Source organism: Musa acuminata, chromosome BXJ2-8 (assembly GCF_036884655.1).
Source record: "Musa acuminata AAA Group cultivar baxijiao chromosome BXJ2-8, Cavendish_Baxijiao_AAA, whole genome shotgun sequence".
Classification (NCBI taxonomy): Eukaryota; Viridiplantae; Streptophyta; class Magnoliopsida; order Zingiberales; family Musaceae; genus Musa; species Musa acuminata.
This window is the reverse complement of record NC_088345.1, coordinates 11,388,037-11,457,124: the sequence shown is the minus strand read 5'-3', so window position 1 is coordinate 11,457,124 and position 69,088 is coordinate 11,388,037. Positions and strand designations below refer to the sequence as shown.

The 69,088-nt window shown below is 46.5% G+C and overlaps 8 protein-coding genes across 9 annotated transcripts; 3 read left to right on the top strand and 5 right to left on the bottom strand.

The window, feature by feature from the left end:
* Positions 1-1,140: 1,140 nt before the first annotated feature.
* LOC135619192 (putative pentatricopeptide repeat-containing protein At5g59200, chloroplastic) lies at positions 1,141-3,216 on the bottom strand. Its single transcript, XM_065120957.1, has one exon. The coding sequence runs from the start codon at positions 3,086-3,088 to the stop codon at positions 1,595-1,597; it is 1,494 nt and encodes a 497-aa protein (XP_064977029.1). The 5' UTR covers positions 3,089-3,216; the 3' UTR covers positions 1,141-1,594.
* A 139-nt stretch (positions 3,217-3,355) lies between these two features.
* Positions 3,356-4,568, bottom strand: LOC135619193 (thioredoxin-like protein CDSP32, chloroplastic). The gene has a single exon (XM_065120958.1). The coding sequence runs from the start codon at positions 4,492-4,494 to the stop codon at positions 3,568-3,570; it is 927 nt and encodes a 308-aa protein (XP_064977030.1). The 5' UTR covers positions 4,495-4,568; the 3' UTR covers positions 3,356-3,567.
* Positions 4,569-6,610: 2,042 nt separating this feature from the next.
* Positions 6,611-10,763, bottom strand: LOC103994434 (uncharacterized). 2 transcript variants are annotated; one of them, XM_009414763.3, is made up of 5 exons: positions 10,487-10,763; positions 8,475-8,726; positions 8,243-8,386; positions 7,430-8,155; positions 6,611-6,949 (listed from the first exon to the last, which is right to left on the bottom strand). In XM_009414763.3, the coding sequence occupies exons 1-5, from the start codon at positions 10,607-10,609 to the stop codon at positions 6,719-6,721; spliced, it is 1,476 nt and encodes a 491-aa protein (XP_009413038.1). In that variant the 5' UTR covers positions 10,610-10,763; the 3' UTR covers positions 6,611-6,718. The 2 variants fall into 2 exon arrangements, with proteins under 2 accessions (XP_009413038.1, XP_009413037.2); XM_009414762.3 differs by having other exon boundaries at positions 7,430-8,386.
* A 6,018-nt stretch (positions 10,764-16,781) lies between these two features.
* Positions 16,782-22,291, top strand: LOC135619191 (mechanosensitive ion channel protein 6-like). Its single transcript, XM_065120956.1, has 5 exons — positions 16,782-18,819; positions 20,317-20,440; positions 20,531-20,824; positions 20,938-21,140; positions 21,766-22,291. Exons 1-5 carry the CDS (start codon positions 16,952-16,954, stop codon positions 22,052-22,054), a joined length of 2,778 nt encoding a protein of 925 aa, XP_064977028.1. The 5' UTR covers positions 16,782-16,951; the 3' UTR covers positions 22,055-22,291.
* A 9,903-nt stretch (positions 22,292-32,194) lies between these two features.
* LOC103994528 (probable signal recognition particle 43 kDa protein, chloroplastic) lies at positions 32,195-33,633 on the bottom strand. The gene has a single exon (XM_009414891.3). It carries the CDS (start codon positions 33,562-33,564, stop codon positions 32,353-32,355), a length of 1,212 nt encoding a protein of 403 aa, XP_009413166.3. The 5' UTR covers positions 33,565-33,633; the 3' UTR covers positions 32,195-32,352.
* Positions 33,634-34,127: 494 nt separating this feature from the next.
* On the top strand, positions 34,128-36,839 carry LOC135619190 (uncharacterized). Its single transcript, XM_065120955.1, has 3 exons — positions 34,128-34,717; positions 34,806-34,991; positions 35,546-36,839. The coding sequence occupies exons 1-3, from the start codon at positions 34,232-34,234 to the stop codon at positions 35,837-35,839; spliced, it is 966 nt and encodes a 321-aa protein (XP_064977027.1). The 5' UTR covers positions 34,128-34,231; the 3' UTR covers positions 35,840-36,839.
* A 686-nt stretch (positions 36,840-37,525) lies between these two features.
* LOC135619189 (protein S-acyltransferase 10-like) lies at positions 37,526-44,660 on the top strand. Its single transcript, XM_065120952.1, has 11 exons — positions 37,526-37,755; positions 37,852-37,966; positions 38,873-38,947; positions 39,059-39,127; positions 39,219-39,350; positions 39,549-39,582; positions 40,595-40,704; positions 42,409-42,495; positions 42,683-42,766; positions 44,132-44,197; positions 44,296-44,660. Exons 1-11 carry the CDS (start codon positions 37,659-37,661, stop codon positions 44,468-44,470), a joined length of 1,044 nt encoding a protein of 347 aa, XP_064977024.1. The 5' UTR covers positions 37,526-37,658; the 3' UTR covers positions 44,471-44,660.
* A 3,736-nt stretch (positions 44,661-48,396) lies between these two features.
* Positions 48,397-50,758, bottom strand: LOC135619188 (lysine histidine transporter-like 8). The gene is made up of 5 exons (XM_065120951.1): positions 50,059-50,758; positions 49,850-49,983; positions 49,338-49,765; positions 49,113-49,244; positions 48,397-49,033 (listed from the first exon to the last, which is right to left on the bottom strand). Exons 1-5 carry the CDS (start codon positions 50,694-50,696, stop codon positions 48,548-48,550), a joined length of 1,818 nt encoding a protein of 605 aa, XP_064977023.1. The 5' UTR covers positions 50,697-50,758; the 3' UTR covers positions 48,397-48,547.
* Positions 50,759-69,088: the final 18,330 nt, after the last annotated feature.

The following is a 69,088-nucleotide window of genomic DNA, read 5'->3' as shown; positions in this document are numbered from 1 at the left end:
AAAATATGCTCGAGCGTGATTCGAAAAAATGCAACCTACATAAAAAAAACTATAGGAGGCATAAGACAAAATGTGCCTGAGGTTCGTGTGTCAAGAAAACCAAACCCACTTAAGAAGAAACTTGCCACAACATAAGTCGGAAAAACCCTATCCGTATAAGAAGAAACCCGTCGTAGTGAAAAGTTATGCTCGAGATACGTTTGTTGTTAAAACTTGACTTATGTAAGAAGAAACCCGTCATAGTGAAAGACAAGACAAAATGTGCCTGAGATATATGCATCAAGAAAACCTAATCCATATAAGAAGAAATCTGTCATGGCAAAAGATATAAGATAAAATATGTCCAAGACGTATGTGTCAAAAAAACTCAACCCACGTAAGAAGAAACCAAACACGATGGGAAACAAGACAAAATATGCCCAATGTGTGTGTATGGTGAAAACCTAACTTGTGTAAGAAGAAATTTATCACGGCAAAAAATATAAGACAAAATATGCCTGAAGCACATGAATCGAAAAAATTCGATCCACATGACAGTAAATTCGACATGGAGAAAGAATCCCGAAGTTGGGAGGTCGAGTGCTGACCTTTCCTTTACTCGAGGTGGGTAGGCCATTGCTTAACCCAACCCATTGGCCTCGAGGATTATTAGTAAATTATTTAAGAAAGAAAAGGAAGAAGAAAAAGAAAGGAAAGAAAAGGTACGCAAGCAAAGGAGGAAAAGGAGAAAAGGAGGAACCCACCTCTACACCACATGGTCATGGGCAAGGATCACAAAGGGGTGGTGATGACTGTGGGGTCATGCGCAAGGATTAAAAAGGGGTGGTGCTAGCTTTATCACGTGTAGGCGATCGGTATGAGGACGTGGCAAGTGGTGATAACATGAAATGCACCTATTATAGTAGTGTGCATTGGAAGCACTTCGGACAACCCTACAACCCTACGTAGACAAGTTTAAACTACATCAAATTGACCGGGACGTGAACAACCTTTTGCCCTAACAAGTTCCAAAGTGAATTTGACTTAATAATAAAATAATTGACATATTAATTTGATAAATCTAAATTATTAATTTAATATATTTAATATCTGATTAATAATGATATAATTATCTAATTTTATTAAAAAAAATTCTAAAGGTAACGGGGAAAGTAGAATTTTGATCCATGATGATTTGATAAAATATTTGTAAATCAACTTAATTTTCCTTCCCACCAACAAAGATTGGAAAATAATAAAACAGTCGCGGTGTCACGTAAACATTAGCAAGCCGAGCTTGAAGCCGAAGCCGTCGACTCCAACCGTCGAACGCAGGAAGCAGGCGCGTGGGCGGATCAATTCACCGTCCTCTTCATGATCATGTTCCTTCTACGACTTGTCGTCCTACAACGAAAGGCTGAAGAGGTTGAGGCTGCAATCGCCTCGTAACGATGCATTCGAACTTTTGGGATCGTCCGTGCCGCCGAGAGATTGTTCGATGAAATGCGGCTGAAAGTCTCTGCCGTGCACCAAACTATTGGTACGAAAGAGATGCAGTACGGATGCCGCGTTTGAGGTATCGAAGCAGCTATCGTTTATCTGCTCTCCTAGATGATCATCCAAGCATCGCTCCCCTATCCAATCCATGTAACATTCTGTGCATCTCCATCGTCAATGGGTGCCTCGTATCTCCCACCAAAAACTTGTGCAGCCTGCCATGAACCTCTACCAAGCTAAACCCTTTCTCCTTCTTCACCCCTCTCTCCACCATCTCGTCCCTGATCCAGCCAACCTCATTCCACCTCCCACCTTTAGCGTACAAATTCGATACGCCTACAAAGAATCCTCCCTCCTCCTCCCCTGCTTCTGATTCTGATCTCAACAATTGTCTCTCCAGCCGCTTCCCCAGCCTCGACTCCCCATTGACGACGCAAGCATGGAGCAGAGAACCCAGAACGACACGGTTAGGCTTGAAAGACATCGACTCCACAACCCGCTTCGCCTCTTCCACCCGCCCGGCGCGGCCAAGAAGGTCCACCATCGTTCCATAGTGTTCCATTCTCGGCTCAACTCCGTAGACTCCCTTCATCGCGTTGAAAAGCTTAATCCCCACCTCGACGAGGCCGCAATGGCTGCACGCATGCAGCGCGCTGGTGAAGGCCATGCTGTCCGGTGCAACCCCCTCCTCCGTCATTTTCTCGAACAATGCCATGGCCTCTTCACCGCATCCATGCGTGGCCAGTCCGCCGATTATGGCTGTCCATGCCGATACGTCCCTTGTAGTCTCCATTTCATCGAACACCTTCCGTCCGGCCTCCAAGCTGCCGCACTTGGTGTACATGTGCAGAACGCTTGTGCCCACTTCTGGAGTCATACGAGGAAGACGGCGCAAGACCAGAGCGTGCAGGCTCCGTCCATGTCCAAGAGCACCGAGTCCGGCGCAGCATGAGAGGCCCGCGACAATTGTGTCAGCGTTGAGGCGAGTCCCGTGTAGGATCATCTCCGCAAACAGGTGGAGGCCGTAGTCGTGCCACGCGGACTTTGCGCAGCAGGAGATGAGGGCATTGTACGTGATGGTGGTTTTCAGGGGCATTTCGTCGAACAGTTTCGCGGACGCGTTCAGCAATCCGACGGAGGCGTAAGTGTGGAGCAGGGAAGTCGCGACATGGAGGTCGCCGAGGAGGCCGCGTCGGAGGGCCACGGCATGGAGGGACAGCGCTGTGGCGCGCGAGGCGCCAGCCCGCCGGGAAGAGGCGCGGACAAGGGAGAGGAGGACAAAGCGGTCGGGGTAAAGGCAGGAGCGGAGCATGAGGGCGAAGTGGGAGAACGCGGGGGAGGGGTCCGGGGCGGCGGAGTGGGCACGGATGAGGGCCGCGAATGCGAAGGCGGAGGGGCGGGGGGCGGCTGTGCGGAAGGCGAGGAAGGCGAGGGGTAGGTCGGAGGGTGCTGCAGCTGCAACAGCGCGGGCCGAAACGAAGGGGTCCGGGAGGAGGCCGGCGACGACGGCGCGCGCGAGGACCCGCTTGAGGCGGCGGGGGTCGCCATGGCAGGCATCGATGACGGACACGAGGCGGGCTCTGGCGTCGACGAAACGGGCGGCGCCGCTCATGGGGTTCCGTCACCGGAGCCGCATTTGGTTATCGTCAGGTTGCGATCAGCTGAACGGGCGACGCAACACCAATCATCATGTGTGTGTAGTATATACGGAAGGTGACTTTGACTAGGATGGAGCGTTGTGCTACAATGGAATTTGATAAAGCACAAATCTTAAAGCAACATTCGTTCTTGCGAAGAGCGGCAGCAAAGGAAATAGATAATTACCCCCCCATTTGGCGATGCCATATGCTATATAGCGTGCCAAAACCAAATCAACAAGTGAACCAACATCATCTTCAGCTCTCACACAGCAATGTTTAGGACCAACAGTGAACTACATTCATAGAGGGCAGGACCAAGTGAGGTGTTGTGTACATTCGTTCTTGTGATGGCTCCCACAATTTGTTTAGGATTGATGGGAACAAAAAAATACAGTCGATTGTCGTTGCATTCAAGATGATATATATAGATGTAGACGTAGTGTTGATGGATTTAGGTAACCCTTACGCCTTGGTATCGAAGGATCTCGCCGATGAGCTCCCCCTTCCCCGAGCCGACGTACCTTCCACAGATCTGGCCGTCCTTTATGAACAGGAAGGTGGGCACCTCCACCACGTCCATGTCCTTGAGATACTCCATGCAGCTGTCGTTCTCGTCGCCGTTCATCCTCGCGAACACCACGGCGTCCGCCATGGAGCGCGACAGCTTGATGACGGTGGGGTACACCTTCACGCAGGGGCCGCAGTGCTTGAGCCCCACGTCCAGCACCACCAGCTTGCCGTCGGCTCCGCGGTGCTGGTCGATGAGCGACTCCACGTCGGCCCGGGAGTGCAGCTGCACCACCGCCGAGTGGTTGTCGCCATAGTACAGCACGTCGCCCACCAGCTGGTCCGGCCCGATGCCCTCCTCCTCGTGCACCTTCTCCATGCCCTTGTAGAAGGTGAAGTGGGGCACCCGGTCAATGCCCTCCCGCCGGCACAGCTCCCGTGTCTGCTCCGACTCGTCGCCCATCACCAGCAGGAACTCCACGTCGCTGCACGTCCAGCTCAGCTCCACCATGAAGGGGTAGATCCGGCGGCTGTTGGGGCTGTGGCTCGCCGCGTACTCCACCACCACCAGCTTGTTCTTGGCGGCGCGGAGGGCCGCCTCGAACTCGTCGACGTTGTGCACCTTCTGCACCCGCTCGTCGCTGGCTGTGGACCGGCTCTTGGTGCCGCTCGCCGCCGCCGAGGCGCGAGGGCAGAACGACGCCGGCTTGCCGAGGGATGACGGACGGTGTCTTATCCTGGTGGAGAAGAAGTGGGAGAGTGGGGAGTGAGAAGAAAGGGGCGCGGGCTGGCCTAGTCTGGAGAGGCAGGAAGAGACAGAAGAAGAGGAAGTTGGAGGAGACCCAAAGAGGAAGGTGGCCATGGCGGCCATGGTAGATGATGGGATCGGAATGAGGTGTGGTGGGTGAGGGATGAGTGCGCTATCAAGGTGGATGGGGGAAGAAATGGTGGAGGCTCACGGAGGTGCTATCATTAAAAGATTCAACGGGAGGTGGATGTTCTATGTCCACCCAATTGTTTGTGGCTTGCGTTTGGGGTCGATGGATTTTTTCTGTTGGGAACTACTAGATCCGTTTGTCTCCTATCGGGGATTTTTGTGGCGATGTTGCAGACCCGTTAAGCTTCCTGACAAGGCACTTAAAGATCAAAGATATTTGTAGCATTAGGCTTACACCATCCATTCTGTTTCCAAGGAAAAAAAATCTTTGCATTTCAAAGACAATATTCAAAGATTATAGGCCTTATGTTCTCCTCTATGTTGATATGGAAGTGCTAACGTGGCAAACCAACGTAGAAGGTTCGTAAGGGAGATGGTTCGTCAGAGTCGATCTGACCATGGAGCAGTGAGACCGCGTAGAGGAATCGGGATCTGCTTGACTACGAGGTCCTATCTTTGAACGGATGGGTTGTCGTTCTCTCGTGACTGTGAGGTTGTGTCCTGGTAGCGGAATCGTCTCCTGATCGTCGATGGTCTGTCCTGGTAGCGGAATCGTCTCCTGACCGTCCATGGTCCTGCATAATATATTTATGCTGAGGGTTTTTCGGCTTGACCCATCTGATGCTTAAGTTGGTGAAAGACAATTGCTTGCTTGCCTCCCTTTCCTTTTCGATGTTTTCTCTAGGATAGTTTTGATACCTCTCCGGAGATTGACCGTATGTAAGTTGTTAACGTCCGCCAATATTTCAGGCGGGCAGTTCGTCTATTATAGGGTAACTATTCTGATCCCGTGCTATGCGGAACTATCTCCTCACTTTTAGGTACCACCTCGCGTGATTTCAAGCGACAAGGATTTTGCTTTATGTCTCTTTTGAGCTGGGTGGCATCGCTTCATGACGTAATCGTTTCTTAGTCAGGTTGTGTCGTTTTGTATCGCTTTGAGATGTGTGTGTGACTCTGACTAGAGGGTACCATATGGGGTCTGAGATGGTTACCATATGTCATTGTGGATGGTACCAAAAGATCTTCTATTATTATGCCTAACAATATGAAAAACATTAAAATTGAATAGGAATCCACAAAGGCGGATTTTAAAATTGAAATCGGAATCAAAACCAGATTCATTGCTCCGGCAGATTTCAATTTTGATTATAAATTTTAATAATTTTTAAAATAAATATAATATAGAAATTTTATAATTTTATTTTTAAATTAAAAAAAATCATTGTACATCTATCATCAGTGTAAATGTGTAATGACATAACTAAAAGATTAAATAAAATTATGTAAAATTAAAAATATTTAATCGCTATCAATGTCGATATTCTAATAGTTCATTTCGTTGATATGTGAAATAATAGGTTGGTTATGATAGGATAGTATGAACTAACTAGCATGTAAAACAACAGTTATAATCATTGCTGCTCTAAAGTCGATTCATGATGCATAATCTTCAAATTATTGTACATCGGAATGGGGAGGATTGATTACATTGGTGATATCTGGCAATATAGTTAGCTCGATATGTGATAGGAATCCAATATCTAATAAAAAGTCACTCACGTAAAAACAATAAATTGACGTAACTGCTTTCTTGGCAAAAATTTGATATCTAAAAGCTTGCAAGTTTAGTCATAGGATTGATGAATAGCCTGGGATATTTATATTACTCGATATTGACCACTTGGATGATGTCTACCTGCCTCCAAGCATCGAAAAAATGTAAACCAGATACTTGACGATCCTTTAAAGGAGTTCATATGCTTCTTTTCACTGGACAATGTCTTCGGGGAACCTACACACTCAAATGCCTCGATGCCTCGTTGGCTCAAAACTTTGTGAAAGCAAACTGGCAAATATTATGTCAAAACCCTGAATGGAAGATTATAGTGACAGTAATCAGCAAAATCAACATTAATGGTAGATCTCCATAACATCGAGTAGATATTAAGCATGCTATCTAAAAGGAAACCATGAGTTAAAAGCATATTTACAGATTCTCCAGCGATTCTTGGTAGCACATTAATAATTCAAGCTGGCAACAGAGGGATAAAGAACTTAATGATCAATTTAGTAGATGCTTAATAATCATCTCAGTTAAACAGCAGAATTTTATTCACATGTACAAATTTTTGAGCTGCAACTACACGAAATTGCATCAATTAACGATACAGTCGCCCGGGGTCTCTGAGGTATCCCCATTCTCATCGGAGGAACCATCTCTGTTTGTTAAATGCATTATAAGGTCCATCAAGTCTGCATTAGCTGCTAGATCTTCATCTGTATCACCTGACCTGGTCTGCATCCTTTGCAGTGCCAAGATCTGTGCTATCATGTCTTCAGGAAGAGCAAAGCGGAAGAACCTGCTTCTTCTCTTGTGCGGCTTTAACTGGTGATTTCAAAAGGGTCATGTCATTCAGAGTCATCATGGGTGAGACAAGCAGAAATAATATCAGAAAACTTTTATTATGATTGTTGCAAACAGTGCCATAACCTATGCCACCATTATCGTCGTAGCCACTGGTGCATCAATGTCATCATCACCATCATTGTCAAAGTTAACAAATGCAAAGCAATCACCCATTTCATAAAAAAAGCACCAGAGAAGTTAAAGGTCGTTTAATGCTTCAGGAATTTAATGTGCCTCTTTTATTTTTGTTTGGGAAATTGATGTATCAGAAACAGCCGTATATGCCTTAGCAACAGGATGAATTTCTATGTGAATAAGTCAATCACACGTTTTACTTTATAGAAAATGCAACTTACTTTAGGAATGAATGGCAGATGAGCAAGTTCTATCTTAGCCAAACAAAAAATCAAAGTAACAGCATTGACAAAGGTTATGAGCAGAACATTAAAAATCTCTTACCTCCTCTATTTTTACAGGTGCAGCTGGTTCTGCAGCATTGGGAGTCCAAATTTTTATATCATTCTCTATGCCACTACTTGCTATCACAGTAGCATAAGGGTGAGGTTCAATACAATTGACCACATATTTGTCTCCTTCCATGGCGCGCAAAAGCTTTCCATCCCTCTTTCTCCATATAAAGATCCGTCCACAGTCTGAACCACTAGTAACATACTCACAGTTTGGACCAAAGAAGCTCACACCCTTGACAGTCTCACAGTTACGATGTCCCTTGTATACCTGTGGTCCAGTTTGATCCCCATCAACTGGAGACAGAAGTGAAGCTGATTTAGATTTATCTCCAGCATCAGCATTCACACTAGATATTGGAGATTCCCTAACTGCATTGGGTCCGAGTCCTTGATCCTTAGAGAAGAGATATATCAGCTCATCATTGTATGATGCCAATAGCTCACTCTGATCTGAGAATGCCAACCCTGTAATTCCAACATTATCATTGCCAATGAGATGACGGGGACAGAAGAAGTTAGCAGGATAATCACAATCAGTTGATCCATCCCACATATACTTGCGAATGTCATAAACTCGAGCATATTCATCTGTTCCTGCAATTGCAAATAGATTGGGACTCCTTGGGTCTATTGCAATAGCATTTAAATGAATGGCCGTCCCGTAAGTCGATCTGCAAGTAAATAGCTTTGTAGCAGTTTTTGTTCTCAAATCAATCTGTGAAACATGCACCAAACTGGCAATGTAAGTAGATAAAAGCTGAAAATAGCATGTAAAGAAAACAAAACAAGATAAACTACTCACATGCTGAACCAGTCCATCTTCACCACAACTATAAATTATATAAGAACTCCCAGGCTCAATACCCAATTTATGAGCCCGTCCATCATGTTGAGCCAGCAATGTTGTATCCACTTTTCCACCTTCTAGTATTTGGGCATGTCTTACCTAATGACATACAAAATAAAAAGCAATGCATTAAAAACATGACATCTAAAATATTACAAGACACAGAGGGAAGTGTAACAGCATATACCTCACCATCTGCAGCACAGGTGATGATGATCCGGTCATCTGTGTAAGGCATGAATCGAGCTTGGAAAACATTGTTTGAGTGGCCTGAGTCAAAGGATAATTTAACACGGCCAGCATCCCAATCCCATAGAATCACCTTTCTATCATCAGAACCGGATACGAGAGTGTCACCATCTGCATTGAAGCTCACAGTGTTGACACAGCCTCTATGATTGTCTAACTTTCTATGGACTCCAAAACGAAGAACAAGGTCCTGTTCAGAAAAGATAAACTCAAATAATATAGCTAGAAGAAATCTCAGGAAAACAAGCAGAACTGAGTCTAAATAATTCAAAGAAAACAATTAAGAGTCAGTCATAAGACTCATAACCACATCCTACTTTAAACAAAATTTTAAATGAATATTTAAAAAAATCAAACCAACACAAATTTCTCGGTTTAGAAGTAGTTAATGTCTGGATGCTTCCATGTCCCAACAACTTGAGCCTAAATCCAACAAACAAAACATTTAAGATCAGAGATGGCATTGAGAACAAAATAAAAAATCCTCTAGATTTGCAGTTGAATTGATATTAACACAAGCTTAGCCAACGTATTGATCATAGTTTTTTTAATATGAAGCACACTAACAAACTGCAAATCAATTTTGCATTTTTATAGCTTGAGCTGTAAAAAAATGAAGAACATGAAGAAATCACAAAGACAGATAAAATTGATCTAAAATTTCATAGTCTGCAATGAGGGTTCAAGTCTTGGTTAGGGTGAGTCTCATTCTGAGCCATGCTGAACAGTGCCATGGCAATGCCAATGATTTAACAACATATACAAATTCTTAACCAATAGGCAGTCACCACTGGAGGCATGCCAGCATTATTTCCAATCAATTAAAAAGTAAGCAACAGAAATGAAAAGAAAACTAACATAAGTTTCATTACCTATGTTTTCTTTTGGAAGTTTATATTATATTTTTTTTCCTACCATCTCATCTACCTAGCACAAGTGCATGACTAAAGCACAGCTCCACCACAGTGAAGCAAAATCTGCCTAACACTTTGCTGATTTTTGTTTTACCAAACTGATCCATTGGATGTCTCAAGATCACTGTTTTAACGATGGCACTAGTTACCAACTAGGCTACTAAGAACTCAGTAGGAGTGATGTATCTGGATATAACTTATAGATTAATCTAACTTGGATACTTTAGGCGCTAGCGATGAGTCCTAAGTTGCCAATAATGCTTCAGCTATTCCAGTGTGGCTTCCACAATCCCTAATCCGTGTGCATCAGTTGCGCGCTGGCAACAGTTTTCCCATTCATCAATCATCAACCCTTTTTTTATCTCTATTGCAAGTGCAATTAGGCCGACTCTTCGCAAGCATATGTCGCTTGTGATATTGCATGGCTCGGGTTGATCAACTAAGTTCGGCACAAGTGGTACCACGACTCTATTCCACTCTCCCTGCCCCAAATACTATCGACAAAAGCAGAGTTAAAACAGCAAATTCCGCCCAACCAAAAAACCCAAAATCATCTGTGAGAAAAACATACACCGTATTAACAGCATACATCGAACCACTCAGATTGAGTACACTATTATGATTAAAATATATTTGCTGTGTTGGAATAAGTTTGTGATCCTGGATGCACCTTTTTCTGTATAGACACCTCATCTTCTCATGCCAAACCTAATACCCAAGAAAACCTGATGAGGTAGAGTGTGAAAGCAAATGTGTTTGTCTTCTGATCTACTCATCACGTTACGTCGAACCACCCACGATCGAACGAAATAGAAGCATTCATCATTCGGGAGAAGAAATCTTTACCGATTAAAAACTAGAAATCCCTAACACTAGGATTATAATTCAACAAAAAGGAAACCAAAGCGATCTCGTAGGTACAGAAACCGGACCGACCGATTCGTACGAGAGAACATAATCCCCAAAAGAAACCCTCCATCAAGAAAAAGTAGAAAGGAGCGAGGGGAAACGGAGACACGTGGGTTTGATCGGAGACCTCAGAAGCAACGAAGCGGTGGGCGAAGGCTCTCGGGGGGAAGTCCCCGAGCTCGCGGTGCCAGAGCTCGACGACGCCGCGGCCGACGCCCCGGCCTCTCGTGCAACATCTCTTCATCCCCATCGTCTCGATATTCGGCGAGGGAGGCGAATCGGCTCTCCCCGTGGAGGCGACGGCAGGAGCGGGATCGGGATCGGGATCGGGATCGAGATCGGTAGGACGAGAGTAGGATGGAGCGAGGCGGGGGGTGTGCACAGCCTCGTCTCTGCAGATAATACGAACAGAAAGAGAACCCCCGACTACTTGGCTTTTATTTTGTACGTGTAGAAATGGTTATCGGGTCGGATCCACATCGGAATCCGATAAATCCTCCAGATTTCGGGTAGGATTTAATACAATCATCGGATTCATGCACATTACTGCATGCATACCCGTCCACATAATCCGTTTAAGTTGGATCCGTATTTATCGATCGAATTCTATTAAAAGATGCGTTTAACATACGAGATTAGTCATTTAGGATTTGGGATGGATTTAAATATCTAGAAGCTAATCGGGTTATGAAATGGTAAGCTAAGATTAATATTTATTGTTATTCCTAAAGATAACGTATTGGATTTTCTAATGATTTTGGTGCTTACCTTTTCCCGTTTAAGTCGGATCTTGACGCCCATTAGAGTTGGAGACATGTTCAAATAGCTAGTTAATTAGTCATTAAGCTTTGACTATTAAGAGATTGAAATGTATTGTCGTTCGACGAGTTACTAATTAAGACAGACATCATTACAATTTGAATTATTTATTATTATTATTGAATATTATCATATTCGAGAATGAGAAATAAGCTAGAAAAGTGTATATGTGTATCAAGAAAATTAAACCGAGTGGAAATATCAGGTTGTGGTTGAAAAGAAATCATAAGTTGAAGCATTTAAGTTTAGTTTGATAATTTTGGAAGAAAAATACACATGGAAATATCACTGTGATTTATGCAGTGTTTGTTTGTGTTGTAATCATCTTTGATTACGAAAGGTTAATTACTTTAATAAGGAAATATTCGTTTTAGATGAGGACTTTCTTTATTCCTGGTTGACATATTATGCTAACTTGACTTTGCTTATTAATTACTAAGCTATCTTTCTCACACTCTTCGTTATAAAAAATATTCATAACATACTATTGAGATTTTCTTTTTTTATTTGATAGTGAAGATTAACTTGGATTGGTAGTTCTGTATGAGGTGGTAGGGAATGTATTGTCTCTACAAAAAAAGATTAAGATCCAAAAAAAAATGTATTGGTAGTTCTTTGAGTGTCTGTAGCATTTAGAGTTATATAAATTGTTTGGAATCGAAATTGGAATAAAAATTATCTTTAGCATTTTTTTTTATGTCATTGATAAATTGCTTAAGTTCAACTTTTAGGGGAGAAAAGGTAGAAAAAGTACAACAATGATATTCATTTTTTAATAAAAAATAATATGTATGTTAGATTATGTTACAATATTTAATTATGTAATATATATTATAACTGGATTCTGATTACAATTATCGATTAACAAAAAAAATTTAACTATAATAAAATTTCTTAGGAGATGATCTCAATGAAAGAAAATCTCCTAATTATTTAATCTAGATATTCTGATAGGATAAGACAATAAGAAAATTCGATGATATATTACATGATTGATTGATTATGAAGAAGATATGTCTAGTTTTCTTTACTAATTAATATTTCTATAGCTTTTAGATTCGATAATAATATATTTATAGAATAAATAAAAATTTTTCGAACATTCAAAGTTATGCGTCAAAATTTAGATGCATGGTTATTTAATTTCAAAATTTTTTCATTAAATTTTTTTATAAAATAATAATATATTTATAATTTTATATTTATAATATCCTTCCCTCGTAAAGGATGAAAGATGTGAGTAAGATCCATGACAACAGAGAATATATTATCTTATGAATTTGGTTTCATGGGTGTATAAGAGGTCAGATGTTAAGTATATAAGAGATATGATGTGGAAGTTGTCACCTATGGAGGTAATAGGAAGTGAGGATATCACTGGTTAAAGTAATTGCTCTAACGATAGCATCGATAGTTGAATGTGTCCATCATGTTGTTTGCCCGTTGAGATCCAACATTGATTGGAGGTAATATTTCTTTTCATGATTTCATTTTCGTGTTTTCTTTTTCTTTTCTTTTCTGATTCAAATCAAAAGTGATCCACTCTATATCGTCTAATAAAATAGTTTTTATAATGAACATTTTCTGAAGAATTAAAAAAAAAAATTGTTCATGTGGTCGATTGAAAATGATCGAAATCGATTATTAATTGACCCAACAAATCCAACAAGCCTTTTTTGTTCTTATTTAGAATAATTCTCAATTTCTAACTCTTTTGGGAGCTCCAATCCTTTCCTTATCTTTATACTTTCTTCTTCGATGTTTGTCACTATTGATGGGATATAAAAAGAAATAACTTTTGTATATGAACAAATACTATTAGGCCATAACACATAGCGGAATTAAATGTAACAACAATTAAATAGAACACCAAGATATACCTGAAAAACTCTTTCAATGTGAAGGGTAAAAATTACAGGACAAACTAGAGATAATCTACTATAATAATAATAATGAATATACAAATCTCAATCTCTTGCCCAAAACTCTAACAACAATCACAAGAGAATAACTGAAATATAAGGATCACGTCATTGTGCTCAATATTCTAAATACTTCCTAATTCTTTCCAAATAATCATAGTAAAAATCTACTGTAGATTTGATTTAACCTGAGATGAGAATACTGCTGGATGATTGAGAACAATTTTTCTATGTTGTCCTTATTTTTTTTCCTTTTCTTTCTCCTTGGATTTCTGTATTTTTCTCCTCATTTTTCTTGCTGCAAGGTGGATTGTTACCATATTTGCTACCCTATTTATATCTATTTTCATAATTACCACACACTTCTCTAATATGAATTAAGATTTAATTAAAAAAAAGGTGGATTATGAACTATTCAAGTCCGAGCTGAATCATGGAATGTCAGCCCAACAATCATCATCAGTATCTTCTTACCCTATACCTCATTCCATTCTGTCTTCCCTCTAAAGCTTCTCCCCGTGAGACGACATGAGACTGCGACTGATTGTCGTAAAGCTGGTGGCTTTTGAATCCAATAGGTCAAAGCTGGTCAAACCTAAGCCTACCAACTAACGATAAGATTTCTTGATATGATCGACCTTCTAAATTCTCTACCTCAACAAATGGAGTGCGATAGATGGATACCTGCATCTTCTCCATTCTCTCTTCTCACCGGAACAGGATCGATGCTGGGCTGCGTTGTCCGATCTTTCGTATCGCGTCGTTGCAGGCTTCCCATGCTCACACCACAGTACCATGTGAACAGGCAGGAAGGCAGGCACGCATGGCTTCTTCCCCATGAGTTGCACAGCGTACGACCCTTGTGCTCGGAGGGGCATTGTCGCAGGAAGAGGTTGGAGAGGATTCAATGTCACCCAGTGGCGGAGAGAGAGAGAGAGAGAGAGAGAGAGCAGGCAAACGTCGCTTCCACATGGTGAAACCAGATGGAAGCATTTATTCACGCAGATGCTTGCCATCATGTGTTGCGTCAGACCGAGATTCCTTCTCATTCACTCCTCTTCCGAACCCCATCCCTCCTTATTTACTCCCGCCACTGCCATTTATTCATCTCTATATAATATGCAGCGTATTGTTATGCAGCCATGCCACCATATATTTACTCCCCTCCGGTGCCGTCCCACACCTTTGTCTTTTCTCAGTTTTCTCTGTTTTAGAGTTAGAAACATGACGAGTGCAGTTCATCATTCATTTATTTATCTCCATACAGTATATATGAAGCATTCTGTGATGCAGGGAGGAGGTCAGAAGACAGTAGTAGCTGTTGATTATAGTCATATACATGTTTAGCACTGTCGTTACTGATTCTTTAACGAGCGAGCGTGAGCGTGAGCGTGAGCGAGAGAGAGAGAGAGAGAGAGAGAGAGTGAGAGAGAGGATGGTGAGCATACTGTCGAGATTTATTACTGCTGCAGCCTGGCTTTCTTCTTTGGTTGTCGGGAGTTTTAAATGCCATCCTGGCCCTTCTACCTCCTTATATTCGAATACATTTTTTTCCTTCTCCTCCATCATCACCACCGCTCTCTCTCTCTCACTCCCTCTGCGTCTTCTCCATCTCTGCCGCCATTCCATCTTCTCTGCAGAAGAGACGGATTGTTATGCTTGCAACTATCTTCCACGCACCCTCTCGTTCAAATCTATCACCAGGGAAGGGGCACCAGGCTCCACATATCCGTTGGCTTCTTCCTTCTTTCCTCTGGCTTAGTTACAAAACGTGAGAGGAGGATGACATCTCACCTTGGAATAGTTACTATGATGTTGGCCCGGTTCACTCAGACTGTACTAGTAAGGCAATGCAAAGCGCCTTAAGACCTTATTTTCTGATTGAGCCGTGCCAATATCTTAGTACTCTTTCATCATCCAACTCACTCCTCCATGCAAGATTCGCTGACTTGATTGCAGCTGATCTCTTTGTGCTACTGTTCATCGGCCACCACGAAAGCTGCGGGCTCAGTAGCTGGATTGCACCAAAACAGGCCTTCTGGACTTCCTAGAGGTAGATATGACCAACTTTTGCATCACATATTAGTTTCTGCATGTCCTCTGTGTCTCATTTTCTTGCTTCCAGTTTATTTATGCATGCCTTCAATAAGAAGATGAGCATATTTTTACTATACAGATCAGGAAGGCATCCATCCATAAACATCATCTACCATTTCAAATAATGGAAGATGAGAGAAGACTGTTGCCAAATGGGGCCTGATAGCTTCTGGGAGCATACTGCCGCTTGACCTTCTAAGTTTTCTTTCCTAAGAAATGCATATCCTTCGTTTTAACTTCTTGCATGACTGCGTTTATCAAGTTGATGAACGCATCACGAGAATGAAGATCAACCGAGCATAAATGAGAGCAGGTAAACATCAAATCATTCTGAACGGTGAAGCTGTATATAGCATTTAAATACATCTCCAGATCACAAGGATTCCGCATCTTTTCCACCCTTAAAACCTGCAGAGCTATTAATACTTAGCAAAAAGACCATGTCTTCTCCTGTGCTTACTAACCAATAATATATATATAGGCCATATCAGTAGATTTCATGCACGTAGATACAAGGAGTGACATAATATTCCATCGTTTTCTGAGTTGGCACATATAATCTTCTTTAACATACGAAAGATTTCAGTTGGAGGAACAAAAAACTAATCAACCAAAAAAAATCTACAGTTTCTGACTCTGTCGTTCTCGATCGCTACTATTCTCTTTTCCTCACTCACACAACCTGGTGGAGAGATAGAAACCCAGTTTTCTCCGAGCATGGAGGGACGCATGTTGCAGAATGGACTAGGCAAATCTAAATTGCTGCTTCCTCCGAAAGCTGTCATCAACTTCTAAACCCTCTTATAATCTTAATTAAAGGTGATGAAAAATGCATTAATTTCTTGAGGTTGTTGAGGAATCGATGAGAAGAGAATCAAGAATCAAGAAACCTGGGTGCAGTACCCGCTGGGACACTGGAGCAGCAAGGGTAAGATGTAACTATAACAACTGTGTTCTCACGATAAGAGGAATGTATATAACTCGTCTTGAATGTTTCCATGTACTCCTCTACTGTTTGTCCCACCCTTTCCTTGTTTGTTGGTAGCATTAACTTACCTCCCTATTTACCATCGATGTATCCCGAAGAACCCGCGATACCGATCGATGTGACCCAGTTGCTGTGGTAGGCCCGTCTTGGTAACGATTGGGTCGCTATTGCGGCGTTTCAATAAATTTATAGCCATATAAGGCGAACGGCGACACCTGTCAGGCAATGTCACGCGACTCGAGGCCGCGCCGATGAAGGAGACACCGAAACGCCGTCTCTAATATCCGTCCACGTGGTGGCCATTCTCTGTAGACGGTGGAGATGTGAGGACGGGAGGGATCCTCGACAAAGACGTGGCGCGTGCTTCTTCGTCTCCTGCGATCTCGCCACCTGTACCTTAAATTGGTCTAATTAATCCTCCTAAGTCACCGAACCCAATCGCTGCTTCTCGGTTAATAGCAATTTTGGCTGGTCCATGCAACAGCTGTCATTGCAGCGATATATTCGTCAAATACAAAAATGTTTTCGATATATATTAAAGTGAAGGAATATTAGAATTTGAGGAGTTATTTGATCAGTTTGATTTAACCATCACATAATGTTCATACATCCCAAATCTGTTCTGCTTGGTACACCTGTTGGTTCTCCTCTCTGCAATATATGAACGATGAGAACCCCGTTATGATGTCCGTTTGTGCTTTCCCAAGTTGGGCTTCGCTTTCCATACCCTACTCTGTTCTCCGTCCCTGCCGTTTTGACGCCCTCCATGGAGTCTCTGAGGCGATCCTTGAAGCCCCATCATGGAGGATCCCACAAGTACACCTCCTCCCGCAACGAGCTGGAGGAGCAATCCGTCCTCCTCCACAACGACGGCTCCGAACACGGCGGCGAGGTCGTCGTCAAGATCGACGGCAAGAATGGCGGCCTCTTCGACCAGCCCGCGCCCCTCCCCGATCTCAACGGCACTAACAATAGCAAGGTGTGGAGGGAGTCCAGCTATGAGTTCTGGAAAGAAGATGACGGAGACGGCCGACGAGGTGGAGGAGGAGGTGATGGAGGAGGAGGGTTCAGCTTCAAGAAGCAGCAGCGCAAGAACACCGAGGCGGAGATCGCTGACGACCCGCCGTCGCGGCTGATCAGCACATTCCTTCACAAGCAGCGGGCCTCCGGCGCCGAGCTGGCCCTCGACATGGACGTGGAGATGGAGGAGCTCAAGAAGCACTGCTCCTCCCCCGTCTCCGCCTCGGGCTCCAAGGAACTCCGCGTCTTTTTCCAGGCCTCCTCCGCCGAGTCTCATCTCCGTCGATCCTCCGATGATGATGACGATGACGATGACGATGAACGCGGTCTCCGCCGACGAAAGCCTTCTCCGAGCACAAGCGGTGGCCCTGACGGAGGCGGCGGCGATGTGGTCCGATGCACATCGAACGGCTCCCTCCACCGCAACTCCACGCTCCTCCGCGCCAAGACGCGGTCGAGACTGATGGACCCGGCACCGCCACCGCCACCGCCGTCGGTTTCGCCTGTGGCTGCCCGCAATGACGAGGTCAAGAAGTCCGGGAGGATCCCCAAGTCGGGCCAGATTCGGTCGGGGCAGCTCAAGTCGCAGCAGCTGGACGAGGACGACGAAGACCCGTTCATGGACGACGACATCCCCGACCAATTCAAGCGCACTGACTTCCGCTGGCTCACTGTCCTTCAATGGTTGAGCCTCTTCCTCATCCTAGCGGCTATCGCCTGCAGCCTCGCCTTGTCTCCCCTTGAGCCCCTGACGTTATTGGATCTCCACCTCTGGAAGTGGTTCGTCCTCCTATTTGTGCTCATCTGTGGCCGCCTCGTCTCCGGCTGGGTCGTCCGGCTTGTCGTCTTCGGCGTCGAGCGCAACTTCCTTCTCCGCAAGCGCGTGCTGTACTTCGTCTACGGCATCCGCAAAGCGGTTCAGAACTGCCTCTGGCTCGGCCTCGTCCTCATCTCGTGGCACTTGCTGTTCGACGAGAAGGTGAAGCGCGAGACGAGGAGCAACTTCCTGCCCTACGTCACCAAGATTCTGTCCTGTCTTATCGTGGCCACCCTGTTACGACTCGTCAAGACTCTTCTCGTCAAGGTCCTCGCCTCCTCCTTCCATGTCAGCACCTACTTCGACCGCATCCAGGAGTCGTTGTTCAATCAGTACGTGATCGAAACTCTCTCCGGACCACCGTTGGTCGAGATCCAGAACGGCATGGAAGAGGAGGAACGGGTGATGGCCGAGGTGCGGAAGCTACAGAATGCTGGTGCCAGAATCACCAACGAACTCCGTGCGGCAGCACTGCCGAGCAAGAGCGGTAGGGTGATCGGAAGCGGGCCTATACAGAAGAGCTCACAAATTGGGAAAATTGCCAAGATTTCGGACGCCAAGCAGCAGGATGAAGGGATCACGATTGACGAGCTGCACAAGCTGAACCCAAAAAACATATCAGCTTGGCGGATGAAGAAGTTGATGAGGATCGTGCGGAATGGGACTCTGACAACGCTTGATGAGCAGGTTCTGCAGGAGAGTGGGGAGGATGATTCGGTCATGCAGATACGCAGCGAGTATGAGGCGAAGGCTGCAGCGAGAAAGATCTTCGGTAATGTCGCCAAGCCTGGTGCCAAGTAAGTCCTTGTTCCACCCATTACATATTAACTTTTGCTGGAACCAGCTCTTGTTCAATTGCCCTGCTTCTAAAAGAAAAGTAATGTTGACAGTCATATTGCAAAATAAAAAAGAATACATGATTTGACACTGGTGGCATGTGAGAGCTTACCTGGTCAATATGATATGAGTTAGAATCATGTCCGATTAGAATATGCAACCGGAAGATAGCATCTCAAAAGGTTCCTCCTTTCTCGTTTAAAGCTACTTTATTTGAATGTTAAAAAAAGACTATTAAATTCACTTTTACTTTTATACTGTGTTATTTACTGATTTATTTTCTGTGGGCATGGTCATTTGAACTAATCTATAGGAACTCAGCCTTTGATATTCATATAATGAAAATTGTGGAAGGTAGCATCTCAAAAGATTCCTCCTTTCTCTTTTAAAGTTACTTTGTTTGAATGTTCAAAAAAGACTATTAAATCCACTTTTACTTTTATACTGTGTTTAATGATTTATTTTCTGTGGACATGGTCATCTGAACTAATCTATAGGAACTCAGCCTTAGATATTCATATAATGAAAATTGCGGTATTACATTTCTTTTGGATATAATTCATTTTGCATCAAAGTGTGGAGCAAGTTCTTATTGCAGTTCTTTTTCATAGATTTTCAGGAAGTAGACATTTACCTTTTTATTTACATCCTCTTGCCTAAGTGCATTTTGTTTTATGTGGTCCGTAAGAGTTCCATCTTGAAGATTATGGAATAGAAGTTTAGCATCTCTTACTAGAGCTTATATATTCTATATGAAAATTTCGGGCAATTACCTACAAGATGTGTTTTGACCCAAAATGTTTAAACCTAAGTTAGTACTAGTATATCAGATTATTTCTTTAGCATATGGTTAGTAGATCATGTGTCATGATTGTTGGTACTGTAGTTAGGGGACCATGCATCATTACTTTGTGTCAAGCAGTACCGAATGGTACCACCTGATACAGGCGGTACATATCGGTCCGATAGCCTGGTACCGCTACAGTACTGTACTGTATCACTGTAGTAGTGCTACAGTATAAAAATTATAAAATAATTCGATACATCAGGGTGTACTGCTTGGTACGCCCTGGTGTATCGCTGTATCACTCGGTACACCGGTACCGTACCATACCGAGCCAACCTCGAAACACCGATACGGTACAATATTGCATACCTTGCTTTGTGTCACTATTTATATAGCCCATGTTATACCATCTATGTGCATGCAGAATATACCTAAAATTATGATATCACACAAATGTTTATAAAATTTGTTGTCGATGCAGATGAACTTTATGGCTTTATGTTTGATAATTGGTATGATCTGCATGTTCTGTGGTTCTTTTATAGCAATACCTTTTTTTATTATGGACAATGATAGTCTAATTGTCTTGAAATTATATAGTACTCTGGTCTCTGTCGTCTATTTTGTCTCATTGTCTCTTCTACATTCGTGTGCAATGAAATTTTTTTAGGTATATCTATTTGGTAGATTTAATGCGTTTCATGAAGGAAGATGAAGCTCTGAAGACAATGAGCATGTTTGAAGGAGCAAACGAGAGCAATAGGGTCTGCAGGAAGTCTCTCAAGAACTGGGTGGTATAATCTCTTCATTTTTTTATTCAAAATAATTCATTTCAGTGAACTTTCTTGAATAGCAGTCATATGAATTTGATCCATTTCCTGCAGGTCAATGCATTTAGAGAACGTAGAGCTCTTTCTTTGACTCTCAATGACACAAAAACTGCAGTAAATAAACTTCATCAGTTGGCAAATGTTGTCATGGGAATTATTGTATTTGCCCTCTGGCTCCTTATTCTGGGAATTGCCACAACTCATTTCTTTGTTCTGCTTGGCTCTCAGCTTCTGCTGGCAGCATTTGTTTTTGGTAACACTTTGAAGATGATCTTTGAAGCTATAATATTCTTATTTGTGATGCACCCCTTTGATGTTGGTGATCGCTGTGAAGTGGAAGGAGTCCAGGTACTAGAGAGGAAACTCAACTTTAATTATGTCTAAGGCACATAATGCTAGTAATATTTGTTTAATCACCTATGACTTTCCTATCTATATAACTTAACATTTTTACTTTGCAGATGGTTGTCGAGGAGATGAATATCCTGACAACAATATTCTTGAGGTACGACAACCAGAAGATTACGTATCCAAATAGTGTGCTGGCTACCAAACCAATTGGCAATTTCTACCGGAGTCCAGATATGGGTGAATCAATCGACTTTTGTGTTCATGTTGCAACTCCTGTGGAAAAGCTTGCTATCATGAGAGAAAGAATAATAGGGTGAGATAACCGACATTTTCCCTATAAATTATACAGTTTTCCTAGAATATATACAAATTACTATTATGGTACAACAAAAAGCTTGCTATCATGTAGGAATGGTCCTTTAGTAAGCCTACACCTTTTAAGGTAAGACTGACTGATAATCAACAGTATATTTATTAGTATGATCCAGCAATTGCATCTAACTTTTCTTTGTAGACTCAAAAGTAAGGAAATATTTGGTGGAGGATAAAGAAAAATAATAGAACTTTCATCGGAGAAGACGATATCTAATGTACCGACATAGCATTTTCCACTAAGATGTATCATTCAGTTTATTGCTCCCAGTACCAGCTATACTGGGATAGAATTAGTTGTTGGAGCTGGGTTAATTTCCTGTATTCATTTTGTTCATCTTATCTCCATTTCTTTCCAGAATTCAGGATAGAATTAGTTGTTGGAGCTGGAACTTAAGCTTTGCTTCTTGCTATAACAATTTTTGCCTTCAATAGTCATGGTTATGCGTCTTTTAATTGGTAGATACCTGTTGCCATTTTTCATGTAGCAAAAAAGATTTTCTAATCAGGTATATTGTTTCATTATTTATTTAACTTATGTTTTATTTGCCAACCAATAATTGCAGGTTTATGGAGAACAAGAAGGAACACTGGTACCCCAATCCTTCGGTCGTTCTGAGAGATGTAGATGACATGAACAGGTTAAGAATATCAATCTGGATGAGGCATCGTATCAACTTCCAAGATATGGGAGAAAAGTGGGCACGAAGAGAGCTTGTCATGCAAGAGATGATCAAAGTTTTAAGAGAACTCGATATTGAGTATCGCATGCTTCCAATCGATGTGAATCTCCGAAACATGCCTGTGGTTGACTCCACACGTCTACCATCTACCTGGACAACTTTCAATTGCTAGGCAAGTTTAGGTTCTGTGCCTAATTTCCTCTGTTTTTTCGGATGAAACTGAAACAGCGAGAGCTGAGTAGCTTTTAGATGGGTAAATATATGTTCTAATTTTGAGCTTTTCTCTCTTTATCTTTCACTTTTGCTTTGTTTGCTTCTGTTTCAGTTATGTAAATGGCATTCTGAAGATCCTAACTACCGTTATTGTCTAATTAGTTTCCACAGATGCTAGTAATACGCTCTGTTGACATTTCATGCTATCTTTTGTGGTTTGTTGATCCATAACCCTCTGTTCCTGTTCTGAGTAATTTTCTCGGTTCGATGAAACTGATACAATGGGAACTAGGAAGGTTTTAGATGCTTGAATATTTATTTATTTTCATTTCATTTTTCGTTCTTTGTTTCTGTTTCAGTCATGCATATGGCATTCCAAGATTCCGACAGCTTTTATCCTCTTTAGCTTTTGCAGTTGCCCGTGACACATCGTGTAATCATTTCATAGTGCTTATCCGTGACACAACCTTCCCTTCTTGTTGTGTCCTTCAAATTAAGTAGGTCTGATGGTAATGTTTGCTTCGAATTAAGGTACGTATACGCACCAAATTCTGACACCCGAAGCAGGTTTGGATCCTAATCGCAGCCATCTCCTCCTCTTTCTTCCCATGTCATCGGATCGTAGATCGCCGCGTTGCACTCGATGGCGATTGACGTTCATGAGGTCCTGGCGGGCACGCGACGGACGGCGCTGAGCTTCGCCCATTCCTCGCCTGGGTGTGTGCCGGGCGTTTGTCGGTCCGTTGCCAGGGGTGCGAGGATCGTGGAGTTTAATAATTAAGGAGGGTTGCAGTGGTGACCCCGGGGTAGTGTGCGGTCGAGGAGCGCGACTCAGTCGATCAGGCTGAGCAGAGACTGCGGTCACGTAACCGAGAGGCATGACTCAGGCGGGCAGGCCGCGCAGAGGCAGTGGTCTCGGGTAGCATGGAGCCGAGGAGCATGGCGAGGCGGGCAGGCCGCGCAGGCATGGTCTTGGGCGACACGTAGCCGAGGAGCACGGCGCAGGCAGGCAGGCCGCGCAGGCGTGGTCTCAGGCAACATGCAGCCGAGGAGCACGACGCAGACGGGCACGCCGTGCAAGCGTGGTCTCGTGCAACATGCAGTAGAGGAGCACGGCGCAAGCGGGCAGGCCGCGCAAGCGTGGTCTCGGGCAACACTCAGCCAAGGAGCACGACTCAGGCGGGCAGACCGCGTAGAGGTGGTCTCGGGCAGCATGGAGCCGAGGAGCACGGCGCAGGCGGGCTGGCCGCGCAGGCGTGGTCTCGGGTAGTCTGCGGCCGAGGAGAGACTTGGTTTTGATCAGCAATCCATTGCTTAGTGACACGCGAGCACGGGAGGCCAGGTCACTTCCTAAGGAAGCCCAAGGGACTGTCACTTTCGGGAGTCGCTGGTTTTCGAGGCCGATAAGATCGCGCTTCAGCATTCACACTGCGCGCCGGTTGGCTGCCACGTCAGGCCATATTTATGGCGAAGTGACGTTCGGTCTGCCTGACACAACATGCTTCAGGAGAGGAAGGGTTGTTGTTTTGGCAGGATATGGCCTATAAATAGTCTACAGTTGGCTTCCTACATGTCTTGTTACTTGCATTCACCTAGTTACTCCTTCGGACTGTGTTGCTCCGTCCGAATCGGCTATCCTACTGTTCCTTCTTAAGGTCGGTGAGGATGGCTTCCCCTTCTTCCTTGCCTCCGTCTTCTTCACCGTCCACCTCCGGTAACGCCGGAGAGAAAATATTGCCGCCGAGCCCCAACTCATCGTCTGACGAGAAAGCGGCTAGGGCTCTCGAAGCCTTAATGTGGCCGCACGACCTCGGCTCTACTGTGAGCGAGTCATCACTTGGTTACCTCCGGGGCCGTTATGGTATCCCAGAGGAGTTTGTTCTTACTGCCCCTGAGTCGGGGCAATGGGCGTATGACCCTATCCCAAAGGGTTTCTCCGTGACTTTGGATGCCTTCGAGGCCGGGCTATGCCTCCCATTGCATCCCGTCATCATCTCTTGCATTTCGTGGTGGCGTATTTCCCCGTCGCAGATGGCACCGAACTCCTGGTGCTATCTGGTGGCATTCCTAGGGGAGTGCCACTACGCCAACATTACCCCGACCCGGTCCCTCTTCCTCTCCTGTTTTTGCCTTTCCAAGGGGTCGGGGGGCTACTATCTGTCCGCCCGAGCGAGCTTCCGGGTTAGCGGGGCCCCTTCCAGTAATAAGGGATGGAAGGGACATTTCTTTTTTGTCTGTCGTTCGGAGGACTGGGGCATCGGGCTCCGGTGGGCGGCGCGCGTGATTGACAACACCGCTCCGTCCCTGAACGATGAGGAGCGCAGGGACCTTCGACAGCTCAAGGAGATTCTCCCAGCCTCTCGGGTCATCCGGGAGATGGTCGAGGGGTGGCTGGTCGAGGCGGGTCTTAGCCCGGCGCCTCGAGGTATGCCCACAGCGGGTAATGCTAGGGTTTTCCTAAAGATCGTTTTTTGTGTTCTGACCAATGTCGGTGTTCTCGTGCAGAGATGGTGAACCTTGTCGCTGTGCGCGGGGGGCGCTCTTCGTCGGTCACGTCGTCGCGTCAAACGACCGAGCCCGGGGCCGGCACAAAAGAAGCGCCAGTAGAATTCGAGGTCAGCAGGCCTAAGAAGAAATCGAAGATCGTCGCCCGGAAGGGGGATATGCCTCCACCTCGGGCTCGGGAGGTCATTGTTGAACCAGGCCGCCGTGATCAGCGACGGGGCCCTGGTCGGGGAGAAGTTGGCCCGAGCAACGAGGTGGCAGGGAAGGCGCCTCGGGAACCCTCCATCCGCGATTTGTGTCGCCTCCCTACGGGAGCACAAGATGAGTCTTATCAAGCTCGGGTAATGGGCGGACTCCCGGAGGGCCAACCCTCCGACCCGCTGGTCGCCCGGTGGGCGGGACTGACCCGCGGGACCCGGGTGTGGGCTGATGGGGAGGCCGTGGCCTCCTTCACACGAGGCGGGCTTCATCCCGACATGGCTCGAGATCTTTACACCATGCCCTCAGACGTTTTGTTGGGCAAGTTTGCTAAGTCATTGCTGTGGGTAAGAATCTTACTATCGACTTCTTTGCCCGAACGGTACTTGTCCTGACTTTTTCTCTTTTGCAGAGCCATCACTATACCACGGTGTTGATGGACTGTGTCCACGACGCGGGCCGGGCTCTCGACGTTCTGAGCGACCACAACGCCGAGCTGCGCCGGCAAATTGAGGAGTCCGTGCAGGGGTGGCCCCGGAGGCGATTGTTACGGCCGAGCAATGAGCTTCTGATCTCGAGGCGGAGGTGTCACGCCTCTCCTCTGTCTCGGAGGCGGCCAAGCAGCGCGCCTCAAAGTTGGAGGCAGAGTCGGCGTGCCTCACATCAGAGGTGAAGGCGGCCAAGGATCAGAATAACGAGCTCTAGTCGCTCTTGAGGGTGACTCGAATCGAGGCTCGGGATGAAGCGACGGGCCTTGCTCGAAAGCTGGAGGAGGCTCGTGCTGAGGTGAAGGGGGCTTCTGACGCCCTGACCGCCGAGATGAGTCAACAGCTAGAGAAAGACAGGAAGCTGATCGAGGACTACAAAGAGTCCTCGGGCTTTCAACTCGGTCTGATTCGGTCGGGGCAGGTTACCTATGAATATGGGTACCGGATTGCCCTGGCTCGTTTCAAGGCGCGCCACCCCAACCTGGAGGTCGAGGAAAACCCCTTTCGCCTCCTACCCCGAAGACCTGAGCGTTGACATGCCAGATGAGGTCCCTTTTGACGACAGTGCCGAAGCCTCCAAAAAATAGTGCATTGTAATAACCTAGGGGTTTAGTCTAGTGCTGTAAAGCTTCCACAAGCTGTATGGTCCTATAATAAGTTTTTTTGTTTTAATAAAACTTTCGTTTCGGACTTCTTGCCTACTTCATCTCTCCTTCATACGAAGAATTTTTTGATATTTTGCATGTTCCACGTCCTTGGCAAAGGGTGGCCCTGCATGGTTGCAAGCCGATACGTGCCGACCCGGACGACGTCAATAACCCGATAGGGTCCTTCCCAGTTGGTGGTGAGCTTGCCGCACGCTCGGGTCGGGTCGCTGACCTCGGTCTTGCGTAGGACGAGGTCACCTAATTTAATGGGTCAAGGTCGTACCTTGCGGTTATAGATTCTGGCGATAACTCTCTTGTAGGAGAGGTCTCTCAGGTGTGCGTCAGCACGCCGCTCTTCGAGCAGGTCGAGGCCGGCTCGTATTCCTTGGGCCGAAGTCGTTTTATCATAGTTTTCTGTCCGAGGGGTAGGGAAAACCACTTCGGTGGGTAGGATGGCCTCGGTCCCATATGAGAGGCTGTAGGGGGATTCTCCAGTTGCGGTTTTGGGGGTGGTCCGTAGGGACCATAGGATACTTGGGAGCTCGTCCACCCAAGCAGATCGGGCCGCAGACACTCTCCTCCTGAGTCCGTCTAGAATAGATCGGTTGGTCACCTCGGCCAACCCGTTCGTCTTGGGGTGGGCCATCGAGCTGAACATCAGTAGAATCCCATAGTTCGCGCAGAACTCTCGGAACCTTGCACTGGCGAGCTAGGATCCGTTGTCCGTGATGATGGTTCTAGTCAAGCCAAACTGAGTCACGATGTTTTTCCAGACAAACTTCTCCACTTGTCGTTTCGTGATTGTTGCTAGTGGCTCGGCCTCGGGCCACTTGGTGAAGTAGTCTACTCCAATGACAATATACTTCCGTTGCCCCGAGGCCGGTGGGAAAGGGCCAAGGAGGTCCAGTCCCCATTGCGCGAATGGCCATGCACAGTCAATGGGTGCGAGCGGAACTGCAAGCTGCCGGAGCGTTCGGGCGTGCCTCTGGCACGGGCTGCACCGCTGCATGTAAGATCTTGCGTCTTGGGACATGGTGGGCCAATAGTATCCTTGGCGGAGGACCTTGTAAGCCAAGGTCCGTCCAGCGATATGCTCCCCGCAAATACCTTCATGGACCTTGGCCAGGACCGTCTAAGCCTCTTCAGGCCCGAGGCACTGTAGTAGAGGATGCAAGAAGGACCGCTTGTAGAGCCGTCTGTTCACCTCGGAGTACCATGCCTGCGTTCGGAGGATGCGTCGAGCCGCAGCCTCGTCGGCGGGAAGAATCCCGTTGCGCTTGAAGCGGAGCATCTCCTACACCCACGTGGTACGAGCGTCGGCTGAAGATACAGCCGAGACCGAGATGGCGCGAAAGGAGAGCTCTTCAATCTCGGACTGGGCTTTGGAGTCCAACCTTGAGGCCAGTTTAGCCAGCTTGTCGGCTCGCTCATTCTAACTCCTTGGCACCCTAGATACCGTAAAGTGAGAGAAATTGGAGGCTAGGTTTTTTACCTCCGCTAGGTACTTTGCCATGGTTGGTTCCCTGGCCTCGTATCCGTTGTCAAGTTGCTCAGCTACCAACTGCGAATCGGTGAGAACGTGAACGACATTCACCTGCATCTCGAGGGCTAGCCTGAGTCCTACCAGGAGTGCCTCATATTCGGCTTCGTTGTTGGTAGCACGGAACCCGAAGCGGAGGGAGCGCTCAAATGAATGGTCGCCGGGGTCCGATAACACCAGTCTCGCGCTCGCGCTGCTTGAGGTGGCCGAGCCGTCCACGTGCAGGATCCACGCTTCCTTAGACTGCTCGAAACCCTCGTCATCGGTCTGAGCAAGTTCCGCGACGAAGTCGACTACGGATTGGGCTTTGACGGCAATCCTTGGTACGTAACGTATGTCGAACTCCCTGAGTTCAACCGACCACTTGAGGAGCCGACTTGCGACATCGAATTTAGATAAAACCTGCCTAAGCGGTTGGTCGGTGATTACCTCAAACGGGTGGGCTTGGAAGTAGGGGCACAGCTTCCGAGCCGCTAGCACGAGCGCCAGAGCCAGTCTCTCTATCGGCGGGTACTGCTCCTCTGGCCCGTTTAGGACGTGGCTGATGTAGTAGACTGGTAGTTGTTCGCTAGAGACTTCTTTGATTAGGACAGAGCTGACCGCGTGCTGGGAGGCAGCCAGGTAAATACCGAGTTTTTCCCAAAAGAGATCGAGGTAAGGCGGGGAAGGTTGGCCAAGTGTCGTTTGACTTGCCCAAAAGCTTCTTCACATTGCGCCATCCATTGGAAGTTCTTCGGATTCTTCAGTGCTCGGAAGAAGGGGAGGCAACGATCGTCAGATCGGGATAGGAACCGGGATAAGGCAGCGAGCCTTCCGTTCAGTTGCTGCAAGTCCTTGATTGTCTGGGGGGTTTGCATATCGATGATTGCCTGAACCTTTTCCGGGTTGACGTTGATTCCTCTTTCGTGTACGATAAACCCGAGGAACTTCCTCGAGTTGACGCCAAAAACGCACTTTGCCGGGTTGAGTCGCAGACCATACCTCTGCAGCGTGGCGAATGTTTCGGCCAAGTCGGTTAAGTGATCTGTGGTCGCACGACTCTTCACGATCATGTCGTCAACATAGACCTTGATGTTTCACCCGATCTGCTGGGCGAACATCTTGTTCACGACCCTCTGATAGGTAGCACTTGCGTTCTTCAGCCCGAACGACATAACTTTGTAGAAATACACTCCCAGATCAATGAGGAAGGTCGTGTGCTCTTGGTCTTCGGGCTCCATTCTGATCTGGTTATAGTCGGAGAAGGTGTCCATGAATGATAGCCGGGCATGCCCGACGGTTGCGTCGATCAGTTGGTCGATCCTCGGGAGGGGATAGCAGTCCTTTGGACATGTGCGATTGAGACTGGTGTAGTCAACACACATCCTCCAGCTCCCATTAGATTTCTTCACCAGGACTACATTAGACAACCATCGCGAGTACTTGACTTCCTCTATGAAGTCGATCGCCAAGAGTCGCTCTACCTCTTCGCGGACGGCCTGTTGTCTGTTTGGGGCTTGGCATTGTGGTTTCTACTTCACTGGCCGAGCATCGGGTGATATGTTCAGGTGATGTTGGGCGGTCTTTGGATCGACGCTTGTCATGTCGGATGGCGCCCAGGCGAAGACGTCGGCGTTCTCCTGCAAGAAGCCGACGAGCTGCTCTCGCTCTTGTTCGGGGAGTTTCGACCCAACTTTGATCGTCCGGTTCGGTCGATCCCTCATCAATGGTATGTCACAGGTGGGCGCCGTCAGCTCAGGATGTGGGGTCGGCCGCTTCGTTTCCCTTGGGTCCTCCAGGGGTCGGTTGATCTTCACCCTTTTGTGTAGTGAAATCGCCGTCAGGTAGCACTATCTGGACTCACGAGGACTCCCCCAGACCTCCCCTGTCCCCGCATGGGTCGAGAACTTCACCGTTTGGTGGTAGGTGGAGACTACGGCTCTAATCTTGTTGAGGGTGGGGCGACCGAGGATGGCATTGTATGTCGTAGGGAGATCCACCACTAAGAAGGTGGAGATCACCGTCTTTGTTATGGGCGGTGCTCCCAAAGTCAGGGGCAAGGTGACGGCTCCCAACGGTGAGATCGAGTCGCCGGTGAACCCAGTGAGCACGAGCAGATAGGCTCCAAGGCCTCTTTAGCTAACCCAAGTTTCTGGAAAGCGTCAAGATATAGCACATCGGTTGAGCTCCCTATGTCGATCATGATTCGCCTCACCTGGGCGTTGGTGATTCGAGCCATTATCACGAGCGCGTCGTCATGCTTTGGTCGCTCGACGTCCTTTAGGGGGAACGCGACCTCGGGGTCGGGGCCGCGTCGGGGAACATCGGCCCTAGCGGAGCGGGCGTATGCCTTCCTTCCGGACATATTGATCCCATCGGATGCTGGGCCGCCCGTGATGACGTCGATGTGGCGCTCAACGGGGCCCTCTGGATGGGGCGAGGGTTCCCTGTTCTGTCGGACGTACCGACCGAGGTGTCCTCTACGGACGAGCTCAATTTGCCGCTTCAGCTCACGACACTCCTTAGTATCGTGTCCGCTTTGCCGGTGAAAGCGGCAATACTTGGATTGGTCAGCGAGTTCCCACGGGTTCTTCATCGGGACGGGGGGCCTGAGCAGCCATTTTTCCCTTATTTGGAGAAATATATCCGTTCGGGATGCGCCCAAAGGGGGTATCGGAGACCTCAACAAGGGCGGGTCAGGTCGATCCAGCCTGCGCCTCGGCGTGGCAGACTGTTGTCCCCGAGCCGGTTCCGGCCTGACCCTCTTGTGCTCCTCCCGCTTCCCGACTATCCAATCCTCGGCCGGGACGAACTGGTTCGCCCGTTGAAGCATCTCAGGTACTGCAGTGGGGGGTCGCTCCACGAGAGACCAGAAGAATCTAGAAGGCTGCAGGCCTATCATAAACGCCTGCATCAACAGAGAGGGGTGAGCACCCGGCAACCCTCGGATTTGCGCCGCAAAACGATTTACAAAATGGGAGAGGGGCTTGTCCTCCCTCTGGTTGAGCCTGAGGAGTAATGCAACGGACGATTTCGGCTGGGCGTAGGCTAGGAAGTTAAGCTCAAAGTCCTTGATGAGCTGGTCGAAGGAGGCGATAGTCCTGGTCTTTAGGCCGCTGTACCACGTGCGGGCCGGGCCCCTCAGGGTGGTGGGAAATGCCCTGCACATCAAAGCATCAGAAGTTCCATACAGTGCCATCTGGGCGCGAAAAGCGACTACGTGATCCGCTGGGTCGGTGGAGCCGTCGTAAGTGTCAAGGGAGGGGAGTCGGAAGTTCGGGGGGACTGTCTGATCCTGTATCTCGGGTGTGAACGGAGATCCCTGGTGTGCGTCCTCCCCGGGCTCTCCCTTCGACCTGCGAACCTCCTTCTGCACCTCGTCCAGTCGCTGGCTGACGAAGCGCAACTGGGCTCGAAGGGAGTCCGTAGAATTCGTCACTCGATCCCCGAGTGGGGCCGATGGGACCCGAGGCCAAGCGGGGAGCTCTTGAGGTGGTGTGCGAGCTTGAACGGGTGGCTCCTATTGCCGCAGTGTTTGGACGACCGGTGGGTGCAGCGGACGAGAGACAAGTGGAATAATGGATTGCACCATATCAGTCAAAGTTCGGACTTGATGGGTGAGGTCGTGAAAGGCCTCAGACGACACGGGCGACGGGTCGGCGGGGGCGCTGTCGGGCGGCGATAAGCCCGGGTAGTTGAATATCCGCCAATAGCGCTCTGAGGTCGTGGCGGGGTGTTCGTCACGATGATCTCCGCGCGGGGGATGTTCCCCCGAAGCTCCGATCGGATGTGACCTCTCAGCCACGGGCTCGTATGAGCCAATCGGGTGATCCCTCGACATCCAGGCCCTCCTTCTAGCGTCAAAAATGTTAGTGTAAACAACTTTAAGCCGTGGCTTCGGGGCCGACGCGGCTTGGTTCGGGTCCGGATGGTGGGGATCTCCCTGGGACGTTTCCCGAGACTACGGAGGCGACCGATTGTGGTGTCCCGATTGGGACGGGGTCGTCGTTTCCACCGGGAGAGGACTCCCCGCTTGCGCCTTTAGTGGACGACCTCCGCCTTCGCACCTGCACAAAGGTCGGGTCGAGGCGCTTGACCCGACCCATCCGACAATCAAGTTAGAGGGTAGTCGCAGAGGTTTCTTTAGCTAAGTTTTGTCTGTTCTCCTACTCCCTCCCCTCGGAGCGCGAGGGTTTTTATAGTGAGAATTACCGTTGCCTGATGTGTTGGCCCGCAAGGAGCAGGATCGTACTTCTGGTAGCGTCTGATGATGTTGCCGTTGGCGTGGCGTGAGGGATCAAACCTGAATAGGGCGTTAATGCGCCTTGGTAGCCGTTCCGGTCCACGTTGACCAGGTGCCTCATCAAATCAACAAAGGCGTGATGCGTCATCTGGTGCAGCTGATGTTATGTGAGTCTTATCACAATTATTACCCTCATCATTGTGGAGCTAAGGCGAGAACCTGATGGGGGCGAAGATAGAGGCGGGGAATACGGAGAGAGGGGTGTGCTCGAAGCATTCCACCGACAGCGAATATGGAGTGGGAGAGGGAGACTGGTGTCCGTTGGACCATAGGCCTGAGTGCATTGCACCACCGGGTGATACAGAGCGCTTTACACGTTTAGCGCTGGGTCCGACCGAGTGATCGATCGACCTGCTCACTTCACACGTTTAGCGCTCCACACGCCGCCGGAACTGCATGCAAAAGAACAATGAAAGAAGAGTACAGGGAGCCCACTGCATGCTACGAAACCTCAAGTTTAGATAACAGTTTCCATTAGAGCTTCGTCCGTCATGCTTTGCTACCTCCACCGATGAATAATGAAACAACGTCCCGAATTGCGTCAGGACTTGAATGCCGACGGACGTTAAGTCGGTAAACGTCGATCTGGGATCCGGCTCACCCCATAACAGTGCTCTCTTTCGCCGCCGCCCCGCTTCCCTCTCCCTGCGCCGACGCCGGCACGGACGTCACTACCCCGCCTAGCGCCTGCCTCCGCTCGAATTCCTCCACCAGCTCCGGGTCGACGTTCTCCTCCGGCTCCCATGTAGCCTCCTCGATGTCCACCCACTTCACCAGGTACTCCCGGACTCCGCCCTCAGCCACTTCCCGCTGCCCCACCACCGCCTCCGCCACCCCGTACTCCAGCCCCGCTTCGAAGTCCGCCACCAGGTCCTCCGCCACCCACGCCGACCTCACCCACTCCCTTTCCCCACCGTCCCTCCACTCCACCAGGTATTCCCTCCTCTTCCCTTTACCCCTTCCCTCCAGGATCCTCCCCACCTCCGCCCACTCGTACACAGCCGCCTCCAACTCCGCCGCCGTCGCCTCAAGTCCCACCCGCCGCCCGATCACCGTGGGCGGCGTCGCGGCCAACACCTCCCGCGCCAGCTCCAGCGGGGTCCGCCCCCTCCCGTCCAACGCTCCCGGGTCCGCCCCGGCCGCCAGCAGCGCCCGCGCTGCCGCCGGTTGCCCGTACCCGGCCGCGACGTGTAGCGGGGTCAGTCCCCCGCCGGCCCGCTCCGGGCGGTCAACGTCCGCCCCGGCCTCCGCGAGCAGGCGGACGCACTCCTCCGAGCCCAGGCCCGCCGCGAAGTGCAGCGCCGTGCGGCCGTCGGGGTCCTCCGCGTCGGGGTCCCGGGCGCCGGACGGGTCGGAGAGAAGGGCGGAGAGGGCGGCGGCGTCGGCCTTCTTGGCGGCGGTCCACCAGGGGGTCTCGTATTCCGCCACAACGTCGGCGGCGACAGCGGAGGCCGGAACCCAGGACGGGTCGTGGCCGTCCTTCCACTCGATCAGGTACTCGGTGGCGGTGGCCGCCGAAACGGAGCCGTCGTCGCCGAAGACAGGGGACCGGACGGTGCGGCTGCCGGCGATCCGGTTGACCTCGCCGTAGTCCTCGTCGCCTCGCTGCCCTCGAGGCTGCAACGGAGGAGCTGGCAGCTGGTCGGGGGAGGCGGAGAAGCGGACGCGGAGGCCGTGGGGTCGGAGGGAGAAGGAAGAAGCGGGGGCGGGCGCAGACGGAGGTAGGGTGAGGAGGGGCTTCGGCGGCAGCTTCAAGCGGGATAGAGATGGGGTTCTGAGCAGAGTCTCCATTCGAGAGCGAGCGTGCATTTGGGGCTTCGGATGAAGAAAAGCTGGTTTGCTCCGCCACTCGCTCTATCCGTGTTGAAGGCTGAGTGGGAGAGAAGATAAGGAGTGTCGCGGGAAGACGTATCACATGTTGCCACGTCTCCTCTGGACGCTCACGTGACAAACCAAAGAGATTGGGACCCACCTAAAAGGTTTGGGCCTCACTCACCAGCGATGAACGATGGAGATGTTTGGATCGAGGAACAACCGGCGCCGCACAAATCTCCACGCGAGAGCCTGAGTTTATGCACAAAAGCGTCGGTTTAGAGGGTTGGAACACCGGACAAACTCCACGGCGAGCGGATGTTTTGACGTCCTTGAACTTTGAGGTCAACATTGACCACATCAATAGCTAACGTTCTCGTCGAACGTGACGCCCGGCATTGCGCCCTCATCCCGCATGCAGGCCCGAGTCTTCCCGTCTCCATTCCCCGATAACAAAAGCGGGCGACAGTGAAGAAGGACGGCTTGCGTTGCTCTCCCTCCGTGAATCGCATCGAAACCCGTGCAGCGCGCCCCTTTCACACCAAAACCCCAAAAAGAAACCATTTTGTAACGATATATTCTCTTCTCCCCCTTCAAAACCGAGGCGAGTTGCAGCCCACCATTATCAACCCGCTCCTCCACAGGTAGAGAGAGAGGCGGCCAGATGCACGCGAAGACGGACTCGGAGGTGACGAGCCTGGCGGCTTCGTCGCCGCCGAGGTCGCCGCCGCGCCGGCCCATCTACTACGTTATGAGCCCCACCCACTCCCACCACGACGTCGACAGGGTGTCCCTCGGCGGCTCTTCCCCCGGTGCCTCCCCTCTCCACCCCCACTACCACCACCCGCACCACCACCGCTACGCTAGCTCCCCCATCCACCACTCGCGTGAGTCCTCCACCACCCGCCTCTCCGCCTCCCTTAAGTACACCTCCTCCTCCTGGCGCAAGCTCCACAACCACACCGAGGGCCACCACCCCGACGGCGCCGCCTCGTCCGGCTGCTCCGACTCCGACGTCGAGGACGACGGCCCCATTCCCGTCCGCTGCTATGTCGCCTGGTTCGTCTTGGGGTTCATCCTCCTCTTCACCCTCTTCTCCCTCATCCTCTGGGGCGCCAGCAAGTCCTACAAGCCCGACATCTTCGTCAAGGTCCGAACTCCCCGAGTCAAACACCGAGTCGCGCATCGCAACTCGTTTCCCTCTCATTCCCTCATCTCTCTTTCTCCTCCTTGCGCAGGGCGTGGTGTTCCGCAGCTACGACATCCACGCGGGGACGGACCTCACGGGCGTACCCACCAAGATGCTCTCCATCAACTCCACGGTCAGGATCGCGTTTCGCAACCCCGCGACGTTCTTCGGCGTCCACGTCTCCTCCACGCCCCTGGAGATCTACTTCTCCGACCTCAAGATCGCTACCGGATACGTAAGCTCACCCGTATCCCGTATCCCTCGCTATCTCTTCGTTTTGCTTTTTGAATTGCCACCAATAGCTAGTCGCCACGTAGCCGGTACAGGGTAGAAGTAGACGACAGGTTTAGCGAACAGGAGTCCTGACTCGCTGCTGACTCGGTCGCGTTCTGAGGTGGGGAAGGAAGAAAAAGACGAGCTCTCGAATTCCGAGGGAGTCTGACAGCATTTGGTACGTATCGAGGAAAGGAAACACAGTAGGCAGAGAAGGAAAGCATTGGGGAGGGAGCCTGCCGTCCATTGGTGGAAGGCATTAAAAGTCTGTTCCTATCTCGGAGTATAGGCATCGATTACAGGCACAACTTTAGTGCAGGTTAAATTATTATTACTATTATTTTGATCAGGTACCACGACACAAGCGTTAATTATCATTATGCACATTCCATGACACCAGCTAGCCAAGTATGGCAGGTCAAACTGTGCTTGATAACATGGTTGACACGCCTGAATGATAGGCGTTGACAGTCCACCAGGCTTTCCCTGCGATCAATCTTTGTCGTGTGCATGCAGATGAAGGAGTTCTATCAGTCCCGGAAGAGCGGGCGCACGGTGGCGGTGGCCGTGGGCGGGAGCCAGGTGCCGCTCTACGGTGGGGGCACGGGACTCAGGAGCCGGACCGAGGACGGCGGCGCTCCGGCGGTGGTGCCGCTCGAGCTGTCCTTCACGATCCGGGCCCGGGCTTACGTCCTCGGCCACCTGGTCAGGTCCAAGTTCTACCGCCACGTCCGGTGCTCGCTGTCCCTGCGCGAGGACCGGCTCGACAAGCCCCTCCGCCTCGCCCACGCCTGCGACTACCACGACTGACGAGACTCCCACTCCCAGTGAGCGAACATGACTCGGATCGAGTCGAGGTCCGTCACGTTGTGGCTCTCTTGTCGTTTTATAGCTGCATATTCTTGTTTTCTTCGCAACCGGACGGAGTGTAGTGATGATGCAGTAGATACAGCAAGCCTTGCGTTCTCGGTTTTGCCCCCTAAGATTTACTGGTAGGTGGTGAGTTTGGCAGTCTAGTAGAATGGACTGCTAGCGTTTGAATGACCAGCAGAAACTGAGTTAGTGTTTGTGCTTCAGCTTTGTCAGACGGATCAGAAGAGCTAAACGAAGGAAACCCATGGCTTTGCTGTCCTGCTAGGTAGAGCTACTCATCTCCCCCTTTCTTCTCCTCAGTCTTCCCAGTATGCCTTTCTTCTCCGTTCCACCATAGTCTTCAGCCTCATGTTTCTTTCAGCAACCTCCTCGGCTGGCTTCTTGTGGCCAGGAATATTCTCTTTGTCCTTCTCAGGGAGCCGCTTCTCCAGAAGACCGCGGTCTTGCATCTCCACCTCCTTGTCACCTTCCACAGCCTTATGCTGCTCCGCCAACATAGTATCCCAAAGATAAAGACAACAACAAGATCAAGAAAGAAGCACAGAAGAGGTTGAAGGCTCGGAAAGGCTAATGCGATCGGCAAGCTGGAAGAAATCTCTTAGCCTTTTGGTGTGAGAATGAGTTGGCGGATGGGAGAACAAAGAGCAAGAGGACGCCAGCGGAGGAGGCTAGAGCGACGTTGTTGGGCCTCGCTGTCATCCGCTAGGGATCAACCACGTAAGGCGGGCCCCATGACGAGTCCTTAACTGGCGCTCACGTAACTAGCGCGCTCGAGCGGCGTTACATTCATGGATCGCGTGCGATCCCTCGGGAGTAAGCTTACTACACCGCATCTAATTCTAAAGGCTGCTGGGAGCCACACGTGTGCGGTGTCCCGGTCGCGGGTGGTTGTGCTTTAGGGTGCCCCGAGGAATCGAGATGAAGCTCTAGCTATGACCGTTCGTTTCGGGGCTTTGGATGTTAAGTCTATTGATGCAGATTAAACACAATTATATTAAGTTGAGAAATCAGATTAAAAGCGAAACCATAATAAGGAAAAATCAAAGATGGAGTGTCATCCATTTATTATCTTCATCATCTTCCAACCGTGGAACAAGCAAATGACCCGCAAACGTCCGCATGGTGCTTCCCCATTGGCTTATATTTAGGGCAGACAGTGACACTAGTCGATAAAGACATGCGTAATCAACGTGCGACGCGACATAGACGCGACGTTGACCCACCGGTCCGAGTCGAACCCATCGTTCGGATGACATGTGGTGTTGGCTTGCAAAACTATTTTGCAGGATTCAATCTCCGCCGTTCTCCTGCCGCTTCGCGGAAGTAACGTGGCCACGCCAACACCCCCCCACCCAACCACGCGTGCACGTGGACTGCTGTTGTTGGTGCACAGGCTTTGCTCTGATTGGATGTCAAACACCCGATCCGGTTCGTACTCGACACGGTCTGTGGAAGCGTGCCCAATCTGTTCCAGCTGACTTTTCATGAATTGGCTAGTTGACTCGGGACGCCGGATACTAAAATCACCATCCCATTGGATGACACGTAGTTATTTTGAGTTGTTATTTTGCGGGGTTCCGCGTCGTGTGACGTACATTAGACGTCTCGATTCGCATGGTTTGGAGCAGCGGATCCGCCTGGTGGTTACAACGGTACGCTGCTCCTGCGGAACAGCCAGAACCGCACCCTTCCCCGGCCTTCATACGTATTCTTCGCCTCTTCCCCTCCTCGCGGATCTTGGATTGATTTGAGCCCGATGGCGGCCGCCGGCGTCTGCCGCTCCTCCGCCCGCGAGGACCTCGAGAAGGTGTCCGACCGCTGCTCCCGTCTCTGCCCCGACCTCTGCGATCGTGGTACGACCCGTTTCTCCCCAGAAAGATCCGATTCTCGTGGTTTTCTTTTATCTTTGATGGAATGGTTTGGTTGGGAAAATCCTGGGTGCTTTGCAGCGAGTAGCTCCTCGTGGGTATCGAAGGCGGCGATGGTTCTGCTTCATGTGACGTTCGTGGGCGTTATCTTCCTTTTCGATGCCAATTTGATACGCAAGACTAGGGAGGAGCCATGGTAGCCCTCACAAATCCTTGCTCCTTTGTTCTTCTTTTGGTGCCTTAGGTTTACATTTTAGTAACATATTGGATCTTTGTCGATAAATTTTGCACATAATTAAAGATTTACGAGCCGGCAGACTTATTAATCTGGTTTTGTGATCAACGAAGAGCAAGATTGAGGATCTAGTAACGCTTCGTCAGCTACTACATATTCGAAGCCCACTTTTGGCAGTTTTGAGCATGAAGATACTGCGGTCATGCAAGGGTTAGGCTATCATCAAGAATTGCTATGTGTAGGCTCTAGAACACTTGGATCGGGATGCTATCGAGCATAGTTGTGTTTCTCTCTCATTTTTAAATTGAATTTTCCTTTCTAAGGAGTATAGAATGCAAGTTATTTTTCCAAAACTAAGTACATCCCAATTTAGTCTCACATCAGGACTAAGCAAAGATTTGGATTAATTTAGAAGGGTTATCACCGATGTGGGGTGTACTATCATAAACTTGGTTTAAGCATTTTGGCTCATGGTTCAGGCTCAATAAGTTAACGGGTCAGTTAGGATTGTGATGACTCGTCGTGATTCCAATATGTGAACATATTTTTTTGGTATTATGACTTGTTGCATACTCCAATGGCATAGGGATACTTGGTGTATTCTCAGTGATATAGTTGATTTATTATGTAGTATGATGAGGCCATCGTCATGTTATCTGGACTGTACCACTTTGGTCATTTTCTGTCTCTAGATCCTTAAGTGATGTGCACTTTAATCTGAATATCTAGGCCATTCCTCTTCTATAGATTCCTTATTTTAATTGTGTTACCTTATTTGTCTCTGCTCCCTGCTCCCTGCTTGTTGCTTTTGTTAATTTAAATTTTAACATACATTTTAATTTTTAATTTAAATGTTGGTATTTGTAGGTTTACTGCAGTGTACTTGGTGGTTTTTGTAGCTACATTAGTTCAGTATTTCTTAACATCAGGCTCATCTCCAGGGTAAACATGCACAAGCTCATCATATCATGTCTGTGCTATGAAATATCACCTAATACTTCCAATAGAATATAAGTGCGTTATTAATTCCTCTTTTACATCCATGCGTTCTAGGTATGTTATTGATGCAATGAGGGCAGGAAATGGATCAAATACTACTTACATGAAATCACCAATTTTAAAGTAAGATCATAAACTTTCATGATTGTGTTTCCATGGACTTGAAATTTTATCCTCACCTTATTTCACTATCTTTTTCAATGATCAAGCAAAGACAGTCCAATTCAAGGAATGAGAACATAATTTCTTCTTCGACCCAGAACCAATTAGAAAGACAAAGTTCATACTCGACTTCTTTCTGGTCGAAGCTAGTTATGGACCTCTACCCTCCTGGATCAGCAATCAGGTATTGTTATAAATATTTAATTATTGTAATAATAAATAAGTGCTCTGATACTAACATCTTGCCTTTCTCATCTTTTGTTGTACTCTTTTTTGGTTCTTAACATGATAAAGATGGAAAATAAAAGATAAATCTACTATCAGAAGAACAACACAATCAACTATGTATGATTTCACTATATAGTTTGTTTTGGTTGGACAGGAACTGGACTTGCACTTACTGTAATATCATTCAGGTGAGGTTTTATCTGTTTCCTTGATCATATCTCACTAGTTTGAGAATTTTTGCTTATTATTATTTTTAGAAATCTCATTTTTAGGTTACTTTTTTACTTACACATGCTTAACAATAGAAAAAATAGATGGATATTTTTATTCGTAATGTGTAGAGTTACTAGATAAAATAGGAAAAAAAATATTTTTATTTATAAACAATTAAGTATTGCTTCGATAGAGGATAAGATGAGAGAAAATCATTTAAGATGGTATAGGCATGTGTTTAAGAGACCTTTGGATGTGGTAGTCAAAAGAGATGAAATGATTAATATTAGTGATACGAGAAGAGATGAGAAAGATCTAAGACCTTAATAGAAACTATAAATAAAGATTTAAGTACTCTGAACTTAATTAAACGTATGACTTTATATATCTCAATGGTGACAAAAGATCCACATAGCCAACCCCAAATAGTTGGGATTTACGATTTTGTTGTTATTGTTGTAAAATAATGACTATTGCATATTACTGGCTTCTTGTTACATTAGTTGGTTCTAGCTTGCTTTTGCTGTTTAATATTGTAGTCTCATATGTAATATGCAAACTCATTTAGTGACTGTAACATGTAAACTCCTGCATAGAGATACTAGCTCAGCTCTCTTTTAATGTTTCTATATGGATATGCAGGTTTATATCTGTTTACCTATTCAGAGTCTATATTTAAACTATGACCGGATTTGAATGTATGAAATCTGGGATGTTGTAAATTGATTACCTCCACAATTGCTTTGTATTAATAAATGTTTGGTCATGCGGCTTATGCCTATAATTTCTAGATATGAATACATTGCCATTCTATTTCTTGCACTAAGAAAGTGCTGATCTCTGCTGAAGCTAATTACCATGGAAATAGTTTAATTTGATCTAAATGATACAAGTTTGCATCTTTGTCATCAAAATGCACTTTCATCTTAAGCTTTTATTGTGCAGTCTCCAATGAATTGTAATACACATTTTGCATTGTATTTGCAGCCTCCACGGGCAAAGCACTGCCATGATTGTGACAAATGTGTCCTTCAATTTGATCATCACTGTGTTTGGCTAGGAACTTGCATCGGGCAAGGAAATCATTGCCGATTTTGGTGAGCCCCATAAAAAGAATAGCTTTCAAGATGATATCATGAAGAAGCATAAGTTGTTTATATATGTTGCTTTTCTTTTGAATGCATCATCCTAATACACAAGATGAATATTGCTGTGTGTTAGTTTCTGTCCAGTTAATCTTACAGTTTTACATCCTGAGCTATAACGTTTCAGTAATTTATTGCTGCAAGATAGCTACACAATAGTGACGGATAAAGCTGGACTATTAAGTCTGTAACTGCCATCTTATCTGCAACTATTTATGGTGGAGTTCGGTGATCCAATTCCTGCTGGTGACCTGGCAGTTTAACATAACATAATTAATTGTTGACCTCTGTTGATAATTGTACTGCCTTCTGAAGTCAAACTTTGGATAAATCCAGATTTGCTCTTATTCATTGCTCATGGGAGTATAGATAAGAAGCATTCGCATCCATCTCTTTGAAGATTCTGATTTCAGACATGTTTTTATGATCTATTATGTTCTCAAGATCCATCTTTCTGTTTTGAGAACTCATGTTTGTCAACTAGAAATTGTGATACTTCCCTGGTTAGCTTAACATGTGTAGTTCCTTTATTCACTATTTGCTTAGGCTAATGGGCACTTTGATGCTCATTGAGCTCATGTTGGGTGGTCGAGGGAATATCACAGCTAGGGGAAACAGTGTTGAAACAAACTAAAATTTATTTAATTAAAGACACAATGTATTGCTCATGGAGCATAGTGTCTTGCATGTTTGCTGTTGGTTTCAACTTTTAACAATTCAGCTAGTTGTAATATGCCCAGTGAGAAGTTAATGGAACACGAGTGAACCAATTGTTTCAGTTAGTATAGGCAAGCTCTTCTTTGCCTTCAAGTTTGGTCTAGCATCTTTTTAATCATGAGTTGCTCTTCTGTTTTTTTTTTTCGGTGTAAGTTTTTGGTATGATTTGCTAATGATGGTAATGCCATTAGGCTTAGGCTAGATATTGCTTACTTGCATTTCACAGATTGACTTTGCGTTGTCTCAGTTTAAGTATCTTATGGAAGGTTATTGCCCATAACCTGTAGCTTATTCATTGGAGTACATTAGGTGAATTGTATGTGTTAGGTTGTACTTTTGGAGTAGTATAATAGCTTTCATCGTTGTCAAAAGCTTCATATATTTGAATAGTTAAATTCATTAATCTATTATTGTGCCAATTCTGCAGTTTAGGCTTTTTGCTCTATCAATTGACTAAATGATATAAGGATAACCGGTCCCTCCTATAGAACATATCAATGGAAGATAATCCTGCCCGAAATGATACTACATCATGGCTGATTCTTAAATGATCAAAGTTTCTATAGCATTGGAGTTGCCTTACCTTGTAATTCTCATGTAGATCATTTGTCATATTTACAAATAAAATTTCTAATGTTCCTGCCAGATTTCATACCCTCATTTGTCCCTTTGATATGCAACACTTCAATTATGTTTCATATTCTCTGTAGTGAGAATTTCTTTCTAAATTTTTTCCCCCCAACTTTGTACCTTTTTTTCCTTGTCCAAACTTGGTTGTTTCTTGTTTGTGTCTTCATATTTAAAAGAAATACAGAGCAATCTATTGGTTAGTTTGTCTGAGCTTCATAAAGTTTAATCTCTGCTCGTTTATGGTCATTTTCCTTTATGGAGGTTCTCAAGGTGAAAGACTAATGAATTCTGTTAAAAATCCACTTGTAGGTGGTATATTTTCGAAGAGACGATCCTTTGTGTCTGGACTGTTGTATTGTATATCACATTCTTGCATTCAGAAATTGTGAAGGCTTGGTATGATACTCTCCTCCGGTTTGAAAATATCATGTTCTTAAAAATATTAGTTAACTATTTCTGGCCTTTTATGGGCCTTTAAACAAAAGAGATCAATACAATGATTATGATGATTATTCTATTTTGTTAGTCTCTTCTGTTTGGACTTTGGGATGCTGACCATATCTGCTTGGGCTGACCTTATCAGGTGGAAGGATTTCATTGCAATAGTACTATTAGCTTTGTTGTTGTTTTGCCTCATCTTTCTGCTTCTGCTGCTTGTATTCCACAGGTAATATCAGCCTTCATAATTGTTGGACAAGTTGTAGTGTTTATTTTAACATGGTGCCTGTTGTCCTAGAATTGCAATTTAAGGAAGAAGTCAAAATTACACCACAAATACATGGTATTTTATATAGATGTCTCGTGAACTTTTCAAACTTCTCTACGAGTTTCTCAGTGAAATATGTGCACTAAGCCTGTCTATAAGAATCATTTTGTTGTTTGTAGTGCTCCAGAGCCATTTTAAGTGCACTTGATATGTGGATGTTAGTGAGAACATGTCTTGCTGATATCTTTCTTGGTAATTTTCATCATTTAGATGAACAAGAGACAATATTATTTCTTTAATATCTTTGTAAGGGATTTCAGAGCATGGGCTGTGATATATTACCAAGAATATTCAGTTAATTGAGGTTATTTATTGGTGTAGACTCATATTAACTTCTGTGAAAACAATTATATATGTTGCAAGGCTTTCTCTCCATCTCTCTCTTCCTAACATCTTTTATTCTGAAAATAATCCAAACCTAAAACAATGAAAATATTCTCTTTATAATTTTAAGTAAACTAGAAGAGAACCTAAGTTGAAGACCCTAACACAACTGAACAGGTTTAAGCTTATCTGAATGTGGAGCAAGTAATGTTGGATTATTGTCTTGTTTGACCTACCACATTATTAGGCAGTCAAGACTATTGATGTTAGCAGCTATGTTCCAGCTGTACTCTGCTTAATGACTAGGTCGAGTGATGCTCTTAACATTGTGGCTTGACTAGGCAGTCAAGCTTAATGACTATTGGCTTGACTAGGCAGTCAAGCCATCTATTGTGGCTTCCATTGCTCTGTAAATTCTTTTCTAACTGTTTGTCAAGCTTCTTTTGCTCCAGAAAATTCTATGATATTTTCAACTACATGTATAGGTGATCATAGTGGTCCATTGACTATAGTAGGATATACTTTCATGATGAGTATAAAAAAGCTTTTTTTTCCCTGAACTTATGTTACCCATGGAGAGTTTGATCAATATCCCATTGTCGTGTACCAATCGTGGAACTTTTGATATGTCCAAATTTGCTTCTTACAGAAAATTGTGCCAAATGCCATTATATCTGCCATTTTTGCCCCTTGTTGATGGTTGAGCAGCTTGTTATACCAACATGTAATATTAGACAATAAACAAGCATTCTTCGGGAAGTAAACTGGCGAGTACATCTGCACATTTTGCTACTAATACCTGCTATTATGAGCCTCTTAGAATTGCAGGATATGCATACTTGATTAATTCACACCTATTATTTGCACATTTTACATTGTGAGAGATGATGCATAAACCCAAATAGTTAACTAGTTTATGTTTTCTGCTGATTCTTGGTCCAGTTACTTAGCATTAACAAATCAGACTACTTATGAAATGGTGAGAAGGCGTCGCATATTGTACCTAAGGTATCAGTACTATGGTTTTCTATGCCCATTGTGAGCTTTTCTGGTATCTCATTGATAATTCTGCCTACAAGCATACTATGAATGTTTTTGATTCGTAGGGGAATTCCAGAAAAGGTTCATCCATTTAGCAGGGGCATCTCCAAAAACTTGTACACCTTTTGTTGCCCCAGGGGCAGCAGATACACTCTGGAAGCTATCCCAAGAATGGAGGAACTAGAAGAAAGAGCAAGACCTTACACCTGTATCGACATTATTTCTTGTAGGTGTTGTTGATCAATTACGTTCATCGACCAGATGATGTATTCTTTCCAATGTATTTTGTCATCCTGTTTTCTTTCTTTTTCTTTTCTTTTTTTGTGTGGCTGATACGATTAGGTTGCATTCTGTGTGTCATATTTCTTCCACAATCTCGATCCCTCTTTTTAGTGAGCAAAGCTGTCTTATCTCAGCCCTTTCCATAATATTTATTGAACTCTCTGTCGATTAGCTGAGGTATTGCTTCTCTAATGTCATTGGTAAAGTCATTGATAGGGGAAATATTTAAACCAATAAGGGCTCCACATGTTATTCTCTGGGTTAAATCTATTATAAAAAGTCTATTAGGTCACAATAATCGAGGTCATTCATTGTTTACTAAAATTACTTCGTACCTCATCCAACTTCGGTCTTCGTACAGGTCGATCATGGGATGAGCGTTCGAGCTCACAACACGCTCGAGTAAGCTTTTGAGGCTACACTCGAGTGAGTGTTGTAGTCTTCACTTTGGCCACATCAAACTTCATATGCATATGGACTCGAATGTAGTCGGGTTGTATCATTGATATCATTTTGGTGCTCAAAGGAGAGCCCATGTCATAAGCATTCCGTTAACTCGCTTAATGAGTGTTCTAGTGAGGGTGTTTTACCCCCGACCTATAGCATGGTTGCCATGGCTTGGGACACTCTTTATGATGACAACACGATCGATACTGCTTGAAGCACTCTCTATAATGAGAGTATGAGTTGTGTGGTCGACATGACCTAAAGTATTTTCTATGAGGACAGTACGATTGACACGGCTCGAAGTGCTCTCCATGATGACAATGCAACAGACATGATTGAAGATGCACTCTTGATGTCAATACGCTTGACATGTCTTGAAGTGCTCTCTTTGATAACATCATGATTAACATTGCTCGAAGCGCTCTCTATGATGTTTGTGCAATCGTCATGACCCGAGACATTGCAATGATAGTGCAGCTAGCATGTCCCAAAGTGTTCTCTATGAGACAATACAATCATCATGGCATGAAACGCTCTCTATGATGATAGCACTATTGACACAACCTGAGATACTATATTATGTTGAGAGAAATCCTCCCTCCTGATCTGTATAAATAAGAGAGAGACATGTTAATGCATTTAAGCTTCTTCAATAATTCTTCATATCTTCTATTCTTTCCAACATGGTATTAGAGCCGCTTGCCTAGAGCAAGCTCTCTTCTCGCTGCTGATTCATCACTGTTGCTTCTCCACCTCCGACGGCAAAAGAAAAGGCTAGCTACCACTGCTTTTCCATCGTCAGGCCGTTAGTGTGGTAAATCTACCATTGCTTTTCCACTGTCACTCTGTGCCAACGTCTGTTCCCTTCCACTGCAGCGTCTCTAGTGCTACGCTCACCAGCACTGCCCCACCTTTCTTCCTTGCTATTTGTCAGCGCCTCCTCTCCTCACCGGTGCATAACTCTTTGTCAACAGATCTCGATTAAGATCTATTGCTACTTCTCTTCCTCTGGCAGTTGCGATTCTTTGGTCGCAGGCCGCTCTCTACTGCCCAGATTCCCAACTACAGAACTACTACACAGAGATATGCAGCTTTACACAATTCACAGGTCTTTTCCTTCAACGAAGACCTCATTTTGCTAACAACCCACCTCATGTGACACTGATCTGCACCACCACCTCTTCCTCCCTGATCATTGTCATCGCTACAGATTTCTAGTTGCTCACACATTTTGGTACATATCTTCCATATATCCTCATCATCTACCTCTGATGCTCCAATTACTGTTCCCGTAGGGAACCACAATACTTTCCCACATACAGGCCTTATCTCCCTAAATGCAACAACCCTTATCCCCTTTAAATTATCCAACGGTGGCAACTACGCATCCTGGCATGCTTAATTATCTAATCTACTATTTGGCTATGATCTTCTAGGCTATGTCGATGGCTCTCTTCATTGTCTATCGGCGATGCTCAACATCCCAAGCACTCCTAGTCTAGTACCAAATTCGGACCACAAACTATGGTTATGCTAGGATCGTCTCATCCTTCATGCAATTCAAGCATCGATCGTTGGTTCCCTCGCCCCACTCATTTCTTCATATGACACTATTGCTGAAGCTTGGTGCAAGTTACAAACTGCCCTGGCCAATCATTCGTGCACTCGTATGCTTAGTCTCCTATCCAGTCTCATGAAGATAAAACAAGAGGGAAGTACTGTTACTGATTATCTATATAACATAAAGATTATCATCGATAACTTAGCCTTGATATGTCATTCCCTCAATGATGAAGAAGTTACTATTCATATCCTCAATGGCCTAGGAGATGAGTACAAGGAATTAACAGCAGCAATACAAGCACGTGATCCACCAGTGTCATTCGAAGAACTCTACGACAAGCTGATTGACTTTGAGATATATCTAAAGCACGAGGACAAATTGCCAGGACCATCCATCACTGCTCAAGTCAATCAAAAATCTACGAGGGGCAATCCGTATAACAAGACTGTCAACAAAGGTTTGACCAGGATGCCTTCTGACCCTATGAGCTCCAAACAAACCATCCCTCCTCCTCATCATCAACATTCTAATCACAACAACCAAGGTGGCTACTTCAATCATCAGTAGTCCTGACGCCCTCAACACACAAACCAACAAAGAGTTGTTTGCCAACTATGTGATAAAGTCGGTTATTCTACAAAGGTCTGTCAATCTTGACCCAGACTTCCTGCTCAATCACATTGGCCTCAAGTAAATCTCATGACTACCCCAAACACTAGTGATCATAATTGGATTGTGGACTCTGGCGCATCCCACCACATCACCTCTGATCTCCAGAACTTGTCCATCCACAACAACTATAGTGGAAATAAGGATATCATCATCGGTGATGGTAAAAGATTTCCTATTACTCATACTGGTTCCACACTGCTTAATTCACCTACTACAACTTTTATACTCGATGATGTTTTGTGTGCACCTCACATTAAACGCAATCTCATTTATGTTTTTCTTAATTTTGCAAACAAAATAATACCTCCATTGAATTCTTTCCCAACTCTTTTTTGGTCAAGAATTTGAGCACGGGGGTATCCTTGGTCCAAAGTCAGAGTAAGGACAATGTTTATAAATGACCGTCGGTTCCATAAATAAACCAGCCCATGATCTGCTACTCTCTACAACAACACCATGATCGATATAGTTAGAAGTATTGTCCATGATGATTGTGTAATAAAAAATGCTTGAGACACTCCTTACGATGATGACACGATCAACACGACCCAAGTGCTCTCTACAATGTCAGCATGGCCTATATCCTTTAGGCATCTCCAAAGCACAATGGCCTATATCCTTTAGTGGACAAGAGCATTTGAAGTAGTTAATGCATCCTTCATAAACAAGAGCATCACTGGACAAGAGCATTTGAAGTATTTAATGCATCCTTCGTAAACAGGAGCATCGTAATATTCAATACATAACTCAGAGACATAAACATCTCAAATATGTGATATTCAATATAGGAAGATTGACATGTTGGAGGTAGATTGGGTGGTGACATGAACTTGAGTATTAGAGAGATCATGTCGAAAACCTCGTTCAACCTCAATCTTTATGTAGGTTAGTTGTAGGATGAGTATTCGAATCCACATCCATTCTAAAATGAGTGTTGAGTCTTCGAATTGGTCACATCAAATTTTTGTGCACATGGATCTAAATCGAATTTAGCTGATCTAAACATAACTTATAACTACTCTATCGATCATCACAAATAAATAATTTATATATTAATGATAAAGATATTTAGTCGTACAATACATAGGAGTAAGGGAACCAAGGATTTATAAGTCCCTATCATTTTTACCCTTAGAGATATCTTTTTAGATTAACTGTACGGGGATATGTAAATAGGGCAATTTCTCATCAACCTATAGGATCACATAAATGTTGTCATATCAGTCGGATAAATTGGATGATATAGTATCACATGGGCTTTGTATGATCACAAGAATCATGACTGCTGGGTGCACAAACAAAACCATGGAGAACTGTGGACGCCATTGATGCTCTGTTTATGTTCTTGATCTTTACTGAGGCTTGAAGAAACGTACGTCGATGCCTGTCTTCACCAGGTTCCATACGCCTGCGATCGTCAAGATGAGACTCAGGACCATGCCGGCGCTGCCCAGCACCCAGTTGATGTACCACATGGCGCTGTATCGCTCGGGTTTCTTGACGAGAATCCACATGAAGCATGGGTAAGCGAGGGTGACGGGCAATGCCATTCCCCCGATGAGGCCGGCGAGATCGGATAAGAAGGGGAAGGCCACGGCCATGAAGTAGGAGATGGCGGCGAAGAACGCTCGGAAGGCGGAGCGAAGCCAGCGCGGGCAGGGCCTGTTCTTCTTCTTGGTGTATCCCGCCTCCATGCTGTCGAAGATGGGCATGGCGTAGATCTGGAAGCAGCTGAGGCAGTTGACGACGACGAGCAACGCCGTCAAACCCAGAAGAATTCTGGAGGTGTCCTTGCCGTGGAACGCGTACAGAGCAGTCAGCATCCCGTTCGAAGGTATCTGCCACCCACACCGAACATATATCAGAAGCCTCCTCACAGTAGTCAATGAGAACATCATGTGTTTCTTCTGGATTTACCATGTTGCCGTAAGCCCAGAAACCACCGATTGCTATGGGGTACAAACAGAATGCTATTATCAGGTATGCTGCCTTCACTCCTCTCCACATCGGTACCCGGGAAGGATGCTTCAGACTTGACGGCATCGTCGCCTGAAGAAGAAGAAGAAGATGATGATGATGTCGATGAAGAAGAAGAAGAGAGGAGGAGGAGGAGGAGGAGGAGGAGGAGGAGGGTGACATCACCTGGATCTCGAGAACAAGATTGTGGCCTCTGAAAGCAAAGGCAATTATTCCCAGAGCGTTTAGGATTCCCAGCACTCGGTCGACATCGGATTTGGCTTCAACCGGGTGGTAGGAGACTCCGGGTAGCCTGCCCTTGCTCACGGAGATGACCCAAATCAAGGTGCAGTAGGTGACGGCGGTGACGGAGCCGATCAGAGAAACTCCCGCTATGGAGTTGAGGTTGGGGAGCTGCGACAGGACCACCGCGAGGCAGGTGAAGACCAGGTACCATTCTGCGGTCGTCAGTGGCTTGGAATCGCACGTTGCGCCGCAGACGATCTCGAAGAAGAGCTTCGTGGCTCCCCCACCCACGATTATGATGGCAGTGCATATCCCAGCCGAGAGATAGAAGATGGGAAACAGGGCCAGCCATTTCCCCAGCTTCGCACCTGAGAAGATACACAGCAAGCAGCAGGGTGATGCGGCCGTCGAAGTGATGGTTCGGAAGTGCGAGTTAGGGAGGCTCAGCTCACCGAAGGTGGCTTCCGCCAAATGCATGTATCTGCAGTAGCGAGTTCCGGGGACTGATTCGTGGAGTTGGACGAGCAACCAGAGCGTGTAGAGTTGCCAGGCAAATGCCACGGACAAGCACAGAATTCCCCATGTCCTGAGAAAATTAGCGAAGGCTTAGTGATGTCTGGGAATCGAGCACGGGCGTCTGTGTTTTAGGAATCGTACGTACCAGCTGAGGAAGGTGAAGGCGAGGGGTAAAACCAGGGCTTGGAAGCCTATACCGGAGCTGAGGGTGTGGAAGGCAGAGTAGTAGGCGTTGCCGTTGCGGGACTCGGTGATGGGGAGCCAGGCGTCGTGGGGGTCGAGCTTGGTGAGATGGCCGATGTCCTCCAGGTACGCCCGCATGTTGACGATGGCCCGGCGCATGGGGCTGGCGAGCGGCGTCCGCGCGAACCGCGGCGTCCGTGGCGTCCGTGGCGTCGCGGAATGGAGCAGCGGAGACCTCGTGAGAGAGGGGGAGTGGAGCTGGGACGGCGGCGCAGACACCGGCGGCCGCGGCGTGGCGGGGATGGAGTGCAGCTCGCTCGCCCTCGGCGTCTGGGACGTCGGAGAATGGAGCAGCGGCGACCTCGTGAACGAGGGGGAGTGGAGCTGCGACGGCGGCCCCGATACCGGCGGCCGTGGCGTGGCGGGGATGGAGTGCAGCTCGCTCGCCCTCGGCGTCTGGGGCGTCGGCGAGTGGAGCATCGGCGACCTCGTGAGCGAAGGCGAGTGGAGCTGGGACGGTGGCCCCGACACCGGCGGCCGTGGGGTCTTGGGGATGGAGAGCAGCTCGCTCATCTCCTTCACCTCCTCCACCTCCTCCATGGCTTGCCTTCCTCCGCTCTGCTTCTGCCCTCGTGGTCGTACTGAGTTGGTAGGGAAATGCAGGATTTAAGCGGAAGGGGGGAGGGGGTTGGTGAGCCATAGCTGCTCGCCTGCCGCCGAGGACCACAAAAAGCTTCTCGCCAATGCTTTGCTTTGCCGGTGGCTGTTGGCAGTTGACTTAGGCAGCCACCACGGTCAAAGGAAGTGAAGCGGTCCCACATCAGACGAAGCCGACGCCGTGGCAGACAGGGAGAAGAGATCACGCTGATGGATTTGCCGGGTTACCGGATGGTGGCTGGCTCGTCTCACTAACCCGACCCTGACCATGTGTGAAACAGAGGACCCGGAAGTCAAATGCCAATTATGACTTGGGTATTTAGGAAGCAGACCGGATGGATTTGAAGCATGTGGCCATCGCATTGATATGATGATTAGCCGTGGTAGGTGGTGATTTAGTAATACGTCTAACATAGCTTGGTGGATTTGGTTGAGGAATCGGGTCGGATTTGGATCCGATAAGCTGGTCGATGTAGCCTGAATGTGAAATGAAAGTAACTTGCTTTGGCGGCGCCAAACAACAGAGAAGTGAGTTTTCATTTAAAGTGAAATGGAAAGGACAATATTGTCGACATAATTAATGCTATAAATTACAATAAACTAACCTTGTAATAAATAATGGATGCGGACCCCGGTGGCTATAAAGAAAGGCTGAGGTTGGTGGATATTCTGATCATGTTAGCTGAATTATATATATGACGATTTTTTTGGAAAGTCATCTTTTTTTTACTTTTCTTAGAAGGTGCCTTTGCTTTTATTTTTTTTAGATTATTTTCTTATTTTCACTTGTCATTGTTCGTCATTTGTCGTTCGTCGTTCCTTACAGTCTCCATTCTGTTGTGAGGTTTTATCATCTTCACGTTGCTTACGAAGATCCTGATGTCATCCTTGCTACCTCTATGAGGCCCTTCGTTGTTGTTTTCATCCCCTCAGTTTTGCTCAAGGAGGCTTAGACGTAATCCTTGATGCCTCATCACTATTCTTCTTAGTCCCGCAAGGCCTCTCGTCGTTGTTCTCATAGTTATCTTTGTCCCTATTCGACGAACCTAAGGTTGTGGCAGCGTGGTCGATACAGCTCGGTCCGACTGTTGACGTCTAGGACCATCTTAGGGACGAAGGTCTCACATGATCGGGTCGAGGTCGGATTCGGTGGGGATGCATCTCTTTCACGAGCTCGTCCGCCTTTATCAACCTCGGGTTCCTGCACACAGGCTTGGGTCGGGATGGGGGGTGATCCCGACTTAGGTCCCTCCAAAGCTCAAGTTAGTAATATGCCAATGTTTCAAATGCACCTTGTCAGATGCTAGCGCGTTGCGACGGGGTTGGTCGGTGCTGCACCAAACAACATGAGGAGAGGACAGCTGTCATCTTAGATTTCTGGTGGCGCATCCGATGTGGCACTACATCCTCCTCCCGAGGTCCCATACTCGGGCTAACATGGCAGGGATCGAGTCCTCATGGGGTAATTCATGATATGCCCTATCACTTCTCCCCCCCCCAACAAGTCATGCCTCGGGATCCTTGTGAGGAGTTGAGGGTGCGACTGGGTTGTTACAATTGCGATCAAGTAGCAACTGGGCAAGGTATCGCTCGTGAAACCACTGGCTGAATTGCGTGCCTCGGGAAAAGACTGATCCTGCAAGCTGAGCTACTCAACTCGGGCAATGGATGGACCGATTTGACGAGGCGTTGCGTGGCTTGGGCAAAGACTAATCTTGTTGGCTAAGTTACTCAACTTGGGCACTGGATTGACTGATTGGAAAAGGTGTTGCTCGTGTGACTACTGGCTAAGTTGTGTGGCTCAAGCAAAGGTTGATCCTGCTAAGACTGATCCTACGAGCCGAGCTACTCAACTCAGGCACTGGATGGACTGTTTGGACGAGGCGTTGCTCGTACGACTACTGGCCGAGTTGCGTGGCTTGGGCAAAGGTTGATCCTGCTAAGACTGATCCTATGAGCCAAGCTACTCAACTTGGGCATTGGATGGACTGATTGGACGAGGCGTTGCTCGTGCGACTACTGGCTGAGTTGCACGACTCGGACAAAGGTTGATCCCGTTGGCCAAGCTACTCAACTCGGGCACTGGATGGATTGATTGCACAAGGCGTTGCTCATGCAATTACTAGCCAAGTTATGCGGCTCAAGTAAAGACTGATCCTACTGGCCGAGCTACTCAACTCAGGCACTGGATGGACTGATTGGACGAGGTGTTGCTCTTACGACTATTGGCCAAGTTGTGCGGCTCGGGTAAAGACTGATCCTGCTGGCCCAGCTACTCAACTCGGGCACTGGATGGACTGATTTGATGAGGCATTGTGTGGCTCGAGCAAAGACTGATCTTGCTAGCCAAGCTACCCAACTCGGGCACTGGATGGACTAATTGGACAAGGCGTTGCTCGTGCGACTACTGGTCGAGTTGCGCGGCTCAAGCAAAGGCTGATCCTACTAAGACTGATCCTATTGGCCGAGCTACTCTACTCGGGCACTGGATGGATTGATTGGATGAGGCATTGCTTGTGCGACTACTGGTCGAGTTGTGCGGCTCGGGCAAAGACTGATCCTACTGGCCGACCTACTCAACTCGGGCACTAGATGGACTGATTGGACGAGGTGTTGCTCGTGCGACTATTGGTCAAGTTATGCGGCTCGGGCAAAGACTGATCCTATTGGCCAAGCTACTCAACTCGGGCACTAGACAGACTGATTGGACAAGGCATCGCTCGTGCGACTATTGGTCGAGTTGCCCGGCTCGAGCAAAGGTTGATCCTGCTAAGACTAATCCTGCTAGCTGAGCTACTTAACTCGGGCACTAGACGGACTGATTGGACGAGGCGTCGCTCGTGCGACAACTAGCCGAGTTGCACGGCTCGGGCAGAACTGATCATGTTGGCCGAGCTACTCAACTCGAGCACTAGATGGACTGATTGGATGAGGCATTGCTCGTGCGACTATTGGCCAAGTTGATACTTGGCCGAATTTGTTTGTGCTTCATTGTATTATGTGTTTTTGGTGGGAAATTTTTTGGCAGCTTATGGGTTTTTGGCAAGAACCCGATGAATTTGGGGGGATATGGGGAGTTACGCTACATTAGATGCTGAGATTACTTCTCGCCTCGGGGTGCCCAAACGTCGATTGGTGGTGGCGGGTTTCTTCTTTATAAACCCTTAACTGTGAACTATGGTGGCATTGTTCAATCGTTGTTTTTCTGCTCATGCCTCGGATCGTTGCTCCTTACCTTAAGGTCGGGATGTCTTTGTCTTCCTCCTCTTTGGGTCAGTCGGTTCTCGAGGTCAACAACTCGGGTTCCAGTAGTTCTAGGATAGAGGAAACCAGTTCCTCATCAAGCGACTTGCCCTTGGAGTATTCGAAGGCCTTCCTGGCCCTTCAAGTGATGAGATCGTGGCACGATGTCGATTCGGTGGTGATCGAGGAACTCTTAGGTCCGATTCGGGATAGTTATAGTATCCCGAAGAATTATGGGCTTCATGCTCCGCGTCCTGGTCAGTGTCCTTACGACCCGTTTCCCAACGGGTTTGGGTTGACCACGTATGCTCTAGAGGGGTGGCTGTAGTTTCCGTTGCACCCAGTTATCGAAGAATGCCTCCACTGGTGGGGTATCTCACCATCCTAGATGGCGCCAAACTCTTGGTGTTATATAGTGGTTTTCCTCGGGGAGTGTCATGGTGCGGGGATCGAGCCGATCTAAATTCTTTTCTTAGCCTGCTTTCGCTTGTGCAAAGGGCGAGGTGGGCATTGCTTGACTCCCTAAAGTGGCTTTAAGATTAGTGGGGCACCCTCCAACAACAAGGGGTGGAAAACTCGTCATCTCTTTGTGAGCTGTAGTTGGGGGTAGGGGTTTTGCGTCGGATGGACTTCCCGAGCCATTAACAATGTACCCTCGTTTCTTTTGCATGAAGAGACCGAGCGCGTGAAGTGATTAAGAGAGATCCTATCCTCCTCTTGGGCAATTAGGGAAATATCCGAGGAGTGGCTAGTCGAAGCGGGATTAAACCCAGCCCCTAGGGGTACGGTCGGATTTGTTCTTGGAGTGCTTCTTTCATTTTTGGCATGTCTTACTAATCAAACCTTTGTTCGTAAAAATGGTGAACCTCCGGATTCTGAAGGGGATGCCTCGCCCTTCGACCGTGGCGCAGCCGACTTGGGAGTGTGAAGGATCCGACCCTGGGGTTCCTTCGAAGAAGAGCACACTGGCGCATGGGTCAAAGTCACCCAGGGAGCCGGAGGTGGGTCGGTCGAAGAAGAAGGCTAAGGTCGGCACCCGGAAGGTGTCCGAGGGCATGGTGACCCGCGAAGTAGTGGCCCAAGGGATGTGTGAGTTGGGTGGTGGCTCCTAGGGTGAGGGTTTGGCATGTGTGCGGGAGAGGGAGCCTACCAAATCTCCCAGTGAAGGTCCCTCAAGAAGGTCGTTAGTCCACCCGAAGTCGATGCGGGACTTGTGTCGCATTCAGGCTCGCTTCGAGGGAGAGCCCTTTCAAGCCCTCTGTTGAATCTTAAATTTTGATGATGAAATCAATTGTAATTTATTTGATCTAATCTATATATTGAAAAAAGTGTGCAGGATTAACTACGATAGCAGTAAGACATAAAGCATGTGTTGTGCCAGAGTCAAGATCGAGATCAACCGAGAGTTCGTCGGAAGTCCGGACGTTCGCCAGAAGTTCTACCAGAACCAACCGAGAAGTCCAGGAGCTTGCCAAAGAAGCTCGTCAGAACTTGCCAAGAAGATCGTCGTAAAGTCTAGGAGCTTGCTAGGAGTTTGCCGGAGCATTGCCGAGAGTTCATCGGATGTTCACCGAAAGTATGCTGGAAGCTTGTCGAAAGAGCAATTGATGCACCGAAATAAGAAGAGCTATGATCATATCTTAATTATCATAATTAGAGAGTAAATTAAGTTAGGATTGAGAGGTAATCCCAGTAACTTAACTAGGGGTCAACTAGACCCTTAACAGGGCTGATTTGGGTTGATTGAACTACTCAATTAGCCCCTGAAAATATGGTCGACAGTGGCACCGCCCAGAAGACCCAAATTAGGCGGTGGTACCGTCGGCAATTATTGCTTCCAGCGATGGTACCACCCATGTCAGGCGGTCTCTGAGCTCTGTTAGGCGGTGGTACCACCCAGTGTTAGACTACAGGCGGTAGTACCGCCCAGTAATGGCGGTAGTACCGCTAGGACCCCGGAAATCCGAGATTAGACACTTTTTGGCTCCATTTTTGAAGCCATTGGGGCCTATAAAAACCCCACCATTTTCTGCATGAAAGGGCACGAAAGCATTGAGATAATCTTGAGTTGTTGGGGTGTAAAAGTGTTGTAAACAAGTGCTAGAGTTCTCCTCCTCCTTTTCTAAGTTTTGAGATCATTCAAGAGAGGTGTGAGACTTATAAGGGTTCTCTCCTAAACCCGTGAAAAGGAGAAAGCGCTGTAAAAGGTGGTTGGTCTTCATTTATTGAAGGAAGGCCTTTAGTGGAAGCTGGTGACCTCGTCGGAGGAGGAATCCGAAAGTGGATGTAGGTCACATTGACCGAACTACTCTAAAACTCGGTTTGCATTTACTTTGAGCAATTTACTTTTATAGCAAATTGCCTCTCCTCCTTACTGTGCTTTTACTACGCCTATGTCTCATATATGCTTTCAAGTAAACACCTTCCAAGATCGATTTTAATCATACAAAGATTTTACGAAACCGACACTTTTCATTTGTGCAATTTACATTACTGCAAATCTTCTTAATCTTCTCTTACACTTTTACGAAAAACTTTTAAGTTCAAATTCTCTCCGAAATGGATTGAATCAAAACCATTTTCGTCAAAATTAGTTTTAATCGAAACAAAGTCTTTCGAATTCGGAAAGTTTTCCCCTGCACTAATTCAGCCCCCCTCTTAGTGCCACTTTTGATCCTAACAATTAGTATCAGAGCAAGGTTCACTCTCGTTTGGTTTAAAACCCAAGAGAGATGACATTTGCTAGCAACCAAGAAGGTCATTCAATTACACATCCGCCCATGTTCAATGAGACGGATTACACATATTGGAAGACTAAAATGAGGATCTTCCTAATTTTAATAGATTTTGAGCTTTGAAATGTTGTTGAAAACAGTTTTCAAAAGTCTTCTCTTCCAATAAATGATTGGAATGAGTTGGAGAAGAAGACTTTCACTTGTGCAATTTACATTACTGCAAATCTCCTTAATCTTCTCTTACACTTTTACGAAAAGCTTTCAAGTTCAAATTCTCTCCGAAATGGATTGAATCAAAACCAATTTTCGTTGGAATCGGTTTTAATCGAAACAAAGTCTTTCGAATTCGAAAAGTTTTTTTACTGTACTAATTCACCCCCCCCTTAGTGTCGCTCTTGATCCTAACACCCTCAACATGGCCGACCTTATGGAGGAGGAGCCGGGGGCTCCCTATAGCATGAGATGGCCAACTCTCAAGGCTGAGGGTAGGATTTGGTCTGATGGGTTAGTGGCCCAAGAGTTCTCACGGGGGATGCTCCATCCGACACTAGCGAAGTGGTTATATTGTTCACCCTCCGTAGTGCTGATGGATCAGGCAGCCAAGTCCCTTGTGTTAGGATCGAGAGCACTAAGAGGGGGGGGGGTGAATTAGTGCAGCGGAAATCTTACAGTAATTTAAAACCGAAAGCTGCGTTCGTCCGATAAAAAACGATTTCGATATAAAAGCAGAATCACAGTGCAGTTTGCGTCTAAGCGCAGTTTTGCGTCTAAGCGCAGTTTGCGTCTAAACACAGTTTGCGTCTAAGCACAGTTTGCGTCAAAGCGCAGTTTGCGTCTAAACTCAGTTTTACGTCCAAACGCAGTTTTACGTCTAAACGCAGTTTTACGTCTAAACGCAGTTTTGCGTCTAAATGCAATTTTACGTCTAAACGCAGTTTTACGTCTAAACGCAGTTTTACGTCTAAATGCAGTTTTACGTCTAAACGCAGTTTTACGTCTAAACGCAGTTTTATGTCTAAACGTAATTTTACGTCTAAATGTAGTTTTGCGTCTAAAAGCAGTTTTGAACCTTGAAAAGCGTTTTACGTAGAAAGCAATTTGCAGTTATAAATGGAATCCGAATGTAAGCGTAAACTGCAGTGTGAAGATCGTACGAAAACACGATTTACGTTTGAATGCAGATTCTGAAAGATCAGAGCTTAGAAACTCGTTCGTAAAGGCGCAGAGGGCAGTAGCAATGTAGGAGGTTTGCAGTAATGATAAAGTGCTCAAGGTAAAAGCAAACCAGAGATTTAGAGTGGTTCGGTCAGTCTTGACCTACTCCACTTTTGGCTTCCTCCTCCGACGAGGTCACCGACGTCAACTAGCTGCCTTCCTTCAATGGGCGAAGGCTAACTGCCCTTTTACAGTTTCTCTCCTTTTGACAGGCTCAGGAGACAACCTTTACAGATCCTTTCTCTCCTCACTTTACAACTCAAGACTTGAAGAACAGAAGGAGGAGAACTTTAGGACTTTACACAAATTTGAGCTCTTAGAATCACTGAAAAGATCAAGAATTCGGTGTGGATCTGTATCCTTTCAGTGTTGAATGGGTGGGGTATTTATAGGCCCCAACCCAATTCAAATTTGGAGCTCAAAACGATCAAATCCCGGAATTCCGGGATCAGGCGGTTGCACCTCTTGACTGGAGAGGTTGCACCGCCTGGCAGAGCTCGAAGACTGAGCTCAGGCGGATGCACCTCTCTGTCAGGGGTGGTTGCACCTTTCTGCCAGAGCTCGAAGACCGAGCTCAGGCGGTGCATCTCCTGACCAGAGAGGTTGCTCCTCTCTGCCAGAGCTCGAAGACCGAGCTCGGTGGTTGCACCTCTTGGCAGAGCTCGAAACTTGAGCTCTGGCGGTGCTACCTCTTGACAGAGGAGGTTGCACCGCCCAGTCTCGCTTGGAGACTGAGCCCTGGGCGGTTGCACCTCTTGGCTGGGGCGGTTGCACCGCCCAGTCTCGCTGGGAGACATATCCTGGGCGGTTGCACCTCTTGGCTGGGGCGGTTGCACCGCCCAGTCTTCGCTGGAAGACATAGCCTGGGCGGTGCTACCTCCAACCCTGGCGGTGGCACCTCTTTCACTATTCCAGCTCACTTGGTTTGGCTCCAAACTTGGTCCAAACCAGTCCGAACTTGGGCCTAATTGGCCCCTACTTGGGTTATAGGATTAACACCTAATCCTAACCCTAATTAACGTGCTAACTATGAATTTAAAGATATTTTCTAAGCTATTACAAAGTCCGCAAGTCAAGACTTCTTCTGGCGAGCTTCCGGCAAACTTCCGGCGGTCTTCCGATGAATTCTCGGAAACCATTCTGCGGACTCCCGGCAAGCTCCTAGACTTCACGATTTGATCTTAGCGAGTTTCAACGAGCTTCGTCGGCAAGCTCCGATCTTTCTCGGCGAGCTCCGCGAACTTCCAACGAACCTTCCGGCGAGCTTCCGAAAAAGCCTTCGGCAAGCTCCCAACTCATTCTCGGCTAGTTCCGGTAGCATTCCCGACGAACCTTCGGACTTCCGTCGAACTCTCGAACTCGCAACAAATCCTTCGCGCTTGACTCCGACACTTTGTTTCACTTTATGTCTTCATCGTTATCATAGTTAATCCTGCACAACAAAACAAAACTTCGATCGAGACAATTAATCCTAAGCAATTAACCAAGTTGTCCGACATGTCATTGGTCCCTCGACGCTTCGTCCGATTCTTTGGCGCATCATCCTCTCCTGCAGCCTATTGCCCAATCGGCCAGTTGACTCCGCAACTCCGATATCCTTGGCACAATACCCGCTCTTCTTGGCCCGATGCCCGAGTCCACGGCCCGAAGCCTTCTGTCGATACGTCGACCGATCCACCGGCCCGACGTCCAATCTTCTGACACGTTCCTTCGGCACAACATGATTTTCCTGCTTTAATTGTCTCATCCTGATCGAAGCATCCTGCGTCACTCAAAACGCAGATTAAATCATAAACATATATCAAGTAGTTTCATCATCAAAATACGAGATTCAACACCTTGTTTGGGTAAGTTCGATGCTTTTCTTGCTATTGTTCGTCTAGAATCATGTGCTGACATCGATTCTCATGTAAGGCCAACATTACACCATGGCCTTGATCAGCCACGTTTATGATGCCGGTAGGGTGATCGAACGTATGGGTGAGATGAACTCAAGCCTTCGTCAGGAGATCGAGGAGTTGAAAGGTGGGCCCGGTCCAACGACCGTGGCGGCGACCGAGTAACATGCCATAGATTTGGAAGCCGAAGTCGAACGGTTGAAGGCCAAGCTGGGCAACTCCCAACACCAATTGAAGGAGAGTCGAGGGTGAGTTCGGGACCTGGATGACAAGCTACTGACCTTCTCACGGAATGCCGAAGCTGCGTGGTATGCATCCCAAGCGATGAAAGTAACTTTAGCTGAGGAACATCAGGTGGCACCTGAAAGAGTGAAGGAGGCTATTTCTGAATACAAGAAGTCCCCAAGGTTTGAGCTTGGTCTAGTGAGGTCGGGCCAAGTGACTTATGAATTCGGGTATTGAGTTGCGCTTGCTCACTTTCGGGCGAAGTACCCTGACCTGGAGGTGGAGTTGGACCCCATCACCGATCTTCCTAAGGACCAGAGTGTCGGGATGCCAGACAAGGTTCCTTTTGATGACAGCCTAGAGCCTCCCTTGAGTTGAGGGATCCTTTCTCCTTCTCTTTTTTATTTGTCTCTCAATCGGGTTGGGTTTTTGAGTTGTAATGCCTTGACCGAGCATAATGTACATGCCCTTTGACTATGGAAAACATGTTTATGTTTTTGACATACCAACGTGTCTAAGGATAAAACTTCTTGAGATTTGCGGCATTCCACGTCTTCGGGAGAGGTTTTCCTTCTATGGTTTCGAGGTGGTAAGTTCCCTCTCGGGCCACATCGTAAACCCAATACAGTCCTTCCCAATTTGGAGCTAGTTTTCCTCTAGTTTAGGTCGGGTCGCTTATTTGGCATGGGCAGACTCTATGGTTGTAAAGTCGGGCCACGACCTTCTTGTATGCCAAGTTGTGGAGGTGCGTCTCGACCCTTCTTTCTTCAAGCAGGTCGATGTTTTCCCAGAGGCCTTCCTTCGAGGCATCTTCTTCGAAATCTTCGACGCGTAGGGTAGGGAACACCATTTCAGGTGGAAGGACCGCCTCGGTCCCGTATGCTAAACAGAATGGGGATTCCCTTATGGCTGTTTTGGGGGTGGTCCGAGACGCCCATAGAATGCTCAGGAGCTCATCGACCGAAGCCCCGCGAGCCCTAGTCACCATTTTCTTCAATCCCTCCAGGATGGCCCGATTTGCAGGTTCGGCCTGGTAGTTAGTTTGGGGGCATGCGACCGAGTTGAACTTTAATTGTTTCCCATCGGATTAGCAATAGGCTTTGAATTTGGTGTAGTTGAACTAGGCTCCATTGTCGATGATGGTGGCCCTTGGGATCTTGAACCGGGTAATGATATTCTTCCAGATGAATCCCTCCACCTGCTTTTCTGAGATGGATGCCAGTGGCTCAGCCTCAATCCACTTTGTGAAGTAATCGACCCCGACTATGAGGAGTCTCCTTTGTCCAGATGCGGGAGGAAAGGGCCCAAGGTGGTCGAGCCCCCATTGGGCAAAAGACCAGGCAGCGTCTATCGAGGTGAGAGGAACTGCGGGCTAGTATTGTATTCGGGCATGCTTATGGCATTGCTAGCATCATTGGACGTATGACCACGCATCCTGAAGCAGGGTTGGCCAGTAATATCCCTGCTTGAGGATTTTGAAGGCTAAGGTCCAATCGCCGGTGTGTTCCCCGCAAATGCCTTCATGGACCTGAGCTAGGACCATTTCGGTCTCAAGCGGCTCCAAGCAGTGTAAGAGGGGTTGAGAGAAGGCTTTTTGGTATAGTTTTCCACTGACTTCATAATACCATGCTTCGGTGCCCTAGAGTCGGCGGGCAGCGCTTGGGTCATCAGGTTGCGTTTCTTCCCTTTTATAACGGAGGATCTTATCCATCTAATTTGGGATGACTTTGGTTGCAGTGACAGTCTCGGTTGGGATAATCAGGGCTGAGAGGACTTTAGTTCTCGGGACGAGCTCCCCCGGGCTACGGGAGGAGGCTAGTCTGGCTAGGGCATTAGCCTGTACGTTCTGGGCGCATGGTATTCTTTCAACTGAGAGGCGATTGAAACAGCCAGCAAGTCATCTTGCTTCAGCCAAGTATCATGCCATGGTTGGGTCTCGGGCTTCGTAGCTGTCGTTGATGTGGCCCACTACCAGCTGTGAGTCACTGAAGGCCTTCAGGTCTTGGATGTGCATTTATAGGACGAGTCGTAGCCCCGAGAGAAATGCCTCGTATTTGGCTTCGTTGTTAGTAGCTTTAAACTCTAGTCGGAGTGTCTGTTTGTATGTCTCACCCTACGAGCTTTTAAGGATGAGCCTCGCCCTTGCTCCTCCCGAGGCCACAAACCCATCTACATACAGGGACCAGGTGCGTTCGGTATGTTCCTAATGAATAATTAAATCATTAAGCATGGTACCAAAACTTTTAACATTTTTATTACGTCTTACATCATTATATATTATTAAATCATCAAACATGATTTCATTAAACATAAAATATTTTCAATCAAAATCAAAATCATTATGTTTGTAATGTAATTTTCTTTTTAAATGAATCTAATTTTTCATGCTCTAATACCAACTGTTATGATCGAGTCAACATTAAGAGGGGGGTGAATTAGTGCAGCGATAAAAATCATGTCGAGTCGAAAATCTCGTTAGATAAAATTATTTCGGAAAGATGTTAAACTTGAAAGTATACGAAAGCGTAGTGAAAGTAAAAAAGCAAAATTGAAATACAAACCAAATTTTATAGTGGTTCGGACGTCGTGATCTACATCTACTCTCAATTCCTCTTCACTCGAGGCCACTAGCTTTCACTACCGATCTTCTTTCAACGGGCAAAGATCAACTACCCTACTACACCCATCTTCTCCTTTTTCATAGGTTTAGGAGACAATCTTTTACAAGCACTCACTCCTCCCTAAATAGAATTCTAAACTTTAGAACTAGAGGAGGGGATTTCTCAAGTGATTGCTATAGTGTTTTCCCACGTTTAAGTTCGCTATGCTTGTGTTTATTAACCAGGATGAGAGGGGTACTTATAGGCTCCAAATGGATTCAAACTTGGAGCCAAAACTAATCTCATCTTGGGTCTTCCGGGTACTAGTGGTATCACCGCTAGTGCGATACCACTGCCTGTAGCACTGACACTGGGCGGTACCACCGCCTAGTTTAGCGGTACCACCACTTGACACGCCCTCAGAGACTGTGCCACTGACGATTCCACCTGTTGGGTTAGTATTTGGGCCTTTCACTTGGCCCAACACAACCCAAACTTAGGCTCAATTGGCCTCTAATTGAGTTAGTTCAATTCCAACCCAATTACACCTAAAACCTACTTCGATCTAGATAATTATTATAAATTTAAATCAAATATTGTTTGACATGTCATTGGTTCATCGATACCTCATCCGATTCTTCGGCGTATCGTCCTCTCTTACGGCCTATTGCCCAATCGGCTAGTTGACCTCTGCAACTTCGATTTCCTTAGTGTAATTTTCGCTCTTCTTGGTTTGATGCCTGAACCCATGGCCCGATGCCTTCTACCGATAAGTCAATCGATCCTTCAGCTCGACGTTCAATCTTCTGACATGTTCCACTCCGGCCCAACATGATTCTTCCTACTTACTTATCTCTCCCTGATCGAAGCTTTCTACATCACTTAAAATGTATATCAAATCATAAACACTATCAATTGGTTTTATCATCAAAATCTGAGATTCAACATGGGATTCCAACACATCGTAGGCTTCCGCCACCTCTGATTATGCTCTTTCCTTTGGTAATCGACCTTTATCCACCTGCCCTTAGGCTACACCCAAATAAAGTGTAGCTCTAAAATAATCAATTGCCTAGTATCTCTTAAAGTCCATTGACTTCGTTGAAGTTGGTGTGCTAATTGGCTCAATCCTAAGCCCCTGCCCCCAGCACAATCTCCACTATGCACTACTTCCTTCTGGGTAACTCGAATAGTATTATGGTATATTCCTCAAGAGTACATGCCTTCGTTTCCTCTTACCCTATGCCAAGACCTTATTGCCCCAACTTCACCTCGGCACATTGAGTTGCCTTAGTTCCTCCATCAAATGCTTTATCGAGATAAGGTGCATATACCTCGAAGCTCCCTTTGACTTTGACATCATATAAGATGAGTTTGCTCCCTCAAAATAATAGACCCATGGAATGACATGACCTCGCTCTTGCCTTTGTAAGAGTTCATGCCCTTGACCTCTATCCAAGGAAAGCTTCGTGCCTTCACTTCATGTCTTGTCTTCTATATCGATTCCATTCATGTAACTTGGGTACTTCACCAAGTTCCACTCAAGTTATTCCATATCTCAATTTACATTAAATTGATGGTGGCCCTCGCGCTTACCATTCCACAGGTCAGCCCTCCATTAAGTCTGATCTCTACATTGACCTTAAGTGTATCTTCGTTTAGTGTTGATTTGGATCGCTCCCCCACTTGATCTCGCAATGCACTCACGAACACATGAACTCGTGCAAGATTATTTGATGACTCCTCATTACTCATTCAATCTATTGAGCTTTATGGGGTTGTTGTATTGAAATACCCCTTCTCAGCATGTGGTCTGTTGTACATATTCTCCCTTTCGAGAATTAGAATGTACTTATCTAGGATTTCTATCTTATTAGAGCAGCTTTTCTTTTTGCATCTTTTCTTTTGGAAGTTTTAGAGACTATCATCCTCTTGGACTGCTCTGTTTTACTAAACAAACTATGCATTATTCTACTTTCATAAATGTACTTGCTAGATTACTACCCTTCGCTAATACAGCTTTTGTTGCACCTTTCAAGGCCTAATAAAATGTTGAACTTGTTGTATATTTCAGCCTCTTATGGACATATCCTTCATATGCCGAAGAGAAAGTTTCAATGCTCCATGGTATCGAGTTTCAATCGTATTGGGATGGCTACCAAATTCTTCGAGTTAGTAATTCTCATCATCTTTGTGAGCTTTGCATAACTCTTTATATCGCTAAGCAACCCATCCCCCCTACACGATTTTATCTTTTGCTAAGCACCCCACTTGCTTTGATATCATTAGGTTTGGTTACCAATATCAAGTCATAGCTTGAACTTAGTCATCTCAATCTTTGTGTACTATATATTCTTCCCACCTTGCTTATCCTCATAGTGTCTCTCACACGAAGGGTTAGTTATTCCTCTGAATGCTAATCTCATATGCTCGTACCTCTAAGTGACTTCTTTTACTATGTCTCATAGCCCATTTCCATTAAACGATTGCACATGCCGATTACTCTCTATGGGGCTCCACTAGGTCCCTTGTGTTTATATGTCAAGTATTTCATAGTATGCTTATTCCATTTTAATACCATTTTTCACGGACTTAGTTGATTTTGCCTAAGTCGTATAACACCCTTGCATGTCCATCCACAAAGGATCAACCTCTCTAAAATCTCTTATGGTCCCTTAAGGACTTATAAAAGAGAAGACATATTAAAGGAAGCATTTAACTTAGAATCCAATAAATTATCATTTCAATAAATACTTGGTAGACAATGTAAATTATAATCATAAACCTTGCAAGCTCTGAATGATCATGCGATAAAGGATCTATGGTAGTCCGTCGCGATCAAAAGTCTCCACAAGTGCCCATATGATATTGCTACAAAACAAGACAGCAAACTAGCCCTAAACACTGCCCTAAAAGCATATTCAATTATGTGCCACATAGGTAGCTCCTAGGTGTTATATTAGTTGAAACTTCGTACTATTCTACGAAGCTAGAAAACTCCTAAAATAGTTTCCTATATGACTTGTTTCTTAGTAGTTTTACCTCTACATGATTTTTGAATAACTTGTTTCTTAGTAGTTTTACCTCTACATGATTTTTACACATAATTTATGTTTACAAGCCTAAAATAATCATAAAAGTCAACCAAAATGAGATCACCAAATCTACTACAAACCCTTTATATATTATGCAAAGCACGAACAAAACCAAAGATACGAATATACATGAGTATTATATTAAATATTATGTTTATAATTTTATCCGTGATAAGGTGTCGAATGCCACACAATATGATTTTATTCTTATTACTTTATTGATAATACGACAAGTGACTATAATAATTTTTTTCTTTTAAGAATTATCATCCAAATCCATGGAGGAAAGTTGATATAAAATTATTGGATTCAGCCACAATTTTATTGCCCCAAGTCATCTCTCCACTTTGGAGGTGAAGCTTGGACCGGAAAAGAGTATTCAACGATGTTGATGGTGGCTGTATATTCCAAATGAAGAAAGCAAGCACACAAATGCCATCATTTGTGTATTTATTTATTCTTCACATAGTACATAATTTTTTTATCAAATTCATCGCTACAGATATAATTTTTATTTAATTTATTAAAATTTATAAGTACATATTATATTCTTTCTTGATAATTTTGTGATTTAAGATAATTCACTAAAAAAATATTTATGCTGGTATCGAATTATATATTTTCATTTTTATTTATTTACCAGTAGCAGAACACTAGTGATGGAGTGAATCGCTGGCAGAACACTAGTGATGGAGTGAATCGCTGGTGAATGGTGTAGCTTTCGGAGTTTGCTTCTCTGCTTCCTTCGTCTTCATTGCTGGGACTGCTGCTTGTGGCTGAGATTGTGTTGAATTAATTGTAGTTGGTTGTTCATGCTTGTCCTCACTGCAAACACACAAATAAAAAACTCTTGAGCTTTTGCAGCCAACTGATACTTGGCCTCAACTTTGCATTACAAAGAACATGAAGATTAAATACTTGTGTAGAAAATATATAGCAAAGACAAATAATTGGTTGATCTGAAGATGGAAGAGTAGGTTGCAAACGGATCACATGTTATGCTTCTATAAATTCTTGTTCTCTCAACTATGAACATTACCATCGATAAATGGACATAGCAAATATTAAGATTACATTGATTGGATGAAAGCAAGCTCGATAAACAATGTTATCGAATACATCAAACTGACTCAAAAACATTGATTGACTGGCTGTGAAAACATTTCAGGAGGAATCAGCCAAAGATGTTTCCAACCCATCATCTGAGGATTTGTTTGCTTGCATAGGAGGGAGCAGACAATATCTAACATTGTGTTGGACAGATTTTGCTGTCCCCAAGCAATCGAGTGGCCCTATTTAGCTCTATAAAATCTATCCAAGGCCATGGTTTTCTCGAGTCCTGAGACTCGATCGCTGATCTCAAGTTTCTCACCGCTGCAAAGTTTGATTTATATCTTCCTGTTGATGCACTCCACATGTCATGCTTATGTCTCCACCGTATCTGCTTTCCTTTCTTATTTATATATGCTACCTTTTATCTCACCAGAGGAAATAAGTAAAAACCATGCATCGGGAAGGTTGTCTAAATGTTATATGCATACAAAAGTTGTAAATGCATCACCGCAGGACTTGTTATCGAATCCAAGGAGGAATGTTCCTTCCTTGGGTCAAGTACACCATGAAAGTCTACCAATTCACTTATGACTTTAATTTTCATCGTAGAATTAACTTAGAGCGTTTGATGGATCTTCTCGAGCACCTCACTTGATCTTGATCTTTATGTGAATTAATCATCGAAAACACTCGAGGTACCTCCTCAGTGATAGAAAATAGGATTTTTTTTAATTGCATGAAGAAATCTCACTGTTTTGTTGAGAAAAATCTTCCTTCCTAACTTTGTATAAATAGGGAGAGCATATCAATAAACTTCAACAAAACATATTTTCTATTCATAGTATCGGAGCAGTGAGCAAACTCCTGCTCCTCCTCTCCATGATCATTCACGCTTCTTCCTTTCCCTTGACAACCAGCCATATAATCTTCTATCTTCCTCCGGAGAGTTAGTAACACCACTACACTTCGCTAAGACTAGTTGTTCTTCTTCACCGACTATCACATCTGTATGGATGTTCTCCCAGACTCTGAAGTCAGCCACCATATGCATTTTGTCCCATCTTGCCATCACCTTTCCGGCCGCCGAACTCAGTCGAACACTGTGATCTGCACCGATTGCAGCCGACCCTCCTTCACACTAGCAACGAGCGAGTAGTCGTAGCCCTCTACTGTTGCTCTCTGAACTCTGCCACTGACCACTGTGCTACCTAGTACTGCAGTAGAGCTACGACAGTTCCCTACCCAGCACTTCGACGACATGACTCATCCAATCCCATCACACCCCAACACTCCCTCGTCATCGTTTGATCTGCAGAAGTGGCTGCCCCTCCTCTTCATTGGCGAGACGCCCTTCCCAATAGATCTGCACCTTTTTCCTTCGGCGGTTGTGGTCTATTAATCGTGGGCCACTCACTTCTTCTTACTCATCGCCACTGATTCCCAATCATTGCCGCGCTACCAGGGGGCAGCCATCCTTGCCAAGCATTCGCTGGGCCGAGTCTGCACTGCAACAGCGCCCTAGGTGTGGCCTTTGGCGAAGTTGAATCGAGGCGAGTATAGCTCCGTCGCGTCCTGCTCCACCTTGCATAGCACACTTTGGAAGAGCTCGACGCTGCAGGGGAGCTCGAGCGGCCCGGCGGTGGCGTACTCGAACTCCTTCTCCGCCTCATCGAGCAGCATCTGGAACAACTGGTGGTTGACGCACTCGGTGTGGACCACGAACCGCTCCCTCTCTGGCCTAACGTACACCGAGAAGCAACCCTCTGGTGGCATCTATCGTTGCTAACCCTCCTCACTACAACTCCCCGAAGCCGCAGTCGCAATACTATACCATCACAGACCTGTAGATCACTCACAGATCTACGGCAAGAACTATAGATCTCTCACAGATTATAGTGATCACTATTGCAAACTGCAGCCAAAGACTTCCATTGCCAAAGGCTCCTTCCCCAGAAGATTTTCCCCCTATTTCTCCTCTCCCAAGTGGGTGTTCGACGAACGACAACCTATGTTCATGCACAAGGTGACCCCTTCCCCTCAATGCAGCATCCCTCTTTCTTCTCTCTTCCCCATGGAGGACGCTCCTAAGGGAAGCGCAGGTGCTGCAAGCACTGCATCATCTTCCTTGCCATTGTAGAATTTAAAGGAACTTATGGTCCGGCCCAAATCTACCGCCTCTGGTGACGTTGATCAGATCAACACTTTCCTCCTTGGTGAGTGACGACTATCTTCTTCCGCTACCACTCTGCGCTGTTGTGGTGTCTCTAGTGC

Bases quoted from the DNA above. Each gene is read 5' to 3' on its own strand.
- LOC135619192 (XM_065120957.1), bottom strand. From the start codon at position 3,088: ATGAGCGGCGCCGCCCGTTTCGTCGACGCCAGAGCCCGCCTCGTGTCC.
- LOC135619193 (XM_065120958.1), bottom strand. From the start codon at position 4,494: ATGGCCGCCATGGCCACCTTCCTCTTTGGGTCTCCTCCAACTTCCTCT.
- LOC103994434 (XM_009414762.3), bottom strand. From the start codon at position 10,609: ATGGGGATGAAGAGATGTTGCACGAGAGGCCGGGGCGTCGGCCGCGGC. The intron at 8,727-10,486 runs GTCTCCGATCAA...TTTTCTGAACAG, and splicing joins ACCGCTTCGTTGCTTCTGAG to GACCTTGTTCTTCGTTTTGG. The intron at 8,387-8,474 runs GTATATGCTGTT...GTATGTCATTAG, and splicing joins CCTGTGCTGCAGATGGTGAG to GTAAGACATGCCCAAATACT.
- LOC135619191 (XM_065120956.1), top strand. From the start codon at position 16,952: ATGGAGTCTCTGAGGCGATCCTTGAAGCCCCATCATGGAGGATCCCAC. The intron at 20,441-20,530 runs GTATAATCTCTT...CATTTCCTGCAG, and splicing joins AGTCTCTCAAGAACTGGGTG to GTCAATGCATTTAGAGAACG. The intron at 20,825-20,937 runs GTACTAGAGAGG...TTTACTTTGCAG, and splicing joins GTGAAGTGGAAGGAGTCCAG to ATGGTTGTCGAGGAGATGAA.
- LOC103994528 (XM_009414891.3), bottom strand. From the start codon at position 33,564: ATGCACGCTCGCTCTCGAATGGAGACTCTGCTCAGAACCCCATCTCTA.
- LOC135619190 (XM_065120955.1), top strand. From the start codon at position 34,232: ATGCACGCGAAGACGGACTCGGAGGTGACGAGCCTGGCGGCTTCGTCG. The intron at 34,718-34,805 runs GTCCGAACTCCC...CTCCTTGCGCAG, and splicing joins AGCCCGACATCTTCGTCAAG to GGCGTGGTGTTCCGCAGCTA. The intron at 34,992-35,545 runs GTAAGCTCACCC...GTGTGCATGCAG, and splicing joins TCAAGATCGCTACCGGATAC to ATGAAGGAGTTCTATCAGTC.
- LOC135619189 (XM_065120952.1), top strand. From the start codon at position 37,659: ATGGCGGCCGCCGGCGTCTGCCGCTCCTCCGCCCGCGAGGACCTCGAG. The intron at 39,351-39,548 runs GTATTGTTATAA...TTGGTTGGACAG, and splicing joins CCTCCTGGATCAGCAATCAG to GAACTGGACTTGCACTTACT. The intron at 40,705-42,408 runs GTGAGCCCCATA...ATCCACTTGTAG, and splicing joins GGAAATCATTGCCGATTTTG to GTGGTATATTTTCGAAGAGA.
- LOC135619188 (XM_065120951.1), bottom strand. From the start codon at position 50,696: ATGGAGGAGGTGGAGGAGGTGAAGGAGATGAGCGAGCTGCTCTCCATC. The intron at 49,766-49,849 runs GTGAGCTGAGCC...GTATCTTCTCAG, and splicing joins TTTGGCGGAAGCCACCTTCG to GTGCGAAGCTGGGGAAATGG. The intron at 49,034-49,112 runs GTAAATCCAGAA...TGTGGGTGGCAG, and splicing joins TCTGGGCTTACGGCAACATG to ATACCTTCGAACGGGATGCT.